Here is a 60,948-nt window from a genome sequence, read left to right as displayed (position 1 = left end):
ATGATAAACAATTAGCTCTTTATTTACTGAATCCCATTAGCTTTCCACAGTTCTACAGGTTCCTGTTGCTGCTGAAGGTCACAGTGAACCTCCACTGAGTCTCAGGATTTTCCTCCTTTTTGCATCTTGCTTACTGTTAACAATTTTCAACAGACTAGCAGATAAAATATCCAGTTTATGTGAACACAGCACTGTACTTAAAGCTTTTATGTTAATTCTTCTTACTGCCTGTTGATGATTCAAGTTATTTACATTCTGAGTTCTCTGTGTTTAGATGCATTTAATGAAAGCACAAAGTAATGTGTTATAAGATGAGATAAGATCTAACATTATGTTCATCTTTTATTATTAGCTCAGCTCACTGAGTGCTGTTAGTGTTTGCCACAGAAACTAGAGTGAGAACATGCATGTGTGGCTGTTTTAATTTTGGCATTACTGAGAATGTGAATGACAGCATTTCCTCATTTCTCACACAGCTCAACTAGAATAGAAACCAAACCACAATAATGTTTCATGTCTTAACTGCTATTCATTTAAACTGTGTAATCATTAAAATCATTTAAAATCACATATTTGCTGACGAACAAATAAGAATAAATAAACTTTTTGTGTAATAATGTCAATTAATCACAACATTCATTGAATGGTTATTTTATTTATTTTTTTGATCAAGGTTTCTTTATTAACATTTTTCAAATTAAACATACAACACCAACCAAACAGACAGAACAACCCCCCCCCTTGCCAGACACAGAACATACATATTACATATTATAAAGCCAGACCACCATAGAAGAGAGCAAAAGAAATAAAATTATAGACAATGATCACATGACAATACTGTCAGCAGCCACGTCTCTGACAAAAAACAGAAAAGGTTGCCAGATTCTGTAAAATTTCCCAGTTGCCCCCATGACAGTGTACCTAATCTTTTCCAACTTAAGAGGAGACATGACTTCCCTGATCCAATGACCATACACTGGTGGAGCAGGATCCTTCCATCTAAACAATATTAATCTCCTGGCCAGGAGAGTGCAGAAGGACATCATGCTGGTCTCGCACCATCTGAAAGGAGTATTCTCCTGGGTCACCCCAAACATCGCAATAAGAGGGGACGGCTGTACTACTCTTCCCAATATCTTAGTAAAGGTCTCAAATATAGATTGCCAGAATGTGTACAGCTTTGGACATGTCCAGAACATATGCAACAGAGTGTCTGGGGCCTGTCTGCATCGATCACATGTGGGATCTATGCCGGAATTAATCTTCGAGAGTCTAGCTTTGGACCAATGCAGACGGTGAACAATTTTAAATCGGACAACCGCATGTCTGAGACATATGGAGGAGGAGAAAATCCCCCGGATTACCTTGCACCAATCAGCATCAGAAATTGATTCGCCTAAGTCCGCCTCCCATTTATTCTTAAGGAGATCTAGGGACGACAAATCATGCATGCTGAGTAGGTCATAGATAACCCTTATTGTCTGCTTCCTGGCCAGTTTACAGTTAAAAATTGCATCTAATAGCGAATTGGAAGGGCACAACGGGAAGGTGTCCGAATTTAAGGCCACAAAGCTTCTAAGCTGCAAATATTTATAAAAATGCGATCTGGGAATGTCATATTTCTGCATGAGCTGCTCGAATGACACAAAAACGCCCTCAAAATAGAGATCAGACAGTAAGACAGCTCCCTTTCTAGACCAAGTAACGAAAGTCTTATCCAACAAAGATGGGAGAAACAGATGATTATTTGCAATTGGCCCCATGAGTGACAAGTCCCCAAGAGAGAAAGATCTTCTAAACGGATTCCTAATTTTGATTGAGTGTACAACAACTGGATTAGAGGTAAAGCTAGACTGAGGTTGTGCGAATGGTAATTTAGCACACAGTAGGGCTGCCGGGGAGGTGGACGCGATGGACGCCCCCTCCATAATTGTCCATACAGGGGCTGCCACACTCTCCCCCATCCAGTACAACAATGATCTTATATTAGCTGCCCAGTAGTAGTACATAAAGTTTGGGAGTGCCATCCCTCCCTTCGCTCGAGGTCTCTGCAATATATGCCTTTTGATCCGTGATGGCTTTTTGTTCCAGATAAAGGCTGATATCTGATTGTTCAGATTTGAAAAGAAGGATTTTGTAAGAAACACTGGGAAACACTGAAAAACATAAAAATTTAGGCAGCACATTCATCTTTATAGTATTGATTCTGCCCCCCAGGCAGAGAGGCAAGGGATCCCACTGCTCAATATCTTGCTTCAGATTAGATAACAGGGGCTGATGCATAACCCACATATACTTTAATTTCTTTAGACTAATTTTGAAAGGGAATGAGTCCAGGGGTACCTGGAGTGCCCCCTCCCCAACAGTCATCAGTTCACTTTTTTGAAAATTACCTTATATATGAATGAGTAAGGGAATTTGGCCTATGTGTTACCTCATATTTATCTTGGTTGAACAATTTCTCCAGGTGTACTAAAAATAAAATATCAATGGGAATATACTTCAAATATAATTTTCTTACATGAATTCATAGGGGTGCCAATAATTGTTTCACACCTATATTTAACAAAGATATTTTTGGATAAACCTGTGATGTGTTTGCAATTGTTTGATATCCATGAGAACAGAGTAGTTTGGTGACTTTTTTAAACAAAAGATGAAAAGGTTAAACAATAAAGACAACACACAGCCTTTTCACAGCCTTCTTTGCTCATATTTACCAAGGGTGCCAGTATTAATGGAGGGCACTATAACTGCAATAAATGTGGCTTTACTGAGGTACTGAGCTTCAAATATGAACAGAGAGTTATCATTATGTTTTTTTTAAATATACTATATACTCATGAAGTCAGGGTAAATGTGTATAATGTCTAATAATCTAACCCTTTTATTTATTACAGTATTTGGTGAAATGAACTTGACTGGTTTATATCTGTGTGAAGCTGCTTCATTCACAATAATATTATATTCTCTTTTTCTTATTTCATTATTCATTACAAGTCATCTGGACCTCCCATAGAAGTTTGTGTGACAGAAGACAAGACAGCACTCACACTCCGCCCATCTAGTTAACTTCACATCATCTCCCCACACACGCAGTAGTTTAGTCATTGTCTAGATCAGCATTTCCCAACCATTTTTCAGTCAAGGCACCCTTTGAAAATTAAAAAAAAAATGTAGCACCCTACTGTACACAAACAATAATGCTAGACAGCGTTAAACCTGGTTTATACTCGACACATCCACAATAGCACGAGGGAGCGTGTGGCAAAAATTATGACATCGCAGAGTGGGCCATCGAGTGCGTTGAGTGCACGAGGCCTCGTTTCTCATGCCGGTTTGCACGGCATTTTTTGTAACTTGCTGGATCCGAAAATTAATGACTTTGAGGTGACTCTTACCAAAAGGTACAATTGTACAGGCTTCTCTATGATCCATCCATGCAGGACCATAGAGAGAGCCAGATGGCACAAAATTCATGGAAAGGTTTTTAAAAATAGTTATTTCAATGTGCTTTGTACATACTGTTGATAGAATAAAGTTAATGTTTTTTTTTTGGGAGTGCACCATGTTTTCATTCATCAGTATCTTCACAAATAAACTCAGTCACTACACTACACCTTCAGACACAGTGATTAAACCTCATTCTCTTGTCTTTATACACAGAGACGTTTAGACTGATGGGTGAACATACAGAGTGATCATTCTGTAATAACTTTCTTTTGTCTCTATAAATAAAGAGACGTTTACACTGATGGGTGAACATAATAATCACCTGATTTAGTAAATTTGAGAAATGAAATTAGCAGGATGCTCCCACTTTTTTGCTGATATCTACTGTAATTGCTAACATTTAAAAAATGAGCCTACAATAAATACTAGATAAGTCTATATAATGAATGTAAAGGTCCATGTTAAATAAAAATCTTAATGAAATGAATAAAATAAAAAAAATTGAGGTTGTCAATTTAGTTTTATACATGTTCTCATATTTATAGCTATATATTTTGTTGTAATGTGATGTGATAATCTCAAGGTTTACTGGGTTTTATATGATTCTTATATGATTCTTTGTTCTTTTTTTCACACTGTGGGTTTTAGTGAAGTGTACTGAAAACAAACATCAACAACAAACACAACAATTCCTCCTCAGCATTCAGCAACTCCACGCGAGACGCCATGTTTGTAAACGTTGCTATGGTTGTTCAGACAAACTACTTCTTCTCTCACCTACTTCCTGTTGGTTTATAGGACGATTACTCAGAGTCGCCCCCTTTCGTTTAAAATAATATTACAACCGCGAGCTCGTCAAGTATAAACGCCTCGTGCGTTTGGGGAGGTGCGCGCGCAGGCAGTGGAGGCTCGCGCTGCGGAGTCAGGCGGAAGTATGAACAGGGCTTTAGCTCCATGAGGATGAAGTTTGATGGTCCAGAAGCATCTGGGGCTTTTCTTTTAAGAAATCTGTCCATATTCTTTTGCACTACACACGCATCGTCACACGCTAATTATTAGGATAAAACACATAGACTGATGTTGACGTGCTGCTGACAGGTCAGAGAGGGGGAGGGAATTATTATTATTTATATATATTTTTTATTATTATTGTTATGCACGTGTGTCTGTCTTATTATTTCTGTGTCTGTGTTATTATTTCAGACATCAGATATTGATCATATATCGGCTATTAAATGTTTTATAGCTACACAATTGAGCATTTTAGAAATGTTTGAAGGATTTCTACACGGCACCCTGCTCTCATCAGATGGTTCACCAGCTGGAAAACACTGAAACAGACTGCACACGTGGGTCTGCGCTACAGCTCCATTTCACACACACACACACACACACACACACACACACACAGGTTTTTATCACATATTACTTCTCCCTGCTGATCCACATCCCCAATAATCACACTACACACACCAGATAAGTTTAAAACAGAACATCTTTATTTACGTGTCTGTATATTTGTATAGTCTGTCTTTGTTTGTGCTGTAGATTGTCCGCGTCCGTCTTCCGGGTCCAGTCCGCCGAGACTACAGCAAGAGGGAGGAGATAAACTCCTGTCCTATTTCTGCACCAGTGTTTATGTGTCTGGGGGAAAAGGGGGACTTTTATTGAAATGAACATGAGGAAGGTGGTTAATACGTGTGTATGTTCGTATTATGATCATATTATATGTTAATGATGATGTATACTTATTTTTATGTGTGAGGTTGTTGTATTCATAATAATAATAATAATAAACTTTGATAGAGTGCCTTTAAAAGCAGCTTCTCAAAGCGCTGTACACACAATAAGCAGTACACAGAAAAAAATGAAATAAATAAAAGTTAATAATAATAATAATAATAAATAAATAATAATAATAATAATAATGAAAAAGTAGACATCAGCAGTCAAATGCAAGTTTAAAAAGTAAGTCTTAAGTTGAGCTTTAAAAATGCCAAAGGTCTGAGCTTCCCTAAGTTCAAGAGGAAGAGAGTTCCAAAGGGAAGGAACATAGACAGAAAAAGCCCCGTCACCCATAGATTTTAAGCAGGTTTGTGGAACAGTTAACAGATTACACTGTGAGGAGCGCAGTCTGTGATTTGGGGTGTAAGGAATTAATAAAGCAGACAAGTAATGAAGAGCCAAACCATGTAATGCTTTGTATGTCAGCATCATAATTTTAAAATCAACACGGAACCTGACCGGGAGCCAGTGCAAGGACTCCAGAACAGGAGTAATATGATTGTATTTCCTGGTCCCAGTCGGGATCCTCACAGCAGAGTTTTGAACATATTGGAGTTTATTGATTGTGGATTTAGAAACTCTGACGGTAATCCAGCCGAGTGACAACAAATGAGTTTATCAGTTTTTCAGCTACAGAGAAGTTTAGCATAGGGTGCAGTCTTGCTATGTTTCTGAGGTGAAAAAAAGGATGCTCAACAGTGCTCTGTACAAAAGAATCAAAAATGTAAGACCGGTATCAAAAATTACTCCAAGGTTCCTCATTTTACTTTGAGTCTCTAGAACAGAGCCATCAACAAATAAAGACAGTGGACCAGCTTTGAGAATTTGCTGACGGGAACCTATAAGCATAACTTCGGTTTTACTGACATTCAGGTACAGAAAATTATTATTCATCCACGTTTTTATCACAGAAATACAATCAGAAAGAAAACAGACATCAAGGTTTTCACCAGATTCTGAGTGAATGTAGATTTGGCTTTCGTCAGCATAAAAGTGATAACGGAGGCCGAACGATCGCAGCAAATGCCCAAGTGGAGATAAATAAATATGAAAAAGTAAAGGGCCTAATACTGAAACCTGAGGAACACGAGCGAGCACAGAGCTAGTGTCAGACCTGTAACCACCCATAGAAATAATTCATACTTACCTGATATTTATTCTTTATCATGGCTCATGCCAAATGGGCGGAGCTTCAGCTTTATAAGCGGGCCACTACCCTACATGCGGGCGCTGATGGAAAGTCCGATTCATTTCCGCGAACCGGTTCTTTCTGAGGGTTTGTTCAATGAACCGGTTCATCGGTTCCTTTACGTCGTCAAGCAATGGCGTCACTACATAGTCCTTTTCTAACAACTCAGTGTCATGTTGTATCAATGAAACTGCTGGCCCAAATTTAGCCTATTACCCAAAGACACTTAAAATTCAACATAGAAGCAAATACTCACATCTGTGAACCCAGTTGGAGATAGAAAAAAAGACACCAGCCGTGAGTGAGAAGAAGCAAGGGTCCAGATTTATCGGTTCCGTTCCACCACATGAGATCCACACCGATGAGAATTCTCAGAACTTGACTCAGCTACCCTTATAAATGGCTCCTCATGGTTTCTCTTAAAATTAAGGCCCCCGTCTACACCACGCCTGACCCTTCCTCGCGAGACAAGAATCTTCACCATCTGAATTATGAGTAAGTTTCTTTTACATTTTTCTGTATTTCTGGTTTATAATTTACTTTCATATTTGTTCTATATCTCTATTTTATATATGGTTATACTGCTTGCAAATGGTTTACTGTACTCCCTACTTCATAATATCATTATATTATCCTTCTAATATCCTACATATCTACTACTCTTTATATTACCCTTATAATATCTTAATACTCCTTTTTATTATTCTTATAAAGTTATAATGTTATGTGTGTGTGTGTGTGTGTGTGTGAGAGAGAGAGAGACAGAGAGAGAGTGTGTGTGTGTGTGTGTGGGTGTTATGTCTGCACGCCTGCCCTTGACTGTACGAGAGTGTGTGTGTTTCTCAGCCTGCACTCCTCAGCTCTTATATTTCTCTGTGACTAATAAACCATAGTGTGATACTCTTAAAGATCTTAAAGTGTGAATCCAATTGGTCAATATCCGCCTAATACCGCTTCTGTGTGTCTAGGTGCCCGTCGTCATTTTTCCTTCTCTCCTTTACTGGAGGGGCTGGATTTGGATCTGAACACTCACTATCAGCTCGTGCATCTCACTGCTGACATCATGGTGCTACTTAACGTTCTTCGCAGCACCCCCTCTGGAAATGGAAATGCGGGGTTCCCCCCCCTCTCAGATACAGAATCCACCCCGTGAATGTGTGTATTGACGCCTCTACACAGACAGACCCTCCGCCTGACCCTCCCTCCAGCTTTCAGTCTGAGGATGATGTCACCTTCTCTGATCTGGGCTCGGACCATTCTTCCCTCTTGTCACCTGTCAGTCCGCCGTACTCTCAGTGTTCTCCTTATTTCACCCTTGCTGACTATCCCATGTCCCCAGGACGCACCCCATTTTCTTCCCCCTACCGCTCTCCTCAAGATTACGCACCCACCAGTCCTGTGAATTTTCAATAAAATTACATATTACTCATACTAGGCCTCCCTCATATTTATTTCATGTCATTTTTATCCACAACAAAACCTTCAAATAAAGTCATTTGTGTGAACGCATATTGCTGATTATTGCCTTTTATTCGCTTAAGTTGATGGTGTTTGTGGTCACAGTTTCATTCGCTGGTCCTTCATATCAGATTCGACAGACCAATATTGAGTAGCGTACATCTTGGATAAGTTTCCTACATTAAAGTTTTACACCTACAGCACACATTACAGACATTGATAAACAATCATGGATATGTTCTATGTGTCTAAAGTATAAGGAAAGAATAAACTAGTCTTATAAACTCCACAATTTAGCTTCAACTTAGATAGAAAGGTTTTTCCATATTTTAAGAACAATGTATTTAATGTAACTAGTCATAAGCATATTTCCAGTATGTTTTGTTTGTTATTTAAAAAAAAAACAACAACTTACATTTCCCATCAGGCTCGTTCAAGTCATGTGCATAGTGTCAACAACTCACTCGTCTGAATCCTCTGCAAACTTCAACAGTTAGTTGAACCGGCTCATACGGTACTTTTTGAGTCGAATATAATGAAAAATCAACTCTGCCTGTAGGTTTGATTTGACCTAGTGTAGTCTCCAACTTGTTCATTTCGAACTGGGTCTCAGGCTCGTGGCAGACACCCTGGATCGTCATTATAGGCTACTATGTTGGTGTCGATGCATAAAGAGAAGCATCATTGAACAGCATCCATTAAGTCTAATGACAAATGTAATCACAAGTTCACAACTGGAAAACAAATATATTTAGGTTTAATAGGAATGTTGTAGAGTAAAATGCCTACTTCAAATTCTCAAGACCTTAGTTTGCACATATTTTTAAATAAATCAAAAATAACAGAAACAAAGATCTGTCAGTTTATAAATGTTTCATTCCACTACTGCCATTAACGTCACAGCACATAGCGGGTCCTCAGTAATCCTCGGCAAACTTCAACAGTTAGATGAACCTGTTCATTCGGTTCTTTTTGAGTTGGACATGGTGCGAAGCATGCTACTCCAGCTGTGTCTTCATCATCAAGCCAGAATTAAAGTTCGATTCAGTGAACCGGCTTGACTGATTACTTCTTGAGAACCAGCTCAAAAGAACGATTCTTTCAAGAACTGGCCATCACTACATGCGGGGTTTAGTTTGCTGGTTCATGTGGAGTTAGATGTGAGAGTAGAGTAGTGTTGTCAATAGTAGTGATATTGAGAACTTTTTTGAAAAAGCAATCCAGTCTAATTATAAAATTATTATTATATAATTAGTATTTAATATATATATATATATATATATATATATATATATATATATATATATATATATATATATATATATATATACATATGTATATATTATATGTGTGTACCCATCCTTGTGCCCGATGCTCCCTGGGATAGGCTCCAGGTTCCCCGCGACCCTGAAAACGAGTAAGCGGTAGAAGATGGATTGATGGATGGATATATATATATATATATATATATATATATATATATATATATATATATATATATATATATATATATTAGATATTCATTTTTCTTTTCACCATTGTGTAAATATTATTTTTTTTTCTTTGTTTAGCCTGAGAATGTAAAATGATGGATCAGCAGTACAAAATCAGTTTAGCACCTCCTGTCTCTTTCTCACTGCTTAAATCACACTGCTGAGAAAAGCAAAACACCACAACTGCTTTAAAGCCCAGTGTTGATCAGAGTGGGAAATGTTCACTCAGTCAGAATAGAGGCAGTTAAACAGCTCCTAAACAGAACCAGAATTATTGTTAACAGTAAATAAAATGAAAAGTCTAGCCACTATAGTATGGAGACAATAGGACAAAGCCACAACATACACCCCATCAATAGTAAAGTGATTGTGTGGGGAAACGAACCTACAGAGCCCCCTAGTGTCAGGTAAGAAAGAAAAAAACAGCCATGTGTAAACCGTGCTCTCAGATTCGTAATCCGTGCCCTTATTGGTCTGCCGAAGCCATACCCCGAGCAAAGCCAATAGATTAATTCACATGTCCTGCCACACACACACACAATTCAATTTCAATTCAATTTTATTTGTATAGCGCTTTTTACAATAGACATTGTCTCAAAGCAGCTTTACAGAAATATCAACATGGTATACAGATATTAAAGGTGCGAATTTATCCCAACTGAGCAAGCCACTGAGTGGCGACGGTGGCAAGGAAAAACTCCCTAAGATGTTTTAAGAGGAAGAAACCTTGAGAGGAACCCGACTCAGAAGGGAACCCATCCTCATCTGGGTAACAACAGATAGTGTGAAAAAGTTCATTATGGATTTATATGAAGTCTGTATGGCCTTAGGAGCAGCCGTAGTCCCAGCAGTCTGGAATTAGAGAAGATTTGAGCTCCATCCAGAGGCAGAAAGGATCTGGATCTCTAGTATCTCCATAAATTCATGTGGGGCTCGGCGAAAGGAGAGAGGGAGAAAAAAGATTATTATGACTGCGAAGTAGTAGAACAGAATCTAGTCAGGGTAGGCTTGAGTAAACAAATACGTTTTAAGCCTAGACTTAAACACTGAGACTGTGTCTGAGTCCCGAACACTAATTGGAAGACTGTTCCATAACTGTGGGGCTCTATAAGAGAAAGCTCTTCCCCCTGCTGTAGCCTTCACTATTCGAGGTACCGTCAAATAGCCTGCATCTTTTGATCTAAGTAGGCGTGGCGGATTATATAAAACCAAAAGGTCGCTTAGATATTGTGGCACGAGACCGTTTAGTGCTTTATAGGTTAATAAAAGTATTTTATAGTTAATGCGAGATTTTACTGGGAGCCAATGCAGTATTGATAATATCGGTGTGATATGGTCGTACCTTCTAGTTCTAGTTAGGACTCTAGCAGCTGCATTCTGGACTAACTGGAGCTTATTTATATTCCTACTGGAACATCCAGACAGTAAGGCATTACAGTAATCTAATCTAGAGGTGACGAATGCATGAACTAGTATTTCCGCATCATGTAGTGACAATATGTTTCTTATTTTAGAAATATTTCTGAGATGAAAGAAGGCTATCCTAGTAATATTATCTACATGAGCATCAAATGATAGGCTGGAGTCAATAATCACTCCAAGGTCTTTAACTGCTGCACATGATGAAACAGAAAGACCATCCAGAGTAACCATGTGATCAGAAAGATTACTTCTAGCTACACGTGGGCCTAATAAAAGTATTTCTGTTTTATCAGAATTAAGTAGAAGGAAGTTAGTTAACATCCAATGTCTAATGTCCTTTACACAATCCTCAGCTTTACTAAGCTTCTGTCTGTCCTCTGGCTTCGCTGAAACATACAACTGTGTATCATCAGCATAACAGTGGAAGCTAATTCCATGTTTACGAATAATTTGACCTAGGGGTAGCATATATAAAGTAAAGAGCAGTGGGCCTAAAACAGAACCCTGTGGAACTCCAAAAGTAACCTCAGTACGCATGGAGAATTCACCATTTACATCACATTACACACACACACACACGCACACACACACACACACACACACACACATGCACATGTATATAAAGATGTCATTGATTTTGGGAAGACACTGTCACTGTCTGTCTATGAAGCTCTCTGGAACTACCTGTGCAGTAGTTTTAATCGCACCACCTTCCAACCAATCAGAATCCAGTATTGAGACTGAGAATTTTATAATACAACATGATCAACTTTGTATTCTGCTTACATGGGACTGCTCCAGAAGATATACTGTTGTATAATAATTAAAGTATTAATGTTTTATTATAGAAACTTGGCAAATCAAATTTCACCTGGCCATTGGACTATGTCCTTACTGAGAGACTGTGAGGTACAGCTTTTAACTTCTTTGCATGTAAACCATTATTATCAGCAGTGGAGTGTCATCATATACTACATTCACAGTACACTATAGACTGTATGTACAGTATCTGGTCTTATTCCACTCTTCATTAACAGGGACACCACTTCAGCTTGAAGGGACGGACTGTGGGATATTCATGTTGATGGTAAGTGGTCATATAATTGCTATACCATTGCCTCTGTGTGTGCTAAACACTGCATTTGTTAATATAACATCAGAGTTTTGATTTTGTATTTCAGTACGCCCTGTATGTGACCCTTGCAAAGCCCTTTGATTTTACAGCTGTGAGTTTTTATCAATTTATGTTTTTTTTTTTTTTTTTCAGCAAAAAGGACCGTAAACACAACTAACATTTTATGATTAAGATTTTCAATTGTCATCGTTTATCAGTCTGACATGCCTGTAATCAGGAGGTGGTGGTGCCATCAGTTACTACAGGCATTTCCTCTGGCAAGGTATGATACTCATAACTATAGTTTGGATGAAGATGTCCATTATGTGCATTCCCAGTATGCAGGTCATTTGTAATAAATAAAAAATAATGCACACTGGAAAAATTTTTACTGTTTTGTCACTTTTTCTTCAAAGTCAAATCCAACAGTCAGTCACCAAACAAACAATCTTACTGGCGCTAAACATCATGGAGGTCACCCCATCTGTGTTAGACCTCTTGGAGGTCACCCCGTCTGTCTTAAATATCATGGAGGTCACCCCATCTGTGTTAGATGTCATGGAGGTCACCCCATCTGTGTCAGACCTCATGGAGGTCACCCCAACACAGAGAATCCATGTATATACAGGGAACGTTTATGTATTGTTTGACTATCGTTTGTTTATGTAATTACCTTTCTTGTTTCATAAAAGTGTTTGTGCCGCACTTGACTAATTACATGTTTATCGAAATGTCTTATCTTTTTGTACAAAGGACTCGGCGGTGATGAAACAGACTCTGCTTGCCTGTGAGTGGGTGGAGGACAACAGACCCCACTTTGCCGGGAAAGTTCACTTACCACGGATCATGAGGATGAACGAGGATGATGCCTTGTTGGCCATCACAATGCAGGACCTGTTTATCAACACTATTTTTTATGAAAGTGAAATGGACGAAGATAAAATCTGGGCTCCCTTCCTTTTCACCTTCGAGAGATTAGAGGACATGGAGTTTTTCATGCAGGAAATATACGATAAGAAATATTCATGTGTCTTGCCTGCACAACCCTCACCGCTAACAAGCTAATTAGTGGGGTAGATCTGTGAAAATATTGTTTTTACGTGTAGTTTTAGGTTTTGTAAAATGTTTTTTTTTTTTTAACCAATTAAAGTTTTGTGGGAAAAAAATGTGTTCTTGAAATCTAATATACTAAAATTTTATTTTGTATCTTTTATCTTATTATATATTTTTTTCCTAGAGTGAAGACTGATTTTTATGTTAGATGTACATTTTGTTAATGAAAGTGAATAGAAATAAAATAAATTCAGCAACACTTGAGGGCAGTGGAGTATGTGACTAATAAATGGTTAATTAAGTAACACTCCCAGTCTACTACCAAATGTTCATGGAGTTGGTTGCCTTGCTACCAGTCTCAGACCACACGTGTCCTCTTGTTTTGTTCTTTAGTGTGACACGTGGCTGGGTTCAGACTACAAGACAAGTTGCTTATTACCATTTGATGAAGACAATCACATGTGGACTGAGTCCATCCAAAATTATATTCACATATTTCCATCTAAATTATATTCACAATGATACTCTCGTTGTACATGCATTCATTTTTCTTTCATGAGGTGGAGACCCTAAGTGTACATTTAAAAGCAACAAAAGAGATAAGACAAGCAGATAGGTGATCATTTTATTTATTTATTTTTTATCACACCTGCAAGGGTAACTCAGTTCCCATGTTTAAAAGCAAACAGCATATTAGGAGCACACTATTACATTAATGAATCACATATGACTGAGAAAATTCACAAATAGCTTACATAGCCTTAATACAGTGGGGAAAAAAGAAGGTAGTCTAGTCATGCAGTTTGTCACAGAAACAGTGCAGAAAAATCATGAAATCATGAAAAATGTTAAAGAAAGATAAGGCAATATTAGCTATGCCAGCATCTCCAGTTCCATGCAAGTCTCATGGTTACTTTGACCTAACCTTCGTGCATTAACAATCAACATTTTTTCCCCTTTAGGTAAGTTTGATCTAATGAAGGGCTTGCATTAACGTTAACAGCCAGTAGATGGCGAAATGAGCCATAGAGGTGGAACTAGACTAGACCCAAAGATTACTAGACTAGATCAAGAGAGGTGGAGCTAGATGTCCAGCTCCATCTATTTGGCTCTGCAGTGAGCAGTAGTGATGGGAAGTTCGGACCATTTTACTGACTCGGATCTTTGAATCGCGTTCAGCAAAATGAACAAATCTATTTTCAAGTAATTTCTTTCATTTCAGCAGAATATAATTAAAATGTTACATGTTAAATTCACCAACACATCTAGTACTTACGCAAACGTTGATCACATTTGGAATAAAAAATAAAATATAGGCTATTGCAGCCAAGGCCAAATTATGAGAAACAGAAATGATTAATTAATAGCTTAGCATTAGGTCTTCAGGCTATACAGTCTGTTAGTTCACCTCACCTCCCGATCCGAGTCGTTCTTTCTTTTGTCACGTCGCATTTCTCACGTCTGTTCCCCGGAAACAGAAATAATTATTTCAGCTCTCGAGTCTTCGGGTCAGAGTCGTTCGTTCATCATGTTACAGCTCCATGGGCTAAATGCAGTGTTCTCTGTTGCACGGGGAGCTGCTGTTATATAAACGCTAGATGATAAAAAATAATGTAAACACCTGAGACTCAGACAGACACTTCAGCTTCTATCACTCTGTATGGTCTGTTGTCCTCATCAGGGTCAGCTGTAAAATACACACTCATGAACACTTCAAATTAGACTCTTATTAAATGTTAGGGTTTAATTTTATGGCTAATGAAGAACACTGTGAGGTCTTACTTCGAGCTCTGTAACATTTCACTGCCAGAATGATGGTCACCAGCACATACGGAGAGGCCGCTACTGCACTGCTGAGGAGCTTCAGTACCAACAGTGGAGCTTTTCCATCTGATAGAACTGGAGGGAAAAATACCATGGATAATAAAATAATTATATAATCATCATCATAATAAATTATAATTAATCATATATAAAGCATACATTTACAGATCATACATTTAAGTTTCATGTGAAGATATGAGTCTGAAAAGTTGTTTCTTTAACCACATACATTTAATTGAACAATAGGGCAGTTATATTTGCCTTTATGCTAGTGATAAAGATGATACTGACATCCAAAAAGTCTCATCTCTCTGTATTCTTTTTTTCCTCTTTTTTCTCCTCTGAGTCTGATCTTTGTGTACAGATGTGTGTATAAACCTCTGTGTCTCAGATCTCTGCAGCCCTGAACACAGCGCTATCTGTTGGTCTTTTGTTAGAATCGACTGAATATAAACATCAAATCTGTGTCACCCTAGACACTGCACTCAGTTTCTTTATAACAATATTATAATTTATTTTCACCAATTCAGTAGATTATAAAAGTGTTACCTTTATTCCTGTATATTGTACATCTATTACTGATGAGAACATTGAAGACTCACGGTGCACTGTGATGTTGACAGGATTACTGCGTCCTCCAGATTCAGACATTAGTAGCATTAAATGTTATTGTTACAAAGGGAATCAAATACTTTGAAAGCTGACTGAAAACACTGTGCATATAAACTTTGTTAATAAAAAGAGAATCAAATAAAAAGAAATTCTCTCAAGGCTTCTCACCTCTGACTGAAACCCAGCTTTTGGGTGACTCTCCTCTCTCTGGGTGTTTACAGTGGTAGAAACCTTCATCTGACTTTGAGACAGTACTGATGGTCATCTCTCCTGTAGTCTTGTTCTGCAGGACTGAACCATCTTTATAGAAATCAACACCAGAAGCTGAGGTATTTGAGTTGCGAGATAAACAATGTAAAGTCAGAGGATGTCCCTCAGTCACAGGATGGACAGGACTGTCCAGGATCACATGACCATCTGTAGGAAAGAGAAAGAAGCCACTGAAATCAGAAAGTGTGTAAAATACAGTAATGATTTTAACACAGAGAGCTACAGTAAATCAGTGGTAGATATCAGAGAGAGTGTACACAGTGCAGCGCTCACAGAGTCTTCATGTGTGAAAGAGAAAATGTGCTTAAATGCCAGTTTTATCAGTAACATTCAGATGTGAAAGCAGCTTTCACTGTAATTCTTAACATCCTGAAACTAAACTAGTCTTCATGAGTTATTCTTATTTCTTATTTCTGTTTATATTCTTATTGTTAAAACATTGAGAGAAGCTTTTTTAGGTTTACCCTCTGCAGTCTAACTTCTATATGGGGATAATAGTTTTATTTATGTAAGTCTAATGTATTTATGCCTCTTCTCTCTCTCTCTTGCCTGCTTTGTGTGTGTGTGTGTGTCTTGCTCAACTCTGTCTACCTTGTTCTTTATGTTCGTGATAAAGGTTATATTTACAATACAAGTTGTATTATTATAAAATGTTATAAAATGTTTGTGATATGACGCACTCAGGCATGAGAAAAGTATAATGGTGCTGTCGAGCACACAGTGCTGGCAGGGTGGGAATTTTTCCTCATAGGAGGTTTTTTCGCCCACCCCTGACTGCGCAGGATTGGGGTTTGTTTCTTGGGGGGAAGCAAGACTCTGCAGGTCCCGACAAATACAAAACTGTGGGCTGACAGGCCTAGTTGAGAAAGATAGGGACGTGTAGATCCAATCAAGTAGTTAGTTACTGTAGTGGCCACTCATACGTACGGCAGTAGTAGTAGTAATGAATGATTAGGGGAACTCAGTTAATCACACTTATAATCGATGTAGGCAAACAAACGTATAATCAAGGTAGTTAGATTCGATATATATATATATATATATATATATATATATATATATATATATATATATATATATATATATATATATAGTTGAAAGGAGAAGTAAGTTAAGGGTTAAGAGTTATGGCTAGGTACATCTACACATGTCCGGCGCAAAGTGGACGTAGGCCCATTCTCCAGCTGCCAATCTACTATGAGACCCCGGGGTGCAGGCACTAGCGCGTCTCCCACCAGGTCTACAAAACCTCCTCAGCTCCTATTCGATCAGTGTTGCGTAGAAGTGGTTAATGTAAGGGACCCATTTGAGTACGGGGACGGGCGCAGGGATTATGGCTTCGATAGAGTAATCCTCCGACAGCTAGCGGGGGACGGCCATGGGGTGCGGCAGAACCAGTTCCTCCACAGATACCCGCTTAATTAAGGTGGTGTATGAGGCTTTATAGCCTCAGAGGGGGGAAATGTTGTGGATAAAAAATGTCATAAAATAAACATAAGGGAGACCTAGCATCCAGCAAAGGGGAGAGGAAGGACTGACGACGGGCACCTAGACACATAGAAGCGGGATTAGGCGGACATTGACAAATTGGAATTACACTTTAAAGATCTTTAAGAGCAGTAGTAGTCAAAAAAGTCAAAAAGAGGTATACGAGCTGAGCTGAGGAGTGCTAATATACACACACACACACACACACACACACACACACACACACACACACACGCACGCTCGTACAGTCAAGGGCGGGCAAGTAGACACAACATACACACACACTCTCTCTTTCTCATACACACACATGAATAACTTTAATAATATCTTATAGTAATAGAGAAACTCTCTATAAAAAAACAGAATAGTAGGATATGCAGGACAGTAGAACTGTAATGATATTAAGAAGTTGGAAGTACAGTAAACCACTTTTCAAGTAGTATAAATATATATAAAATAAGAAATATAGAGCAAATATGAAAATAAATTATAAACTAGAAATACAGAGAAATGTAACTTACTCATGACTCAAATGGTGAAGGTTCTTGTCTCGCAAGGAAGGCCTTAATTTTAAGAAAGAACCATGAGGAGCCATTTATAAGGGTGGCTGAGTCAAGCTGCCCCCCCCCCGCGAGATAACAGTAAGACCAAGGTCACTCTAGATTGTTTAGTCTTGTCCACTTTCTATTTTACGGGTAATTCAAATTCACTGGTTTCGATTCTCTGGGTAACTGAAATTCTCTGGTTTTGATTCTCTGGGTAACTGAAAATCTCTGGTTTTTGTTCTCTGGGTAACTGAAACTCTCTGGTTTTGACTTTCTGGGTTATTAGAAATCCCTGGATTCTGATTTTATGTGTAAATTGAAACCCCCGGTTTTGATTCTATGTGTAAGTGGAATAGCCCTTTTCTGGAACATAAGAGTAAGGTAGATGAGCTCTTTTTTAACCCTATTGGTAGTGAGATCATAGTCTTCTTGAAACATATGGGTTATTTACTGTGTAAGTACAGTATAAATACTGGAGCTTAAGCTCAGGGTATGGGGATCACTTCTGAGAATTCTCATCGGTGTGGATCTCGTGTGGTGGAATGGAACAATAAAGCTGGACCCTTGCTTCTTCTCACTCACGGCTGGTGTATTTTTTCTATCTCCAACTGGGCTCAGAGGTAGATGTGAGTATTGGCTTCTATGTTGAATTTTAAGTGTTTTTGGGTAATAGGCTAAATTTGAGCCAACAACATCCAAAAAGTCTCATCTCTCTGTATTCCTTTTTTCCTCTTTTTTATTCTCTGAGTCTGATCTTTGTGTGCAGATGTGTGTATAAACCTCTGTGTCTCAGATCTCTGCAGCCCTGAACACAGCGCTATCTGTTGGTCTTTTGTTAGAATCGACTGAATAAAAACATCAAATCTGTGTCACCCTAGAAACTGCACTCAGTTTCTTTATAACAATATTATAATTTATTTTCAACAATTCAGTAGATTATAAAAGTGTTATGTTTATTCCCGTATATTGTACATCTATTACTGATGAGAACATTGAAGACTCACGGTGCACTGTGATGTTGACAGGATTACTGCGTCCTCCAGATTCAGACTGACACCAGTAAACTCCAGTGTGTGATGTAGAGAGGGAGCTGATGTTACATGTAGATCCTGAACCTGATGAACAATCAGACACTGTCTCACTGTGTGTGTATCCTCTCACTGTCCATCCAGTAGAGTTACTCTGGTCCTCACAGCTCAGTGAGAGAGAGTCAGCAGTAAAGTGTTGAGTTCTGCTGGGATTGATGATCAGAGACACTGGAGGAGATTCACCTGAAACACACACATTATAATTCAGATCTTATTCTGAAAATTAACATGTATTTTGATTTTATTATGATGTTAATTTCAGTGTACAGTTTAGTAAACATGTGTAACATTAAAATTACCACAGGACTAATACTTGCTCTGATTAGACAATGATATCCGAATAAAAATCTACTATCAGGTGCTTATTCAGCTGCTTTACACATTCCTCACTAAGGAGTTTAAATATAAACAGTTATTACACAACACATTAGCACATATACAACACTTAATATTAATAAATGTACATTTGCTACACTCCAACTCAACTCTATTGTTGATTTATTTCCTCACCAGTGATGCACAGTGGCTGTAGGTTACTGTCCCGTGTGTGAAAGACCGGTTCTCCTCTCTCTGCTCTGCACATATAAACTCCTGTGTGCTTCACAGTAACAGGACTGAGAGTGTAGGAGCCTCCAGATCCTCTGCTGCTGTCTGAGAGGAGCGCTGTACTGTACCTGAGGGAACCCTGACTGTCTCTGGAGGGAACCTCTGTGTACCAGCTGAATGTCCAGCCTGTAGAGGAGTGTTTAACCTCACAGCTTAGAGTCACTGAGTCTCCTTCAGTCAGCCAGCGCAGTGGAGACACACTCACTACTGCCTCTGCCGCATCTGATGGACAACAAATGTAAAAATAAATAAATAAAATCATACAGAGTGGTAATCTCATTATATATAATTAATGATAAGATAAAACAAACTCACACACTCACCTGATACAGTGAGTGTAACAGCATCACTGATCTCTGAGCTCTGAGAGTCACTTCTCCTCCCTCTGCAGGTGTATTCACCACTGTCATCATTTCTAACTGAGCTGAAGCTGAACTCCTGTGTTGTGCGGTATGGGTAGAGTGTGTAATCTTTCTTATACCAGCTGTATGTCCACTCAGTGTCTCCTCCTCCCTGTATTTCACATCTGAGAGTCACAGTCTCTCCTCTGAACACATGTTTATCAGGCTTTATGGTCACCACAGCTTTAGGACTCTCTGCAGAAACATAATTTTATTATTAATTTTATTATTTTATTTTTGTTTTATTATTAACCCAAATACAAACACACTTCAATAATATACAGTTCTAATACTACAACTGCTGTATATTTAAGTGATTAGTGATGATGCAGTGTTTTGCAACCTGTTTTTACTCACCAGTAACATTTACCCAGAGTGCATCACTGTAGTGTGTGTAGTAGACTGGGTTTCCTCTTCCAGCTCTGCACCTGTACTGACCTCCATCAGAGACTCTAACTGATCTGAAGATGTAGTAGTCTGTTTCAGTCTCAGTGCTCTGTGTGGGTTTGATCCAGTAAAACTTCCATCCAGCAGACTGCAGCTTCAGTGTACAGGACAGAGTCACGGAGTTTCCTTTCAGTACAGCTCCTTCACGACTTGGTGTGAGTTCAGGTTTAGGTTTTTCTGCAGTTGGAGATGAAACACACAGTTCAGGATGTTAACTGTTCATGTTCTGCTGTCAGAGTGTTTAACACACTAATCACTACTACAGACAAACACACTATTACTGATACACTGTAAAGACTCCTGTCATAGTGAAATTATTCATGAATATCTATCAAAATATTTTGTGGAATTTATGAAAGTAATTTAGTTTTTGTGAGAGTAGATTTAATGTGAAGTACATTGTTCTCTTATTCAAGAAAAAGTGTAAAGACAAAATGTACTGCATTATGTTTGACTGTTATTTAAAACATCCTTCAATATAAAATGTTTGAACCAGCAGAATGCATTTTATTCTTTCATTTTACACTTAATTCAGTAATAATAAAAGAAGAGATATTTTGCCATTAATATTATTTATTATTGGATAAACCTGGGACATTTTCATGTTCAGCATTTTGCAGCACATTGAGACAGCAAATAAATAAAAATCACATCTTTAGTCTTCATCGACTGCATTTCACATCATCATCTCAAAGTCCAACATCTTTACTGCATATCACACTTTGTATGCATATTGTGCAGCTCTAATCTACACCAGTACTGAGTGCTGAGGTGAACCTGAGGTTAATGAGTACTGAGGAGATGATCACACTCACCTGATACAGTCAGTGTAACAGCATCACTGGTGTGTGAGGAGTGTGAGCCTCCTCTCTCTCCTCCTCTACAGGTGTATTTACCTGCATGAGATGTTTCAGCACTACTGATTCTGTACTCCTGTTCACTACTGACACCAGAACCATCTTTATTCCAGCTGTAGATCCAGTCAGAGTCCTCTTCATCCTGTAGGTCACATCTGAGAGTGACAGTCTCTCCTCTGTACACCTGTTCATCAGGATTTATGGACACCACAGGTTTTGGGAGCGCTGTACAAAGATAATAAAATATTTCCTGAAATAATTAGTATGCTTTTGATATTTTGGTTTTCATGAACGTGTAGCATTTAGGAGATTTTGGAAAAGAATGTAACATTACACACGTAACTCTGAAAAATACTTTGGACAAGTTATAACCACTTGCACCAAAAAGTCCAGCGTCTTCAACAGATCCTGATTCTAATCATTCGGTATTGTGATAGATGTATTTATAGTAAAGTATTATTCAGATTTGTTTAATAAAATGAACAGGAGTTTGAGATTTTTCATATGAATAATTGTTGTTGTTTTTTTAATCCATTTATTTGACATCACATTTTATTCTGTATAATTCCATGTTTTGGTCATTGGTAAGGAAGCAGAGTGGAGCAAAAGAAAAAAAATCCTACAATTACTTGAGATCCTGATGTGATCTGGCTCAAGGTCGCTTATGTATGATTTCCAAAGTGATTAGTCAGCACTTATAGAGACGAAGCAGGTGATTTATTTACAGTGTAGCTTTAAGGCCTCTGGTATCAGACACACACTGTACATTCTTTCTATATTGATCATAATTTAATATTCTGTAGTGAGTGTTTCAGCACTAATGTCTGTGTTTCAGTTACAGTTATAAACACCATCATGAGTCTGATTAACATGAGTGCTGTGTAATTATAATTTCCATCTTTCTACTACCATGAGATTTATTATCCCTACATAACACTGATATCTGATAGTCTGGATCTCTTATAACAGAGATTCTCTTCCTGATGAACACACACTCAGCGGTACTTTAACTTTTGCTCTCACTGTTCATGAATGACAGGCTTTATAAATATCTAAAATATAATAAGAAATAACTTAAAACATGCAGTGAGAGAGTAGAAAGCATGACATACCTCTAACTGTAACTGTAACTGGATCACTGAGCTCTGAGTCGTAGTTTCCTCTGCGTGCTTTACACTGATACACTGTTTCTCCTGCATTAGAGACTGTATCATGGAGTGTGTTGGTGTCTTCAGCTACTTGGACTCGATCTTTGTACCAGAGAAAAGTCCATCCATTAGACAGCAGATTACAGTTCAGAGTAACTCTGTCTCCAGTGTAGACGGAGCTCTGAGGATTCACTCTCACAGTCGGTTTGGGTTTTTCTGTTGATATGAAATGATGACGATATTAAAGTTTTCCTCTTTACAACATCAACAAGAGTTTTATCATCTTAATCAGATGATTTGTGTCTAATAATGCATTTATATTCAGCATTTGTTAAACAGTTACAGTTGTGTGACTTTATTACATGGACAACATGGTCTTATAATATCTGTCAGGAACCTCGAGTCGGCACGGAAGCAGGAGCGGGCGGCAGGTGTAGAGCGTGGGATCGGGAAGTTCAAGAAACGTAGTCGTAAGACAGGCAAAGGTCAAGCGATCGGACGAACAACACAAACGGGGTCAGGCAGAGAGCGTAGTCGAAACCGGAGACAGGGGTCGAGGATAACGAGAAGACTAACTAACTAGATCGGCTTGGTAACGCAGAGAAACGAATTGACTGACCGTATACTTCACATTGACTCTAGGTGAATGACATCCCTAAGTACTAGCGGTGAGAGTGTGTGTGTGTGTGTGTGTGTGTGTGTGTGATTGGTGCCAGGTGTGTCTGATCAGAACTCCGGGGATGGTGAGCGCATGCGTGCATGAGAAGTGAGTGTTGCATCTTGGGAAATTAAGTTCTGATCTGACTGAGCTGTGACAATATCATTATACTTTATATATACTGTACATGGAATTAATTGAATACATTTTTTCATAACTGAACAAACACACTGAAGTTTAAAAGGTTTTTCTTTTTTTTTTTCAAAATGCACTTTATGAGTGGTGCATAAATACACACTCTTAATGAATTCATCTTCATAAGTGTGTTCACTATTATGAATGTTGAACACAGTGAATGTAAAACTACACCATTAATCATTACTAGACACAGGATAAGTAACTAAACGTTGTTTTTTTTCCGGATCTGTGACATTTTAAATAAATCTTGTGAACTTAATCCACACTGCATGTAGTGATGTGATGCTGAAGTTAATAAATATTGGTGTGAGGAAGAGATTAACACACACACACACACACACCTGACACAGTGAGTGTAACAGTGTTGCTGGTCTCTGAGGTCTGAGAGTCGCTTCTTCTCCGTCCGCTGCAGGTGTATTTAGCGCTGAGAGACTCTACAGCAGTGAATGAATATTTCCTGCTCTCAGTGTAGGAGGATATTTGGACACCATCTTTATACCAGTTGTACATCCACTCAGTGTCTGCATGTCCTCGTATTTTACATGTGAAAGTGACTTCCTGTCCACTGAATATCTGTCCATCAGGCTGCAGAGTCAGAACGGCTTTTGGTCTCTCTGTACAGTTACAACAAATACATCAAATCAATCAAACACACGTTTCTCTGACCATCTGATATTTAATCAGTGTGTTTTGTAATGATTATGTGTATCAGTGCATGTTACAGGAGTGTAAGGTCAGACATGTACCGATCACTGAGAGAGTCACTTCATTACTCAGTAGCGTTGACCGTCCATCAATAGACCCGTAACATCTGTATTTGTGACTGTGATCTACATTTATAATGTAGTAATTTTCAGCAGATCTGTGAACATTAACACCATCTTTGTACCAGTAGTACGGTCCACTCCATCCCAAAATCCTACATGTGAATGTAACCGTCTCTCCTCTGAATATTTGAGGTGAATTCGGCTCCACAGACAGAACTGGTTTAATCACTGCTGGAAAAGTCAAAAAGCAAACACACACTGTCAATGTAAACAACTTAAATTCTGCATGACAATGTACAAACAATCTTCTCCACCTTAATACAAATCCAACATGTACACAACATAGGCAATAAAATATGTATAAATCACCTTGAGCTTGTCCGACTCGGATAAGTGAAATAAGCACTAAAAAGGGAAGAGGAACAGAGAATATGATGTAACGCTGACTTGTTTCTTTTCTTTAAGAAGACAAATGAGAACAATGTCATATGCTGCAAAAAATCTATATTTAGTTTCACTTCAGCTGTAAGAAATGCAATATATCGACCTGTTTCAATAATGAATGGTGTTTAGAAAAAGCTATTTTCACTCAGGTCACTATGCTGCTCATTACTGTCTCATGTTTAATGTCACGTCTCGTGACGTAAGGGAGATGGGGACGGATGCAAGTGCAGTAGGAACAGTTTTATTTAATGAGAAACACAGGCAGGTAAACCCAAAACGTGATCCAAAACATGCGAGAGGTCAGGCGATCGGCAAACAGGCCTACACGGGGCAAGGCAGGAAACTATGTCGTGGTCACCGAAAACAGGTCGAGATACAAAACATGAAACATAAACTATGACTATGAACTGGGAGCGGAGAAACCAGCGTTAACTACACAAACGAATCTAAACATGAAACTTGACATGAACTCAGACAGACAGACAGACAGACAGACAAGACAATCCAATCCAATCCAATCCAACCCAATCTAATCTAATCTAATCTAACATTCCACGCTGTGTGCTGGGAGGCGCGCGGTATATACACACAAACATAATCAGCCTCGTAATGGCTGACGGCTGAGGGCAATTCAGACACACGTGAAACAATAGCCAATGACAGAACAGGGAGGAGACATAACAAACATAACAAATGCACGTGTCCAAATGTCACGAATGTCACCAAAGGAAAAGCAGGTGCTCGCGCACCTTGCTCGTCCACGCGCGCTCACATGTTCTAACGCGCGCTGCGTTCCTATGAGGAAAAAAAAACCCGATCTCAGTAGCACGTACAGGTAAATGAACACATTCAGGCTTGGACTGTGCAACGTACTGAAACATTTCTCTGAAAAAATGTCTATGAGGATGACTGTCGAGTGGAATACTGAAAACTGGCATGGCTTTTAAAGTTCAAAGATGTTCTCTTAAAGCTAAGACAATATAGAAGGTTCATTCAGTCTTCACTTTCTTCTGAAACAGGTGATCCTATCACAGAGCAGGACAGAGTCAAAAGGGAAATGAAGATCTGCAAGGCTGGATTACATGGTCAAAGTAGAAGTAGAAGATCTTGCTGTTGCAGATTCGGCAATCATCAGATTTTCTCAACAAGAAACGCACAAGGGAGAGATTGCTGCCTTGCAAAATGGAAGATCTGGAGTAAAGAGCAGCTGTGATATTCATAACCTTCATCCAGTGTTGATGGATGGTGTGCACAAAGTTGGTGGAGGACTTAGTAGAGCAGCGATGCCAGAAGAGATGAAACGTCCTGTTATCTTGTCAAAGGAACACCATGTATCCAAACTCATCTGGCCACATGTTCATAAAAACTAGGTCATGCTGGAGGAAACCACATGTCAACACTTCAAAAAAGGTAATGAGTTATAAATTGAAACTCTGCCTGTAGAAAAATCATTTCAGAATGTTTGTTTGTCAGCGTCTACAGGGCAAGATGGGAGAATAAAAAATGGCTGAGACTCATGCATTAAAGTTTAATAATGGCACAAATTTCATTGGAGCAGAAAGAGAGCTCCAGACAGCTTTGAACACACTGGATCATGACTAAATCCAGCTTACATGTTTCTATCTGAGGGACTCAAATGGACTTTAATCCCCCTGCTGCATCGCATCACAGTGGCGTGTGGGAGCGGCTCATTCATCTGGTAAAGAAGGTCCTGTACTCCACTCTCCAACAACAATCGTTGGATGATGAGAATTTTCACTCCATCCTTTGTGAAATTGAAGCTATTCGTAATGACCTCCCCATCACAAAGCTTCTGATGATTTAAACAACTTGGAAACTCTTACACCCAATCACATTTTACAGCTGAGATCAAAACCACCTCTTCCACCAAGGCTTTTTAAAGACAGTGATCTGCACATAAACACGTAAAGAGCGACAAGTCCAATACTTGTCTGATCTTTTTTGGAAAAGGTGGGTCAGAGAATACCTTCCACTGCTCCAGGAATATCAGAAATGGACGAAACCACACAGAAGCTTTGCTGTTGGTGATATTGTGATCATCATGGATCCAGCAGCTCCATGGGGTTCTTGGCTACTTGACAAAATAACTCAAACATATCCTGACAGTAGAGGACTAGTACGAGCTGCACAACTCAAAACTAAAACAGGATTACTGGACAGACCTGTGATTAAAATCTGCCTGTTTTTAGAAGACACTGAGGACTGATCTTTAAAGTAGATATACACACATACATATTCCGGCTCCTTTGGTAATTTAAAGGATTGTAGTTGCACACCAACAATTATGGGGTCGGTGTGTAGGAGCCATTGTAGATACAGGTGTATCTAAAAAATTTTTAATATTGTAGAAAAGTGTTTTTTTTTCATAATTTAATTCAAAAAGTGATGCTTTCATATTTTCTAGATTCATTACACAAAGTGAAATATTTCAAGCCTTTTTTTTCTTTTAATCTCAATGAATACGGCTTACACCTCATGGAAATCAAAAATCCAGTATCTTAGAATATTAGAAAAAAAAATTATAATACAGAAATTCGACCATCTGAAAGGTATGTTCATTTATGCACTCAATACACGGTCGGGGCTTTAATCCTTTTGCACAAATTACTGTATCAATGTGCCGTGGCATGGAGGCGATCAGCCTGTGGCACTGCTGAGGTGTTCTGGAAGCCATGGTTTCTTTGATTATTGTATTATAAGTTCGTTATTCTAATATTTTGAGATTTTTGATTTCTGTGAGCTGTAATCCAAAATCATCGAGATTAAAACAACAACAAAAAAACGCTTGAAATATTTCACTTTATGTGTAATGAATATAAAATATACGTAAAAATAAATTTTTCCACAATGTAAAATTTTTTTTAGATGCACTTGTAAATGTATGTGTAATGCATGTATTTTGAGGCTGTCACCACTGGGGGGCAGTATATGCATGGAAAGGGGTATTATCAGGTGATTATATGATATCAGATATACCCAGCTAACAATTTTTGGTTCTCAGAACATACATTTTTAAGGTTTGTTTTTTGTTAACCAGGAACGTTTTATTTATGGAAATAGAAAGATATAGTTTGGAAAGATAGGTTTGCAGTATGTTCCCCTAATGTTCTCTTAATGTTCCCATGATGTTTTGTTAATGTCCCCATAATTTGATGAATGAGAACTGAAATCTACTCAAAGTGTCTGAATAAACTTTCATAATCTGTTTGTAAAAACCTTGCTGATGGACCTACTTGATATGAATCACAATTCCCAACTCAGTGGTACAGGTAGTAAAACTTGAGGTAAAGTTCTCCAGTTCAACATTCTCAACTCAGCTAGTAGCCTATTTTTTATTGAAGGCTGTGGTAATTTACCTGCCAATGTATGACTTGATCAGATAAAAAGTTGGATTTATCATAAAACTTGCCTCAGGTGTTTCCATTGTTTGCAGGACTACCAGAGCATAAAATATAAAACTTTTTGGCTAACATGAGACTAGGCTAGTTAGGTGTCAAGCTAAGCTAACTATGCTATCATTGTATGGGTTTAGCTGCTACAGAACCATGCAGAGTACATTATCTATCCTTGAGTAGCTGCTCCCAAACTTATTCTTCTGGTCAGATTAAAACGTACGCTTCAACTGATGTTTGTCGTTTCTTTTATTGCATTCCTTCACAACTTAAGCGCATTCAATCACCGTCAAACACCGTGAAAAACTGAAATAAAGTACATAACACATTCTCACATGAGCATATTGTACATAAGCATGTTCTTAAGAGTCCATGAGTATTCATTCATCTTGCTCACATATTAAACTAGCATTAATGGCCTTAGGAAAAATTTGCACTATTACACTACAATACAAACATGACACGCACAACATCACAAACCAACATACCGTGTGCGCCTTCCGACCAGAACTCTAGGAGTAGCTGTAACGCTTTACTGTTTAATTATTCTCTTCTTTAGCATCTAACTCCGTGTACAGCGTAGCACCAAAAACTGCATGCACATTTTCGCACTGCTATTAGTTAGGCTAATCACATGACCACAGTAACTTAAATTCAATGCAGCTCACTAGTTTAACCTGTAGGTGTCACTATTTCTGCAACCCTTGTAAAACAAAACTCACATAGGCAAATTATTATTAATATTTACATTGCATTATTGTAATAACAACAACATAACAAATAAATACTTTAAAGGCTTAAAGAAAGAAAAGACCCATACATGTTTTCAGCGACAGCTACATCATGTTCACGTAAACTGGAACTCATACAGACATTTACACATCAGAGGATGTTAGTGATTCAGTTTCAGTGCCTTTACTGGCTAAAAATAAATAAAAAATCTCTGTATATCCATTTTTCCCTCACACTGACTGTGAGATGGCTTTTGGCAGAATTGAGAGCTGTCAGCAAATAAAACACAAGTATTTCCACGTATTTTCCTGTAAACCTTGTCTGATTGGTCTCACCTCCATTTACTGAAGATAAAATTACAACACTTTAGTCAGTCAGTCGGGTGGTGGTGAGGGCGTTGGGGCGCTCATCGGCGCCTCCAAGCTGGTGTCGCCCTAAGGACTGCCTGGTTCACCTATGTCTAGAAATGGCCCTGTCGCGTGCCATGACAGTACGTACTGCATTAGATTCAGTACCTACAGCTTGTTGATACAGTGTGTACTGATCAGTATGTGTGTAGTCTGAATACAACCTGGACATACTACATCCGACATGTTGGTGCAGACAGCTTTTCCGTGCCAGTTCCGTTACATTATGGGATAGTGCAGTATCCACAGTGTCCACTGGATCCATACTGCAGAATCAGAAGGTCATCTGGGTATTTCTCGCCTACTGTTTTATGAATACTGAGAATTCTGACATGCTACTACTTTGGTGTACTGCTTTTCACCTACTGTGTAGTAGGGTAGTAGGGATATTCAGCCTATGGTAGTACACCAAAAGTAATAGCACTGGACACTGTGCTATCCCATAATGCAGTGGTTCTCAACCAGGGGCTCCACTGGGGAGGCGCGAAAAAAACACAGACAGGGCATCAGTTGTGTACTCTGTGTATTTTATTGCTTTTCAAATAGAATGAGTATAAATGAAAAACTCAGTATTTTCTCTCCCTCTGTATTTTCTCTTTTCCGGGTACAGGTGGAGTTTAGCTGCCTTTTATCTAGCTGTCACTGCAGACCAGTGTTGCCAACTTAGTGACTTTTCAGACCCCTTTAGCAACATTCTTTTTGCAAAAAAATAAGCACCTAGTGACAAATTTAGCGACTTTTTGGACAAACCTTAGCAACTTTCCATTTGTGGCCAGTACTGTCCTGCAAGCACGAGGTCTCGCTTTCATGCTGCACTCACACCTCCCTCTGAATCTGCTCTGTTCAGTGAGTGGCTGAGAGCCGGAGATTTAACAATGTGATGGATAATGAGACATGCCCTTCTTCCCAATGTGAATGTTTTTAGAATGCGAGACAACTGGAATGCAACATGTTTTACATAGTTCTCTTGTTCAAAGTATTCATAGTATTCAGGAACACTTCATATCATTCATCTTCAATACCTGTCCACTATATAGCTTTATAAATGTCATAAAAGTTATGAAAAATAATTAAAAAAGTACAAAAACACGAAAGCAAAAATAAAATAATCTATCTATCTATCTATCAAAAACATATTATATATATATATATATATATATATATATATATATATATATATATATATATATATATATATATATATCACAAAAATGAGTACACCCCTCACATTTTTGAAAATATCTGATTATATCTTTTCATGTGACAACACTGAAGAAATGACACTTTGCTACAATGTAAAGTAGTGAGTGTACAGCTTGTGTAACAGTGTAAATTTGCTGTCCCCTCAAAATAACTCAACACACAGCCATTAATGTCTAAACCGCTGGCAACAAAAGTGAGTACACCCCTAAGTGAAAATGTCCAAAATGTTCCCAATTAGCCATTTTCCCTTGCTGGTGTCATGTGACTTGTTAGTGTTACAAGGTCTCAGGTGTGAATGGGGAGCAGGTGTGTTAAATTTGGTGTCATCGCTCTCACACTCCCTCATACTGGTCACTGGAAGTTCAACATGGCACCTCATGGCAAAGAACTCTCTGAGGATCTGAAAAAAAGAACTGTTGCTCTACATAAAGATGGCCTAAGCCATACGAAGATTGCCAAGACCCTGACACTGAGCTGCAGCACGGTGGCCAAGACAATACAACGGTTTAACAGGACAGGTTCCACTCAGAACAGGCCTCGCTATGGTCGACCAAAGAAGTTGAGTGTACGTGCTCAGCATCATATCCAGAGGTTGTGTTTGGGAAATAGACGTATGGGTGCTGCCAGCATTGCTGCAGAGGTTGAAGGGGTGGGGGGTCAGCCTGTCAGTGCTCAGACCATACGCTGCACACTGCATCAAATTGGTCTGCATGGCTGTCGTCCCAGAAGGAAGCCTCTTCTAAAGATGATGCACAAGAAAGTCCGCAAACAGTTTGCTGAAGACAAGCAGACTAAGGACATGGATTACAGGAAGGATGTCCTGTGGTCTGATGAGACCAAGATAAATTTATTTAGTTCAGATGGTGTCAAGCGTGTGTGGCAGCAACCAGGTGAGGAGTACAAAGACAAGCGTGTCTTGCCTACAGTCAAGCATGGTGGTGGGAGTGTCATGGTCTGGGGCTGCATGAGTGCTGCCGGCACTGGGGAGCTACAGTTCATTGAGGGAACCATGAATGCCAACATGTACTGTGACATACTGAAGCACAGCATGATCAGTATGCAGTATTCCAGCATGATAACGACCCCAAACACACCTCCAAGACAACCACTGCCTTGCTAAACAAGCTGAGAGTGAAGGTGATGGGCTGGCCAAGCATGTCTCCAGACCTAAACCCTATTGAGCATCTGTGGGGCATCCTCAAATGGAAGGTGGAGGAGCACAAGGTCTCTAACATCCACCAGCTCCGTGATGTTGTCATGGAGGAGTGGAAGAGGACTCCAGTGGCAACCTGTGAAGCTCTGGTGAACTCCATGCCCAAGAGGGTTAAGGCAGTGCTGGAAAATAATGGTGGCCACAAAATATATTGACAATATATTGAAAATATATTGTCTAATCCGCTGGCAACAAAAGTGAGTATATATATATATATATATATATATATATATATATATATATATATATATATATATATATATATATATATAGTGTTGAATAGATCATAATTATACCTGGTCTCCTCTAATATGGGGGGGGTGCCACATGATAGGGAAGGCTTGGGGGGGCTTTAGTTACAAAAGGTTAAGAACCTCTGCCATAATGCAACAAGACTGGCACGGATGAGCTGTCAGAATCGGCACCAAATAGTATGTCCCATTTGTATTCATGCTTACCACTTACTACTGATCAGTACTGTACTGTATCAACGACCGAGCAGTAGGTACTGAATCAAATGTAGCAGGTACTGAATCTAATACAGAAGGTACTGAATGTAATGTAGCAAGTACTGAATCTAATGCAATAGGTACTGAATCTAATGTAGCAGGTATTGAATCTAATGCAGTAGACCTGTCACAGTATGCCATTTCGGATGCAGTCGCAGTTCTTACCACACAAACACGCTCACACACAACTTATCAACACTATCTTTTATTTATTTATTTATTTATTTATTTATTTTTATTTATTTTTTTTTAAACTAACCACATAACACTCTGATCATGTACTCTTCCTTTCATACCTTCTAAGAAACAGAAAATGTTCATCCATGATAAAAGCCCCCCAAAATATCATGAACTATAATCTGATTCATGCTCAGAAAAAAACTTCACGTCACCACAGACACTCTACAACCCAAAATAACACACAAATCCTGAAGACTTTAGATTCTACACATATGCACTAAAATGAACCAAAAGGTCACTGCAGACTGTAGTGTGATTAGATTAGATTAGATAGCATTGGATTAGATCCACTACATACTGTATGTTGTAACACGTATGCGCCAATGGCAGAAACAGTATGTCACTGTTATCCATCTATGGTTAGGGTTGGGGTTAGTGTTAAGGTTAGAACATCCAGTACGTAGTATATCTAATCTAATGTCATTACACTACAGGATGCAGTGAGGACACACCCAATTAACAGCAATCCATATAAACTATGCTGAAAATAAAAAATATTTAGTCCCCTCTGACACCATTGGAACAGCAGGCCAAGTTATTGTTATTGCTGTAGACTGAAGACATGTGGGTTTGAGATCAAAAGATGAAAAGGACAAGAGAGGTTAGAATTTCAGCTTCTGTTTCCTGGTATTTATATGTAGATGTGTTAAACGACATAGAACATAGCACATTTCTTTCAGACCACCCAATTGGTAGATACTAGGAAATAAAAGCTGAAATCCTAAACTCTTGTCTCATATCCATCTTTTGATCGCAAACCCAAATGTCTTTGGTGTACCGCAGAAACAAATGAATAGGCCTTGCCATTCCAATAGTTTCAGAGGGGACTGTACTGTACGCTCCCACTGATATCATTATTAATGCAACTAACTAACACTATTCTACATATAAATGTAACCCTTACCTTAACTTCAGTAACCAAATAATAATAAAAATTCTCACATGGGCTCAACTCAAATGAACTAACTCACACAACTGATATGGATGTACACTGATCCAACAATCATATCAGAGACTCTTACGAAAATGTTCTAATCACATATTAACCTCATCACTCAGGACATTAGACTTCATCTGAACATATTGTTTTAAGCTGCCACTCACTCTAATGAAGACACAAAGAAAACATTTACTCACAGATCATCACACGGAGTGGACGGAGCTCCATCCTGTCACACTGATGAAGGACTGACTGATCATTGGTCTGTGTTAAAGCCACTACACTTCCTGTGTTCTTACACACAGAGAGAAAGAGAGAAAGACTTCCGTTCTGGCCATGTGCTCTTTTCAGGTGAACCCAGAAATTATAACAACAATTTGAAGAACATAACTTTATTCAACTCCTGAACTTGTGCAGTTCCTCTGCTACTTCACTCAGGTTCATGATTGATCTCAACAAGACATCCAGTGGACCTTTCTGTAAAGCTTTTTATCTCATTTGATTGAATAAGCAATTTAACTCTTTTAAAAGAACGAGGTCTTTTCTAAATCAAGAAACTTTTCTATTCTGTCAGATTTACTTCAGGTTTTGGGTTTGATGCATTCCATAAAGATCAGAAAAGTTCACTGGACATGATGTCAGAACCTCCTATGAAGCTGGGAGGCAGGGCTTCTGCTAGTCACAAAATGGGGTTCTTAAATGTACAACCTAGATGTGATTAGTGAAAGGGATTCTAAGATTTAGATTTTTCCAATAAATCTGTGTGTATTTTCATCCATTATATTTGGATACTACTACTACTACTACTACTACTACTACTACTACTAATAATAATAATAATAATAATAATTCCTTAGATCAATACAAGGCTTTTCTAGGCACTCAAAGCTTTTTGTATTGTGGGGGGGGGGCGGGGGGGGGACCTCCTCAACCTCTACCAGTGTGTAGCATCCACCTGGATACACCAGAACACCCAATACACCCAGAACACCCAGAACAGCCAGCTATTGGTGGAGAGGAGAGTGATGTATCCAATTCAGGGATGGGGATTATTAGGGGGCCATGATGGGGGCCAATGGGGGAATTTCACCAGGACACCAGAGATATGCAGAAAAATAAGTGTTCTGGGATTTTTAATGACCATAGGACCTTGGTTTAATGTCTTATCCCAAAGACTGTGCATTAGGACCCACACTGAGCACCCCACAGAGTGAGCACCCCATGCTCTCTTTGCTGCTTCCAGCAGCAAGCTTAGTTTTCCCCAGAGAGTCTTCCATGAAGGTAATGGCCAAACTCACCCCTGCTTAGCTGCAGTGGGAAACCAGACGAGATCTACAGGGGGATATGGCTCGAGCAAATGATAAGATAACAATCTGTAAAGCTTCATGTGAAAGTAGGAGGTGTTTTTCTGGAGATGAACAAGTACTGAGTAATGCTGATGACAGGTACTGAATAAATAGGCTTGAGAAATAAAATGCTATTGAAATCTAAAAAAGTTTTAAATGAAAACAAATTAAATGGAAAAAGTGAAAAGAGTCTGATATGTACTCTGGTAAAAGTCTGGAAAAGCATCACAAAAGAAGGAATTAATAATTTGGTGATGTCAGTGAGCTGCAGGCTTGATGAAGTTATTGCACGCAAGAGATATGCAACCAAATATTAAGTGTTATTTACTTCAGTTTACTTCAACTTATCTGTTCCTACACTTTTGCTCACCTAAAAATTGTTTGGTCTGATAGAAAAGGTTCTATGTTTTATGATGTTTAACACCAAGATGTAAATACCAAGAAATAAAAACTCTAAACTCTTGTCTCATATCCGTCTTTTGATATTAAATCCAAAGGTCTACAGGCGTACAGCAGAAACAAATGAATTGGCCTTGCTGTTCCAATAGCTTCAGAGGGGACTATATGTACTAATATACAAGTGTTTAGATCTTTTATATTTATTAATCCCCATAGTTAATGTGTGTTTAGATCTTTTATATTTATTAATCCCCATCACTAATTCATGTTTAGGTCTTTAATGTATGCTGCAGTGACATCTAACATTATGTTTATCGTTTATTATGTTTAATGTAAATCAGATCTGAAATGACTGACGTGAGATAATGTGCAGTTGTGTACAGTTTTCAGATAAGACTACATAATGAAGCAGGAAGGCTTAAACTGTATCACTGCTGCCATTTAAATGAAAACATTCATAGATTAGCATCTGTACATCTGAGCTCGTCTGTGCTGTGTGAACCTACTGGCTCTACAAGGTACTGCAAGTAAAAACATGATATACAGTGCCCTCCACTAATACAGGCACCCTTGGTAAATATGAGCAAAGAAGGCTGTGAAAAATGACATTTATTGTCTAACCTTTTGATATTTTGTTAAAAAAAATTCACAAAAATTCTCATGGATATCAAACAATTGTAAACAAAACACAGGTTTATCCAAAATATTTATTTTTTAAATATAGGTGTGTAACAATTATTGGCACGCTATTAGTCTATACTTCCCTTAGCCAAGATAACAGCTCTGAGTTTTCTCCTATAATGTCTGATGAGGTTGGAGAATACATGGCAAGGGATCTGAGGACGTTCCTCTATACAGAATCTCTCCAGATCCTTCAAATTTTGCGGCCCACGTTAGTGGACTCTCCTCTTCAGTTCACCGCACAGGTTTTCTATGGGTTTCAAGTCAGGGGACTGGGATGGCCATGGCAGGGCAGTCAGGTTTTCATTTAATATCTGTTGATACTTGAGTCCATGATGCCATGTATCCTAACAAAATGTCCAGGTCCTCTCGCAGAAAATCATCCCCAAAACATTAAAGAGCCACCACCATATTTAACCGTGGGCATGAGGTACTGTTCAATATGGCTACCTCTCTGTGTGTGCTAAAACCACCTCTGGTGTTTATTGCCAAAAAGCTCAATTTTGGTTTCATCTGACCATAGAACTCGATCCCATTTGAAGTTCCAGTAGTGTCTGGCAGACTGAACATGCTTTAGGTTGGTTTTGGATGAGAGTAGAGGCTTTTTTCTTGAAACCCTACCAAGCAACTTGTGGTGATGGAGGTGACTTCAGTTTTGGAGACTTTCTGACCCCAAGACGCAACTAAGTTCTGCAATTCTCCAGCTGTGACCCTTGGAGATTTTTGGCCACTCGAACCATCCTCTTCACATTGCGGTGAGACAATATAGACACATGTGCAATTCCAGCATTTCCAGTTGACTGGAACTTCTCAGATATTGCCCTGATGGTGGAAATGGGCATTTTCAATGCTCATATTTACCAGTGATGCCGATATTAGTGGAGGGCACTGTAACAGCAATGAATGTGGCTTTACTGAGGTACTGAGCTTCACATATGAAAAGAAAGTTATCATTATGTTTTTTATTAAATACAGTGAGGGAAAGAAGTATTTGATCCCCTGCTGATTTTGTACGTTTGCCCACTGACAAAGAAATGATCAGTCTATAATTTTAATGGTAGGTTTATTTGAACAGTGAGAGACAGAATAACAACAAGAAAATCCAGAAAAACGCATGTCAAAAATGTTATAAATTGATTTGCATTTTAATGAGGGAAATAAGTATTTGACCCCCTCTCAATCAGAAAGATTTCTGGCTCCCACGTGTCTTTTATACAGATAAGGAGCTGAGATTAGGAGCACACTCTTAAAGGGAGTGTTCCTAATCTCAGCTGGTTACCTGTATAAAAGACACCTGTCCACAGAAGCAATCAATCAATCAGATTCCAAACTCTCCACTATGGCCAAGACCAAAGAGCTCTCCAAGGATGTCAAGGACAAGATTGTAGACCTACACAAGTCTGGAATGGGCTACAAGACCATTGCCAAGCAGCTTGGTGAGAAGGTGACAACAGTTGGTGCGATTATTCGCAAATGGAAGAAACACAAAAGAACTGTCAATCTCCCTCGGCCTGGGGCTCCATGCAAGATCGCACCTCGTGGAGTTGCAATGATCATGAGAACAGTGAGGAATCAGCCCAGAACTACACGGGAGGATCTTGTCAATGATCTCAAGGCAGCTGGGACCATAGTCACAAAGAAAACAACTGGTAACACACTATGCCGTGAAGGACTGAAATCCTGCAGTGCCTGCAAGGTCCCCCTGCTCAAGAAAGCACATATACATGCCCGTCTGAAGTTTGCCAATGAATATCTGAATGATTCAGAGGACAACTGGGTGAAAGTGTTGTGGTCAGATGAGACCAAAATGGAGCTCTTTGGCATCAACTCAACTCGCCGTGTTTGGAGGAGGAGGAATGCTGCCTATGACCCCAAGAACACCATCCCCACCATCAAACATGGAGGTGGAAACATTATACTTTGGGGGTGTTTTTCTGCTAAGGGGACAGGACAACTTCACCACATCAAAGTCTTGGGTACCGTCGGTACGTGTACCGTCAAATCTTGGGTGAGAACCTCCTTCCCTCAGGCAGGGCATTGAAAATGGGTTGTGGATGGGTATTCCAGCATGACAATGACCCAAAACACACGGCCAAGGCAACAAAGGAGTGGCTCAAGAAGAAGCACATTAAGGTCCTGGAGTGGCCTAGCCAGTCTCCAGACCTTAATCCCATACAAAATCTGTGGAGGGAGCTGAAGGTTCGAGTTGCCAAACGTCAGCCTCGAAACCTTAATGACTTGGAGAAGATCTGCAAAGAGGAGTGGGACAAAATCCCTCCTGAGATGTGTGCAAACCTGGTGGCCAACTATAAGAAACGTCTGACCTCTGTGATTGCCAGCAAGGGTTTTGCCACCAAGTACTAAGTCATGTTTTGCAGAGGGGTCAAATACATATTTCCCTCATTAAAATGCAAATCAATTTATAACATTTTTGACATGCGTTTTTCTGGATTTTTTTGTTGTTATTCTGTCTCTCACTGTTCAAATAAATCTACCATTAAAATTATAGACTGATCATTTCATTGTCAGTGGGCAAACGTAGAAAATCAGCAGGGGATCAAATACTTTTTTCCCTCACTGTATACTATATACTCATGAAGTCAGGGTAAATGTGTATAATGTTTAATGATCTAACCCTTTTATTTATTACAGTATTTGGTGAAATGAACTTGACTGGTTTATATCTGTGTGAAGCTGCTTCATTCACAATAATATTATATTCTCTTTTTCTTATTTCATTATTCATTACAAGTCATCTGGACCTCCCATAGAAGTTTGTGTGACAGAAGACAAGACAGCACTCACACTCCGCCCCATCTAGTTAACTTCACATCATCTGCCCACACACGCAGTAGTTTAGTCATTGTCTAGATCAGCGTTTCCCAACCATTTTTCAGTCAAGCCACCCTTTGAAAATTAAAAAAAAATTGTGGCTCCCTACACAAGCACTAATGCTAGACAGCGTTAAGCCTGGTTTATACTCGACGCATCCACAATAGCGCGAGGGAGGGTGAGGCAAAAATGATGTCATCACGGAGTGGGCGGTCGAGTGCGTTGAGTGCACGAGGCCTCGTTTCTCATGTCGGTTTGCACGGCATTTTTTGTAACTTGCTGGATCAGAAAATTAATGACTTTGAGGCGACTCTTACCAAAAGGTACAATTGCACAGGCTTCTCTATGATCCATCCATGCAGGACCATAGAGAGAGCCAGATGGCAAAAAATCCATGGAAAGGTTTTTTAAAATAGTGATTTCAATGTGCTTTGTACATACTGTTGATAGAATAAAGCCAATGCTGAAAGTTTTTTTTTGGGAGTGCACCATGTTTTCATTCATCAGTATCTTCACAAATAAACACAGTCACTACACTACACCTTCAGACACAGTGATTAAACCTCATTCTCTTGTCTTTATACACAGAGACGTTTAGACTGATGGGTGAACATACAGAGTGATCATTCTGTAATAACTTTCTTTTGTCTCTATAAATAAAGAGACATTTACACTGATGGGTGAACATAATAATCACCTGATTTTGTAAATATGAGAAATTACATTTGCAGGAAGCTCCCACTTTTTGCTGATATCTACTGTAATTGCTAACATTTACAAAATGAGCCTACAATAAATAATAAATAAGTCTATATAATGAAAGTAAAGGTCGATGTTAAATAAAAATCATAATGAAATTAATAAAATTTAAAAATTGTTATAAAAATAGTTTTATACATATTCTCATTTTTATAGCTATATTTTTGTTGTGGTAATGTGATAAATGATAATCTCAAGGTTTACTGGGTTTTATATGATTCTTATATGATTCTTTGTTCTTTTTTTCACACTGTGGGTTTTAGTGAAGTTTACTGAAAACAAACATCAACAACAATTACAACAATTCCTCCTCCACATTCAGCAACTCCACGGGAGACGCCATGTGTGTAAACGTTGCTATGGTTGTTCAGACAAACTACTTCTTCTCTCACCTACTTCCTGTTGGTTTATAGGACGATTACTCAGCGTCGCCCCCTTTCGTTTAAAATAATATTACAACCGCGAGCTCGTCAAGTATAAACGCCTCGTGCGTTTGTGGAGATGCGCGCGCAGGCAGTGGAGGCTCGCGCTGCGGAGTCAGGCGGAAGTATGAACAGGGCTTTAGCTCCATGAGGATGAAGTTGCTGGACCAGAAGCATCTGGAGCTTTTCTTTTAAGAAATCTGTCCATATTCTTTTGCACTACACACGCATCGTCACACGCTAATTATTAGGATAAAACACATAGACTGATGTTGACGTGCTGCTGACAGGTCAGAGAGGGGGAGGGAATTATTATTATTTATATATATTTTTTATTATTATTGTTATGCACGTGTGTCTGTCTTATTATTTCTGTGTCTGTGTTATTATTTCAGACATCAGATATTGATCATATATCGGCTATTAAATGTTTTATAGCTACACAATTTAGCATTTTAGAAATGTTTGAAGGATTTCTACACGGCACCCTGCTCTCATCAGATGGTACACCAGCTGGAAAACACTGAAACAGACTGCACACGTGGGTCTGCGCTACAGCTCCATTTCACACACACACACACACACACACACACACACACACAGGTTTTTATCACATATTACTTCTCCCTGCTGATCCACATCCCCAATAATCACACTACACACACCAGATAAGTTTAAAACAGAACATCTTTATTTACGTGTCTGTATATTTGTATAGTCTGTCTTTGTTTGTGCTGTAGATTGTCCGCGTCCGTCTTCCGGGTCCAGTCCGCCGAGACTACAGCAAGAGGGAGGAGATAAACTCCTGTCCTATTTCTGCACCAGTGTTTATGTGTCTGGGGGAAAAGGGGGACTTTTATTGAAATGAACATGAGGAAGGTGGTTAATATGTGTGTATGTTCACATTATGATCATATTATGTTTATATCTGTATGTTTATGATGATGTATACTTATCTTTATGTGTGAGATTGTTGTGTTCAAACTTACGTGATATTTATTCTTTATAATGGTTCATGCCGAATGGGCGGAGCTTCCGCTTTATAAGCGGGCTGCTTCCCTACATGCGGCGGCTGATGGAAAGTCCGATTAATTTCCACGAACCGGTTCTTTCGGACAATTTGTTTCAATGAACCGGTTCATCGGTTCCTTTACGTCATCAGACAATGGCGTCACTACATATATCTTTTCTAACAACTCAGTCATGTTGCATCAATGAAACCTTCAGATAAAGTCGTGTGTGTGAACGCATATTGCTGATTATTGCCTTTTATTCACTTAAGTTAATGGTGGTTGTGGTCATTAACCATTAGTATTTCCAAAAAAAAAAACAAAAAAACAAAAACAACACACAAATTAAAAACAAATGTAAAATGTACATTTTCAAAGACATAGAATTTAATAATGCGTAGACTTTTCTATAATGAATTATACCCAGAAGATGGCACTGTTGTAATCTTTTGACAAGTGCGTAAAGGTAATAAAATGACCCCTTTATACAGAAAACACATGAATGCATTTTTTTTGTTGTTTTGTTTTTAAATTTGCAATATCTTACAGTAGACTTTATTCACAGTCTGTGTGATGCAGGATTGATAAAATATTTCCTCATCTGAAATTTTTCATGCTCTCTGTTTAGCTTTAGCCACTTTTTAAACATAATATTAATGAGAAACAGAGCTGATGATTTCTACTGCAATGCAGGTATTTTTCTTGTAGAGTACAACAATAATGATGCATGAGAATGAATTTATGCATTGTTTCATAGGACGTCATCACTTGTAAAGCAACTGGAGGTTAATCAGTGAATAACGCCCCTTAATAAAATAGAGCTGCTTTGTATACATGTATATTTTAATGCAGGGTATCATTTGTGTGACCTAAAAGTACAACTGTAATTGCTGAAATGCTTACAAATTTAAACCAAAGAAAAAAAGTACATTAAAATACCAAGTAAATAAATTGAGAGATTGCACTGTACTGAGCACCTCTAACTTTACATATACTGATACTGCTTATGTCCACATGGATGGAGATGAGTACAAACGTTTGCTGGAGATAAAACTGTACACTCTATGCACATGACTTTTCTAACAGGCTTGTTACAGTGCACTAAAAATACATTAAAACGATAGTTTCTGGAAGATGTGCGACATTACAGACACATTTGGTGCACACAGTTTAGGGCTTGTGATAGATATTCATCTTGTTGTGGTTTGTGATATCTGCATGCATTTATTTAAAGTGTTGCTTAATACAATGAAACCATGAAGTGATATTTGTTATGATGAAATGATACATGATCTTTCTAACTGTAGGCTGGAGATTGTGGTTGTACCGTGTGGTGGAAAATACATCAGTGTATCTCTGTATGTGATCGTAACGACTTTCAGTTCTGTAGGTGTGAACTGCACACAGATGACATGATGAAGCCCCTCACATGAGTGAAAAAACATTTTCAAGAATAAAAGTTCAGTCACATTGACTTATTACTCTTACTATTACTACTAAATCCTTTTGCTTTACAACCAGTCTTAATAGTGGCACAAGTAATCAATAAAATACACCCTGTAACTACTTTTTAATGCTGTCCATACACACGTTCTTAACCCCCCCCCCATGATGAACCTCTCTCTCTCTCTCTCTCTCTCTCTCTCTCTCTCTCTCTCTCTCTCTCTCATCTGTTCAGTTGTGTATTCACTCCTCCAGCACCTGTAAATGAACATTTACAGCTGTTTTAGATTTTAGTTCCTGAAATTATTAAACTTTGGTGTTTTAAGCCAACAGCAAATCATTAAGGAACATTTAAAAGGCAATGCAAATTTATATTTCAGTATATACAGTAATTATTAAATATAAAGCAGTAAATAGTGATTGCTTATTTAAGGAGAAACTGTCATGTATGTTATTACACTGCAATATTTGCACTTCTTATAGTAGAATTTCTCTTAACTGCACTGACACTATAGGAGTGTCAGTGTACTATACGAGGAGGAAATTTCATGAAAATGCATCAAAGATGTGATTTTAAACCACTTTATCTTTTATTAACAGAAATGTTACTAGGGTATTTTCCAAAAAAATTGGATTGGCAGTAGAGTCAACAATTGATGATTGATTGATGTCGTCTTGAACAAGAGACACGGGCTTGTTTAATCCATACACTGTATTCCACAGTAGCTAATGATACATCAGCAAAAACTAGTCTTTGTGAATGTAAAATTATAGGGCCAGGTAGTGGTGGGAGATATATACATATAGTACAAATAAAAAGTGTATTAAATCCAGTTTCTACTGTGAAAAACTGTGAAGGCAGCTGATTTATTTGTCATAATATGCATTATACGTTCAGCTGTGGGATCTGGTTGCCATAGGGTTGTTTATTTTTTTTCTATAGACTGAGGTTTATTTGTTTTCCTAAATTTGTTTAGAAGTTTTCTTTAAAAGTAAAGATCAACCCCAGGAAATGAAAGTTCTAGAGGACTCTCTCACTTTGTTTACTGAGTGTTTGAGCCGTGAGAGGAACCAGAATGCACATCTCTATTTTCTACTGCTAAGAGCTATAGAGCATTTCTACAGTTGACTCACTTCCGCTGTGATTACATCATGATACCCAGCAGCTGGTAAGGCTTGCAGCAACAGGAAGAGAGGACGCTGGAGCTGCTTTTTGACATTATTTGCTTTTAGAATTGCTTTAGGTGTAGTAATTTAGAAAGTTGTTAGCAATCTAACTGAGGCTGTAGCATTTATATTACACTATTTATATTTATAACTGTTTATAACTCCGACTGAACTCCTACTGAGCAAGGCACAAAACTTGAACTAGGTTTTCTATACAATTCTAAGATCTCTCCAAGTATTTCTATCTCAATTTGAGATTTGTAAATAGAACAGATTTTGTCTTACCTATGTGCTCTGCTTCAGCTGTGAATAAACAGTTTCATACTCTACACTGACCTTCACTAGATGTAAACAAGAAACGCTGAATTAATGTCATTAATGCCATCTCAACTGTTAAATAGACATGAACTAAAGGAATTGGTTAATAAATCAGAAAACAATAAAAAGTAATGTACATGCAAATTTATATAAATATGTACAGATAGCTTTACCTTGATTTTTCTTTGCTTTTTTCTGTGGCTTGAGTTCAAGCTCAGTGTAAATCACATCACTGAGTCCAGAATCATCATCTGCAGTGACAGTGAACAGAACAAAACAAACACAGATAACATTTTAATCTGATCTGAACATACAATGGCACCTGTCAGGGGTGGGATATATTAGTCAGGAAGTGAACAATCAGTCCTTGAAGTTGATGTGCTGGAGGCGACTTTGACAAGGGCCAAATTGTTATAGCTAGACGACTGGATCAGAGCATCTCCATAATGCAGTGGTTAGCATCTACCAAAAGTGGTCTAAGGAAGGACAACCAGTGAACCGGCGACAGCATCATGGGCGCCCAAGGCTCATTGATGCATGAGGGGAGCAAAGGCCAGCCTGCCTATTCTAATCCCACAGAGGAGCTACTGTAGCACAAACTACTGCTGTAAATGTTAATGCTGGCTATGTTAGAAAGGTGTCAGAAAACACAGTGCATCGCAGATTGCTGTGTATAGGGCTGTATAACAGCAGACCAGTCAGAGTGTCATGGAAGAAGGTGGCCTGGTGTGATGAAGCACTTTTTCTTTTACATCATGTGGACGACCAGGTGCGTGTGCATCGCTTATCTGCGGAGGAGATGGCACCAGGATGCACTATGGGAAGAGCACAAGCCAGTGGAGGCAGTGTGATGCTCTGGGCAATGTTCTGCTGAGAAACCTTGGGTCCTAGCTTTCATGTGGATGTTATGTTGACACATACCACCTACTGAAACATTGTCGCAGACCAAGTACACCTTAATGGCAACGGTATTCCCTAATGTGGCCTCTTTAGGGAAATAAAATAACCGTTATTTCTAATCTTTTCAGTCAAATACTATGCTGCAAACATCAATGTTAGATTTATCTTGTCAGTACTGGCAAGTGAACATGGTATAACCGCACATCGAGTGGTTCTTTGCCTCCACGTAGTGTATTAAAATCGTGTAATGTACACCTAGCCATGGATTATCCCTTACACATGTGGTATTATGTAGAATATATTATATAATAAACAGGTTTTAGTAGTTTCTTTCTTTCTGAGGTTTATAGTGGAACTGACACCTAAAATGGGAGGTGCATGCAGATTTTTAGTATAGTAGATGATTGAATGTACTGTAGACTGTAAATATTTTTTATATATAAAATGTGAAGTTGCAGTATAAAAATACTCCACCTTTATTCTTGTATGACTCCTTTTTCTTCATGACCTGTGCATAAACGGCCCCACTGAGTTCAGCTGCAGAGTCACCTAATCACAGTGCAATGTGATAGTCACTACAGGAGATGTATTTACTGTATGGTGTAAATCTGAGATTTATTCCTTCTAGTGTAAGTGGAAATATTTGACATGAAATAAAGAAATCTCTCACTTTTACTTGCGTTCTCCACAGTGGCATAAATGTGCACATCTACAGAAAAGAGTGCAAATAAAGAATAAACAGGAGAAATTTTCAGACAATTTTGAAAACAATTCCACTGAAATTAACATTGTTAAATTAGTTTGTTAGTAAGAACACAATCTTATATTGAATTACTGTATACATAAGGAAAGCATTCATTATGTGACACATTGTCTGACCGGTCTGAAGTGGAGCGTGTCCTGACTGAGAATCCTCAGCTCCTGACTGACTCGGGTTCTGGCCTGGTGTCTGATTGCTGTTCTGCTGTATGTCTCTGTGCTTTCCTGTATGAGAAGACAGAAATTCTTCATTTGCTCAATTTATAAACCATACAAACTTTATTTTAGAGAGCGCTTATACGTTAGTGTATAGCTAAAATGTACCAGTAAATAAAGAGCAATTACAAGCTATTAAATGTGTAAGCAACAATTTGTCTCATTTATCAAGCTGGATATGAACACATTTATTTGTAAATCATTCACAGGAGCGTTTACATACATAATGTGTTATTCATGAATATCCAGTTAGTTTGGAAAACAATAGCGTATCCTATAAGAGCTCTTGAGTGTGGGCTAATTCACTTATAAGGAGAATCACTAATGTGAACCAATTAGGAGAAGAATAATGGTGCCCCATATTGCAACACATTGTGGTTGTCACTAAATGTAAATCTGCTGTGTCATAAATGCACTTGATGCAATTCACAGCTGATTGGAATTTATCAACATACATGAGTATGAAGAAAATCAGTGATACTAAAACTTGTGTAAATCTAGTGAGAATTATTTTTTGTTTAGTTTGGCCTATGAAAGCATTTAGACACAAGTTGATAATGATTAATAAACGAGGACCAAATTATGTAATTGCAAGTACAATGTGTAATAATTAGTATTCTATTCATATTTTTTATTACCTTGTAACTATTTCTTATTTAATAGAAGCTATGTACAGTAGTTGTGTGTTAAATCATGTGTAATGAGAGTAATTATTAAAAAAGTATTAGATACAGTGGGGGAAATAAGTATTGAACGTGTCAACATTTTTGTTCAGTAAATATATTTCCAATGAGGCTATTCACATTAAATTTTCAACAGACATAAGTATTAACTCAAGAAATCCAGAAATATAAAGAATTCACAACATTAAAGTCCATAAATGAAGTTGTGTGTAATAAAGTGGAATAACACGGGAAAATAGTATTGAACACGCTAACTGTAATGTATTTAATACTTAGTGGAGAAGCCTTTGTTTGTAATGACAGCTTCAAGCTGCTTCCTGTATGAAGAAATTAATCGGCCAAAGTATTCGGGTGTGATTTTGGCCCGTTCTTCTAAACATAACTAAACACTGTAAATACCAGTCATATACCATTTTGTTAACATGTTTGTTATTTCCATGTTCATGTAGCTTATACTATTTCATGTTTTGTACACCATGCTTTGTAGAAGTACTGATTATATTATAAGCAATTTAGTGAAAACTAGTTATCAGACCTTTGTTGGATTTGTGCCACCAATGCAGGATCAGTAAAAGGATGATGAACAGAAAGGCCAAACTCAGTCCCACAGACACAAATACTATAACAGTATTGTATGTTGAACCTGAGACGGAGGAAAGAAAAAGACACAAATGATAAAAAACCTGCTGTCACTAATAATAGCCCAATTTCTAATTCTCCATTTCTGTCCAAACTGTTTTAAAGAGTGTTTACCAGCAATCTCTCTGAGCCTTTCTAATCAGATCAACATTCTCTACTGAGACTGCTCTTCAAGGAGTCACTCATAATCTACTCCTTTCTGCTGATGCTGGTGCCTTTGCTCCATCAGTATTTCTAGCTTGGTTCATGTTTCCTTTTTTGTCCTGTCCCTGACACACAAGGTATCCCTCAATGATCAATCCTCGGCCCTCTCCTTTTAACTACAGGTACAGTATATGCATCCACTTGCTCAGATCAATCAAAAACATGAGTTTCCACTGTTAAGCAGATAACACTGATTTATCTCATCATGAGCTATGTCTTCCACATCATTAACTGTATACATTCATGATCTAGCATAATGGATGGACTCCAACGTTCTTAAATTGAACTCTGATAAAAGAGACATTTTATTTGCACCCAAAACTCATTTGTTTTAAAATTCCAGATATTCAGTAGATATTGATGGCATTAACGTTAAACCTTCTACAAATGTAAAAAAATATTTATCATTTTTGAAAACACAGTTTCATTTGAACTCTGTATTAGGTCACTCACAACAATCTCTTTATCAGCTCTGCATGACCCTTACTTAGTTTGAAAGATGTGGAATTTTTGCTGCATGAGTTTCACAGTTAGATTTTTGAAGATCTCCTCTTCATTCTCATTTCTGGTATAACTCTTAATCAACTTCAACATGTTTGATAATATGTTTGCTATAGTCTTTACTCATACCAACCACACATTAAATGTGTACTCTATCATGAACACTGGTTACCCATCTCACAGAGAATCAAACAAACTCTTAATTCTCACACAGTACATGGCCTCGCTGTAGCACTCTATACCCTGGAGTCTTAGATCCACCAGTACTGATCTACTAGCGGCTCCTAACGAGCAGACTGACAAGAATGGGCAGTATATTCAATGCCATAATCCACCACCAGGCCTTTAACTGCACGTCCATGAACTCAAAACACATGCTTTGTACCAACAGTTTTCCTTTTTTTTTTTCTTCCTGCTAGTCATTTTCCTACTGTTTTTTTTTTACAGTCAGTTTGAGTGATAGGTGCTACATGCTACAGAAATGGAATGTATTTGTGTTCTCCTTCTTCCGCTTATTATTATTATTAGTAGTAGTAGCAGTAGTCACAGTCTCTCCTTTGAACACATGTTTATCAGGCTTTATGGTCACCACAGATATAGGAATCTCTACAGAAACAATTTTAACATCCCAGATACAAACACACTTCAATAATATACAGTTCTACTTCTAACTGCTATATACCTAAGTGATTAGTGATGATGCAGTTTATACGTATTATATACGTGTATTATATACAAATTGGGCCCAAAGTGTCAATATTTTGTGTTGTCCAGCACTGTCTTAACCGTCTTGGGCATGGAGTTCACCAGAGCTTCACAGGTTGCCACTGGAGTCCTCTTCAACTCCTCCATGATGACATCACAGAGCTGGTGGATGTTAGAGACCTTGTGCTCCTCCACCTTCCGTTTGAGGATGCCCCACAGATGCTCAATAGGGTTTAGGTCTGGAGACATGCTTGGCCAGTCCATCACCTTCACCCTCAGTTTCTTTAGCACGGCAGTGGCCGTCTTGGAGGTGTGTTTGGGGTCGTTATCATGCTGGAATACTGCATACTGATCATGCTCTGCTTCAGTATGTCACAGTACATGTTGGCATTCATGGTTCCCTCAGTGAACTGTAGCTCCCCAGTGCCGGCAGCACTCATGCAGCCCCAGACCATGACACTCCCACCACCATGCTTGACTGTAGGTGAGACACACTTGTCTTTGTACTCCTCACCTGGTTGCCGCCACACACGCTTGACACCATCTGAACTAAATAAGTTTATCTTGGTCTCATCAGACCACAGGAAATGGTTCCAGTAATCCATGTCCTTAGTCTGCTTGTCTTCAGCAAACTGTTTGTGGGCTTTCTTGTGCATCATCTTTAGAAGAGGCTTCCTTCTGGGACGACAGCCATGCAGACCAATTTGATGCAGTGTGCGGCGTATGGTCTGAGCACTGACAGGCTTGACCCCTTCAACCTCTGCAGCAATGCTGGCAGCGCTCATACGTCTATTTCCCAAAAACAACCTCTGGATATGACGCTGAGCACGTGCACTCAACTTCTTTGGTCGACCATGGTGAGGCCTGTTCTGAGTGGAACCTGTCCTGTTAAACCGTAGTATAGTCTTGGCCACCGTGCTGCAGCTCAGTGTCAGGGTCTTGGCAATCTTCTTATAGCCTAGGCCATCTTTATGTAGAGCAACAGTTCTTTTTTCAGATCCTCAGAGAGTTCTTTGCCATGAGGTGCCATGTTGAACTTCCAGTGACCAGTATGAGGGAGTGTGAGAGCGATGACACCAAATTTAACACACCTGCTCCCCATTCACACCTGAGACCTTGTAACACTAACAAGTCACATGACACTGGGGAAGGAAAATGGCTAATTGGGCCCAATTTGGACATTTTCACTTAGGGGTGTAGTCACTTTTGTTGCCAGCGGTTTAGACATTAATGGTTGTGTGTTGAGTTATTTTGAGGGAACAGCAAATTTACACTGTTACACAAGCTGTACACTTACTACTTTACATTGTAGCAAAGTGTCATTTCTTCAGTGTTGGCACATGAAAAGATATAATCAAATACTTACAAAAATGTGAGGGGTGTACTCACTTTTGTGAGATACTGTATTTTGCCATTAGTATTATTTATTATTAGATAAACCTGTGCAGCTCTAATCTACACCAGTACTGGGTGCTGAGGTGAACCTGAGGTTAATGAGTACTGAGGAGATGATCACACTCACCTGATACAGTCAGTGTAACAGCATCACTGGTGTGTGAGGAGTGTGAGCCTCCTCTCTCTCTTCCTCTACAGGTGTATTTACCTGCATGAGATGTTTCAGCATTACTGATTCTGTACTCCTGTTCACTACTAACACCAGAACCATCTTTATTCCAGCTGTAGATCCAGTCAGAGTCCTCTTCATCCTGTAGGTCACATCTGAGAGTGACAGTCTCTCCTCTGTACAGCTGTACATCAGGATTTATGGACACCACAGGTTTTGGGAGCGCTGTACAAAGATAGTAAAATATTTCCTGAAATAGTTAGTATGCTTTTGATTGATTGGTTTTCATGAGTGTATAGCGTTTAGGAGATTTTGGAAAAGAATGTAACATTACACATGTAACTCTGAAAAATATTTTGGACAAGTTAAAACCACTTGCACCAAAAAGTCCAGCGTCTTCAACAGATCCTGATTCTAATCATTTGGTATTGTGTTAGATGTATTTATAGTAAAGTATTATTCAGATTTGTTTAATAAAATGAACAGGAGTTTGAGATTTTTCATATGAATAATTGTTGTTTTTTTAATCCATTTATTTGACATCACATTTTATTCTGTATAATTCCATGTTTTGGTCATTGGTAAGGAAGTAGAGTGGAGCAAAAGAAAAAAAATCCTACAATTACTCGAGATCCTGATGTGATCTGGCTCCAGGTCTCTTATGTATGATTTCCAAAGTGATTAGTCAGCACTTATAGACAAGCAAGTGATTTATTTACAGTGTAGCTTTAAGGCCTCTGGTATCAGACACACACTGTACATTCTTTCTATATTGATCATAATTTAATATTCTGTAGTGAGTGTTTCAGCACTAATGTCTGTGTTTCAGTTACAGTTATAAACACCATCATGAGTCTGATTAACATGAGTGCTGTGTAATTATGATTTCCATCTTTCTACTACCATGAGATTTATTATCCCTACATAACACTGATATCTGATAGTCTGGATCTCTTATAACAGAGATTCTCTTCCTGATGAACACACACTCAGCGGAACTTTAACTTTTGCTCTACTGTTCATGAATGACAGGCTTTATAAATATCTAAAATATAATAAGAAATAACTTAAAACATGCAGTGAGAGAGTAGAAAGCATGACGTACCTCTAACTGTAACTGTAACTGGATCACTGAGCTCTGAGTCGTAGTTTCCTCTGCGTGCTTTACACTGATACACTGTTTCTCCTGCATTAGAGACTGTATCATGGAGTGTGTTGGTGTCTTCAGCTACTTGGACTCGATCTTTGTACCAGAGAAAAGTCCATCCATTAGACAGCAGATTACAGTTCAGAGTAACTCTGTCTCCAGTGTAGACGGAGCTCTGAGGATTCACTCTCACAGTCGGTTTGGGTTTTTCTGTTGATATGAAATGATGACGATATTAAAGTTTTCCTCTTTACAACATCAACAAGAGTTTTATCATCTTAATCAGATGATTTGTGTCTAATAATGTATTTATGTTCAGCATTTGTTAAACAATTACAGTTGTGTGACTTTATTACATGGACAACATGGTCTTATAATATCTGTCAGGAACCTCGAGTCGGCACGGAAGCAGGAGCGGGCGGCAGGTGTAGAGCGTGGGATCGGGAAGTTCAACAAACGTAGTCGTAAGACAGGCAATGGTCAAGCGATCGGACGAACAACACAAACGGGGTCAGGCAGAGAGCGTAGTCGAAACCGGAAACAGGGGTCGAGGATAAGAGAAGACTAACTAACTAGATCGGCTTGGTAACGCAGAGAAACGAATTGACTGACCGTATACTTCACATTGACTCTAGGTGAATGACATCCCTAAGTACTAGCGGTGTGTGTGTGTGTGTGATTGGTGCCAGGTGTGTCTGATCAGAACTCCGGGGATGGTGAGCGCATGCGTGCATGAGAAGTGAGTGTTGCATCTTGGGAAATTAAGTTCTGATCTGACTGAGCTGTGACAATATCATTATACTTTATATATACTGTACATGGAATTAATTGAATACATTTTTTCATAATCGAACAAACACACTGAAGTTGTAATGAATTCATCTTCATCAATGTATGTTCACTATTATGAATGCTGGACGCAGTGAATGTACAACTACATCATTAATCATTACTAGACACAGGATAAGTAACTAAACGTTGTTTTTTTTTCGGATCTGTGACATTTTAAATAAATCTTGTGACTTTAATCCACACTGCATGTAGTGATGTGATGCTGAAGTTAATAAATATTGGTGTGAGGAAGAGATTAACACACACACACACACACACACACACACACACACACACACACACACGCACATGTATATAAAGATGTCATTGATTTTGGGAAGACACTGTCACTGTCTGTCTATGAAGCTCTCTGGAACTACCTGTGCGATAGTTTTAATCGCACCACCTTCCAACCAATCAGAATCCAATATTGAGACTGAGAATTTTATAATACAACATGATCAACTTTGTATTCTGCTTACATGGGACTGCTCCAGAAGATATACTGTTGTATAATAATTAAAGTATTAATGTTTTATTATAGAAACTTGGCAAATCAAATTTCACCTGGCCATTGGACTATGTCCTTACTGAGAGACTGTGAGGTACAGCTTTTAACTTCTTTGCATGTAAACCATTATTATCAGCAGTGGAGTGTCATCATATACTACATTCACAGTACACTATAGACTGTATGTACAGTATCTGGCATTATTCCACTCTTCATTAACAGGGACACCACTTCAGCTTGGAAGGACTGACTGTGGGATATTCATGTTGATGGTAAGTGGTCATATAATTGCTATACCATTGCCTCTGTGTGTGCTAAACACTGCATTTGTTAATATAACATCAGAGTTTTGATTTTGTATTTCAGTATGCCCTGTATGTGACCCTCGCAAAGCCCTTTGATTTTTCAGCTGTGAGTTTTTTATCAATTTATGGTTATTTTTTTCAGCAAAAAGGACCGTAAACACAACTAAAATTTTATGATTAAGATTTTCAATTGTCATCGTTTATCAGTCTGACATGCCTGTAATCAGGAGGTGGTGGTGCCATCAGTCACTACAGGCATTTCCTCTGGCAAGGTATGATACTCATAACTATAGTTTGGATGAAGATGTCCATTATGTGCATTCCCAGTATGCAGGTCATTTGTAATAAATAAAAAATAATGCACACTGGAATTTTTTTTACTGTTTTGTCACTTTTTCTTCAAAGTCAAGTCCAACAGTCAGTCACCAAACAAACAATCTTACTGGAGCTAAACATCATGGAGGTCACCCCATCTGTGTCAGACCTCATGGAGGTCACCCCATCACAGAGAATCCATGTATATACAGGAAATGTTTATGTATTGTTTGACTATTGTTTGTTTAGGTAATTACCTTTCTTGTTTCATAAAAGTGTTTGTGCAGCACTTGACTAATTACATGTTTATTGAAATGTCTTATCTTTTTGTACAAAGGACTCGGCGGTGATGAAACAGACTCTGCTTGCCTGTGAGTGGGTGGAGGAGAACAGACCCCACTTTGCTGGGAAAGTTCACTTACCACGGATCATGAGGATGAACGAGGATGATGCCTTGTTGGCCATCACAATGCAGGACCTGTTTATCAACACTATTTTTTATGAAAGTGAAATGGACGAAGAGAAAATCTGGGCTCCCTTCCTTTTCACCTTCGAGAGATTAGAGGACATGGAGTTTTTCATGCAGGAAATATACGATAAAAGAAATATTCATGTGTCTTGCCTGCACAACCCTCACCGCTAACAAGCTAATTAGTGGGGTAGATCTGTGAAAATATTGTTTTTACGTGTAGTTTTAAGTTTTGTAAAATGTTTTTTTTTTTTTTTAACCCATTAAAGTTTTGTGGGAAAAAAAAGTGTTCTTGAAACCTAATATACTAAAATTTTATTTTGTATCTTTTATCTTATTATATTTTTTTTTTCCTAGAGTGAAGACTGATTTTTATGTTAGATGTACATTTTGTTAATGAAGGTGAATAGAAATAAAATAAATTCAGCAACACTTGAGGGCAGTGGAGTATGTGACTAATAAATGGTTAATTAAGTAACACTCCCAGTCTACTACCAAATGTTCATGGAGTTGGTTGCCTTGCTACCAGTCTCAGACCACACGTGTCCTCTTGTTTTGTTCTTTAGTGTGACACGTGGCTGGGTTCAGACTACAAGACAAGTTGCTTATTACCATTTGATGAAGACAATCACATGTGGACTGAGTCCATCCAAAATTATATTCACATATTTCCATCTAAATTATATTCACAATGATACTCTCGTTGTACATGCATTCATTTTTCTTTCATGAGGTGGAGACCCTAAGTGTACATTTAAAAGCAACAAAAGAGATAAGACAAGCAGATAGGTGATCATTTGATTTATTTATTTTTATCACACCTGCAAGGGTAACTCAGTTCCCATGTTTAAAAGCAAAGAGCATATTAGGAGCATACTTTATTACATTAATGAATCACATATGACTGAGAAAATTCACAAATAGCTTACATAGCCTTAATACAGTGGGGAAAATGGAAGGTAGTCTAGTCATGCAGTTTGTCACAGAAACAGTGCAGAAAAATCATGAAATCATGAAAAATGTTAAAGAAAGGTAAGGCAATATTAGCTATGCCAGCATCTCCAGTTCCATGCAAGTCTCATGGTTACTTTGACCTAACCTTCGTGCATTAACAATCAACATTTTTTCCCCTTTAGGTAAGTTTGATCTAATGAAGGGCTTGCATTGACGTTAACAGCCAGTAGGTGGCGAAATGAGCCATAGAGGTGGAACTAGACTACATCCATAGAGGTGAAACTAGACTAGACCCATAGATTACTAGACTAGATCAAGAGAGGTGGAGCTAGACGTCCAGCTCCAGCTATTTGGCTCTGCAGTGAGCAGTAGTGATGGGAAGTTCGGACCATTTTACTGACTCGGATCTTTGAATCTCGTTCAGCAAAATGAACAAATCTTTTTTCAAGTCATTTCTTTCATTTCAGCAGAATATAATTAAAATGTTACATGTTAAATTCACCAACACATCTAGTACTTACGCAAACGATCACATTTGGAATAAAAAATAAAATATAGGCTATTGCAGCCAAGGCCAAATTATGAGAAACAGAAATGATTAATTAATAGCTTAGCATTAGGTCTTCAGGCTATACAGTCTGTTAGTTCACCTCACCTCCCGATCCGAGTCGTTCTTTCTTTTGTCACGTCACATTTCTCACGTCTGTTCCCAGGAAATAGAAATGATTATTTCAGCTCTCGAGTCTTCGGGTCAGAGTCGTTCGTTCATCACGTTACAGCTCCATGGGCTAAATGCAGTGTTCTCTGTTGCACGGGGAGCTGCTGTTATATAAACGCTAGATGATAAAATAATGTAAACACCTGAGACTCAGACAGACGCTTCAGCTTCTATCACTCTGTATGGTCTGTTGTCCTCATCAGGGTCAGCTGTAAAATACACACTCATGAACACTTCAAATTAGCCTCTTATTAAATGTTAGGGTTTAATTTTATGGCTAATGAAGAACAATGTGAGGTCTTACATCGAGCTCTGTAACATTTCACTGCCAGAATGACGGTCACCAGCACATACAGAGAGGCCGCTACTGCACTGCTGAGGAGCTTCAGTACTGACAGTGGAGCTTTTCCATCTGATAGAACTGGAGGGAAAAATACCATGGATAATAAAATAATTATATAATCATCATCATAATAAATTATAATTAATCATATATAAAGCATACATTTACAGATCATACATTTAAGTTTCATGTGAAGATATGAGTCTGAAAAGTTGTCTGTAACTTAATGTTTCTTTAACCACATACATTTAATTGAACATTAGGGCAGTTATATTTGCTTTTATGCTAGTGATAAAGGTGATACTGACATCCAAAAAGTCTCATCTTTCTGTATTCTTTTTCCCTCTTTTTTATTCTGAGTCTGATCTTTGTGTACAGATGTGTGTATAAACCTATGTGTCTCAGATCTCTGCAGCCCTGAACACAGCGCTATCTGTTGGTCTTTTGTTAGAATCGACTGAATATAAACATCAAATCTGTGTCACCCTAGACACTGCACTCAGTTTCTTTATAACAATATTATAATTTATTTTCACCAATTCAGTAGATTATAAAAGTGTTATCTTTATTCCTGTATATTGTACATCTATTACTGATGAGAACATTGAAGACTCATGGTGCACTGTGACGTTGACAGGATTACTGCATCCTCCAGATTCAGACATTAATAGCATTAAATGTTATTGTTACAAAGGGAATCAAATACTTTGAAAGCTGACTGAAAACACTGTGCATATGAACTTTGTTAATAAAAAGAGAATCAAATAAAAAGGAATTCTCTCAAGGTTTCTCACCTCTGACTGAAACCCAGCTTTTCGGTGACTCTCCTCTCTCTGGGTGTTTACAGTGGTAGAAACCTTCATCTGACTTTGAGACAGTACTGATGGTCATCTCTCCTGTAGTCTTCTTCTGCAGGACTGAACCATCTTTATAGAAATCAACACCAGAAGCTGAGGTATTTGAGTTGCGAGATAAACAATGTAAAGTCAGAGGATGTCCCTCAGTCACTGGATGGACAGGACTGTCCAGGATCACATGACCATCTGTAGGAAAGAGAAAGAAGACACTGAAATCAGAAAGTGTGTAAAATACAGTAATGATTTTAACACAGAGAGCTACAGTAAATCAGTGGTAGATATCAGAGAGAGTGTACACAGTGCAGCGCTCACAGAGTCTTCATGTGTGAAAGAGAAAATGTGCTTAAATGCCAGTTTTATCAGTAACATTCAGATGTGAAAGCAGCTTTCACTGTAATATTCTTAACATCCTGAAACTAAACTAGTCTTCATGAGTTATTCTTATTTCTGTTTATATTCTTATTGTTAAAACATTGAGAGGAGCTTTTTTAGGGTTTACCCTCTGCAGTCCAACTTCTATATGGGGATAATAGTTTTATTTATGTAAGTCTAATGTCTTTATGCCTCTTCTCTCTCTCTCTCTCTCGCCTGCTTTGTGTGTGTGTGTGTGTGTATGTCTTGCTCAACTCTGTCTACCTTGTTCTTTAGGTTAGTGATAAAGGTTATATTGACATCCAAAAAGTCTCATCTCTCTGTATTCTTTTTTCCTCTTTTTTCTTCTCAGAGTCTGATCTTTGTGTGCAGATGTGTGTATAAACCTCTGTGTCTCAGATCTCTGCAGCCCTGAACACAGCGCTATCTGTTGGTCTTTTGTTAGAATCGACTGAATAAAAACATCAAATCTGTGTCACCCTAGAAACTGCACTCAGTTTCTTTATAACAATATTATAATTTATTTTCAACAATTCAGTAGATTATAAAAGTGTTATCTTTATTCCTGTATATTGTACATCTATTACTGGTGAGAACATTGAAGACTCACGGTGCACTGTGATGTTGACAGGATTACTTCGTCCTCCAGATTCAGACTGACACCAGTAAACTCCAGTGTGTGATGTAGAGAGGGAGCTGATGTTACATGTAGATCCTGAACCTGATGAACAATCAGACACTGTCTCACTGTGTGTGTATCCTCTCACTGTCCATCCAGTAGAGTCACTCTGGTCCTCACAGCTCAGTGAGAGAGAGTCAGCAGTAAAGTGTTGAGTTCTGCTGGGATTGATGATCAGAGACACTGGAGGAGATTCACCTGAAACACACACATTATAATTCAGATCTTATTCTGAAAATGAACATGTATTTTGATTTTATTATGATGTTAATTTCAATGTACAGTTTAGTAAACATGTGTAACATTAAAATTACCACAGGACTAATACTTGCTCTGATTAGACAATGATATCCGAATAAAAATCTACTATCAGGTGCTTATTCAGCTGCTTTACACATTCCTCACTAAGGAGTTTAAATAAACAGTTATTACACAACACATTAGCACAGATACAACACTTAATATTAATAAATGTACATTTGCTACACTCCAACTCAACTCTATTGTTGATTTATTTCCTCACCAGTGATGCACAGTGGCTGTAGGTTACTGTCCCGTGTGTGAAAGACTGGTTCTCCTCTCTCTGCTCTGCACATATAAAACTCCTGTGTGCTTCACAGTAACAGGACTGAGAGTGTAGGAGCCTCCAGATCCTCTGCTGCTGTCTGAGAGGAGCACTGTACTGTACCTGAGGGAACCCTGACTGTCTCTGGAGGAAACCTCTGTGTACCAGCTGAATGTCCAGCCTGTAGAGGAGTGTTTAACCTCACAGCTTAGAGTCACTGAGTCTCCTTCAGTCAGCCAGCGCAGTGGAGACACACTCACTACTGCCTCTGCTGCATCTGATGGACAACGAATGTAAAAAGAAATAAAATCATAGAGTGGTAATCTTGTTATATATAATTAATGATAAGATAAAACAAACTCACACACTCACCTGATACAGTCAGTGTAACAGCATCACTGGTGTGTGAGGAGTGTGAGCCTCCTCTCTCTCTTCCTCTACAGGTGTATTTACCTGCATGAGATGTTTCAGCACTACTGATTCTGTACTCCTGTTCACTACTGACACCAGAACCATCTTTATTCCAGCTGTAGATCCAGTCAGAGTCCTCTTCATCCTGTAGGTCACATCTGAGAGTGACAGTCTCTCCTCTGTACACCTGTACATCAGGATTTATGGACACCACAGGTTTTGGGAGCGCTGTACAAAGATAGTAAAATATTTCCTGAAATAATTAGTATACTTTTGATTGGTTTTCATGAGTGTAGAGTGTTTAGAAGATTTTGGAGAAGAATGTAACATTACACATGTAAATGTTTTGGACAAGTTATAACCACTTGCACCAAAAAGTCCAGCGTCATCAACAGATCCTGATTCTAATCATTTGGTATTGTGATAGATGTATTTATAGTAAAGTATTATTCAGATCTGTTTAATAAAATGAAAGGTGATTCATTTAATCCATTTATTTGACATCACATTTTATTCTGTATAATTCCATGTTTTGGTCATTGGTAAGGAAGCAGAGTGAAGCAAAAGAAAAAAAATCCTACAATTACTCGAGATCCTGATGTGATCTGGTTCCAGGTCTCTTATGTATGATTTCCAAAGTGATTAGTCAGCACTTATAGAGACGAAGCAGGTGATTTATTTACAGTGTAGCTTTAAGGCCTCTCGTATCAGACACACACTGTACATTCTTTCTATATTGATCATAATTTAATATTCTGTAGTGAGTGTTTCAGCACTAATGTCTGTGTTTCAGTTACAGTTATAAACACCATCATGAGTCTGATTAACATGAGTGCTGTGTAATTATGATTTCCATCTTTCTACTACCATGAGATTTATTATCCCTACATAACACTGATATCTGATAGTCTGGATCTCTTATAACAGAGATTCTCTTCCTGATGAACACACACTCAGCGGAACTTTAACTTTTGCTCTACTGTTCATGAATGACAGGCTTTATAAATATCTAAAATATAATAAGAAATAACTTAAAACATGCAGTGAGAGAGTAGAAAGCATGACGTACCTCTAACTGTAACTGTAACTGTATCACTGAGCTCTGAGTCGTAGTTTCCTCTGCGTGCTTTACACTGATACACTGTTTCTCCTGCATTAGAGACTGTATCATGGGGTGTGTTGGTGTCTCCAGCTACTTGGACTCGATCTTTGTACCAGAGAAAAGTCCATCCATTAGACAGCAGATTACAGTTCAGAGTAACTCTGTCTCCAGTGTAGACGGAGCTCTGAGGATTCACTCTCACAGTCGGTTTGGGTTTTTCTGTTGATATGAAATGAGGATGATATTAAAGTTTTCCTCTTTACAACATCAACAAGAGTTTTATCATCTTAATCAGATGATTTGTGTATAATAATGCATTTATATTCAGCATTTGTTAAACGGTTACAGTTGTGTGACTATCACATGGACAACATGGTCTTATAATATCTGTCAGGAACCTCGAGTCGGCACGGAAGCAGGAGCGGGCGGCAGGTGTAGAGCGTGGTATCGGGAAGTTCAACAAACGTAGTCGTAAGACAGGCAATGGTCAAGCGATCGGACGAACAACACAAACGGGGTCAGGCAGAGAGCGTAGTCGAAACCGGAAACAGGGGTCGAGGATAACGAGAAGACTAACTAACTAGATCGGCTTGGTAACGCAGAGAAACGAATTGACTGACCGTATACTTCACATTGACTCTAGGTGAATGACATCCCTAAGTACTAGCGGTGTGTGTGTGTGTGTGTGTGATTGGTGCCAGGTGTGTCTGATCAGAACTCCGGGGATGGTGAGCGCATGCGTGCATGAGAAGTGAGTGTTGCATCTTGGGAAATTAAGTTCTGATCTGACTGAGCTGTGACAATATCATTATACTTTATATATACTGTACATGGAATTAATTGAATACATTTTTTCATAACTGAACAAACACACTGAAGTTTAAAAGGTTTTCATTTTTTTTTCGAAATGCACTTTATGAGTGGTGCATAAATACACACTCTTAATGAATTCATCTTCCTCAGTGTGTTCACTATTATGAATGTTGAACACAGTGAATGTACAACTACACCATTAATCATTACTAGACACAGGATAAGTAACTAAACATTGTTTTTTTTCGGATCTGTGACATTTTAAATAAATCTTGTGACTTTAATCCACACTGCATGTAGTGATGTGAAGCTGAAGTTAATAAATATTGGTGTGAGGAAGAGATTAACACACACACACACACACACACACACACACACACACACACACCTGACACAGTGAGTGTAACAGTGTTGCTGGTCTCTGAGGTCTGAGAGTCGCTTCTTCTCCGTCCGCTGCAGGTGTATTTAGCGCTGAGAGACTCTACAGCAGTGAATGAATATTTCCTGCTCTCAGTGTAGGAGAATATTTGGACACCATCTTTATTCCAGTTGTACATCCACTCAGTGTCTGCATGTCCTCGTATTTCACATGTGAAAGTGACTTCCTGTCCACTGAATATCTGTCCATCAGGCTGCAGAGTCAGAACGGCTTTTGGTCTCTCTGTACAGTTACAACAAATACATCAAATCCGTCAAACACACCCTTCTCTGACCATCTGATATTTAATCAGTGTGTTTTGTAATGATTATGTGTATCAGTGCATGTTACAGGAGTGTAAGATCAGACATGTACCTATCACTGAGAGAGTCACTTCCTTGCTCCATGGCGTTGACCATCCATAAATAGACCCGTAACATCTGTATCTGTGACTCTGGTCTACTTTTATAGTGTAGTAATTTTCAGCAGATCTGTGACTATAACCACCATCTTTGTTCCAGTAGTACGGTCCACTCCATCCTGAAATCCTACATGTGAGTGTAACCGTCTCTCCTCTGAATATTTGAGGTGAATTCGGCTCCACAGACAG

At 38.5% G+C, this 60,948-nt stretch overlaps 3 protein-coding genes across 3 annotated transcripts in view; all 3 read right to left on the bottom strand.

The window, feature by feature from the left end:
• Positions 1-9,474: 9,474 nt before the first annotated feature.
• Positions 9,475-12,798, bottom strand: LOC128610650 (uncharacterized). The gene is made up of 3 exons (XM_053630069.1): positions 12,756-12,798; positions 12,372-12,491; positions 9,475-11,300 (listed from the first exon to the last, which is right to left on the bottom strand). Exons 1-3 carry the CDS (start codon positions 12,796-12,798, stop codon positions 10,375-10,377), a joined length of 1,089 nt encoding a protein of 362 aa, XP_053486044.1. The 3' UTR covers positions 9,475-10,374.
• Positions 12,799-13,462: 664 nt separating this feature from the next.
• On the bottom strand, positions 13,463-33,208 carry LOC128610649 (Fc receptor-like protein 5). The gene is made up of 9 exons (XM_053630068.1): positions 33,178-33,208; positions 24,249-24,284; positions 23,859-24,110; positions 23,454-23,726; positions 22,221-22,472; positions 18,714-18,980; positions 15,575-15,823; positions 14,753-14,860; positions 13,463-14,657 (listed from the first exon to the last, which is right to left on the bottom strand). Exons 1-9 carry the CDS (start codon positions 33,206-33,208, stop codon positions 14,599-14,601), a joined length of 1,527 nt encoding a protein of 508 aa, XP_053486043.1. The 3' UTR covers positions 13,463-14,598.
• An 8,881-nt stretch (positions 33,209-42,089) lies between these two features.
• LOC128610647 (carcinoembryonic antigen-related cell adhesion molecule 5-like) overlaps positions 42,090-60,948 on the bottom strand; it is a 19,900-nt gene continuing 1,041 nt past the window's right edge. The window contains exons 3-13 of the mRNA XM_053630067.1: positions 60,714-60,948; positions 60,309-60,581; positions 50,634-50,885; positions 49,487-49,753; positions 46,451-46,558; positions 45,137-45,241; positions 44,928-44,966; positions 44,732-44,806; positions 43,531-43,608; positions 43,325-43,380; positions 42,090-42,130 (exon numbers count right to left, since the gene is read on the bottom strand). The exon at positions 60,714-60,948 is cut by the window's right edge and continues 2 nt beyond it. Coding sequence (XP_053486042.1) covers positions 43,325-43,380; positions 43,531-43,608; positions 44,732-44,806; positions 44,928-44,966; positions 45,137-45,241; positions 46,451-46,558; positions 49,487-49,753; positions 50,634-50,885; positions 60,309-60,581; positions 60,714-60,948 — 1,488 coding nt within the window. The 3' untranslated portion in view covers positions 42,090-42,130. The remainder of the gene's footprint in view (positions 42,131-43,324; positions 43,381-43,530; positions 43,609-44,731; positions 44,807-44,927; positions 44,967-45,136; positions 45,242-46,450; positions 46,559-49,486; positions 49,754-50,633; positions 50,886-60,308; positions 60,582-60,713) is intronic.

The sequence above is a fragment of the Ictalurus furcatus genome, chromosome 7 (assembly GCF_023375685.1).
Source record: "Ictalurus furcatus strain D&B chromosome 7, Billie_1.0, whole genome shotgun sequence".
NCBI classification, from domain to species: domain Eukaryota; kingdom Metazoa; phylum Chordata; class Actinopteri; order Siluriformes; family Ictaluridae; genus Ictalurus; species Ictalurus furcatus.
The sequence above is the reverse complement of the archived record's forward strand: the minus strand, read 5'-3'. Positions and strand labels throughout refer to the sequence as shown.

What these genes read in the sequence shown, in the direction of transcription:
- LOC128610650 (XM_053630069.1), bottom strand. Translation starts at nt 12,798, where the DNA reads ATGGCCAACAAGGCATCATCCTCGTTCATCCTCATGATCCGTG. An exon ending in GTTCATCCTCATGATCCGTG is followed by an intron (nt 12,492 to 12,755) that starts GTAAGTGAACTT and finishes GGTCTGACACAG; the next exon opens with ATGGGGTGACCTCCATGACA. An exon ending in CTCCATGATGTTTAGCGCCA is followed by an intron (nt 11,301 to 12,371) that starts GTAAGATTGTTT and finishes CACAGGGTTCTG; the next exon opens with TTTTAGGCCCACTGCTCTTT.
- LOC128610649 (XM_053630068.1), bottom strand. Translation starts at nt 33,208, where the DNA reads ATGGAGCTCCGTCCACTCCGTGTGATGATCT. An exon ending in AAGCTGGGTTTCAGTCAGAG is followed by an intron (nt 14,861 to 15,574) that starts GTGAGAAGCCTT and finishes CAGTTCTATCAG; the next exon opens with ATGGAAAAGCTCCACTGTTG. An exon ending in GAAATGTTACAGAGCTCGAA is followed by an intron (nt 14,658 to 14,752) that starts GTAAGACCTCAC and finishes TGTATTTTACAG; the next exon opens with CTGACCCTGATGAGGACAAC.